Source organism: Trichosurus vulpecula, chromosome 4 (assembly GCF_011100635.1).
Source record: "Trichosurus vulpecula isolate mTriVul1 chromosome 4, mTriVul1.pri, whole genome shotgun sequence".
In the NCBI taxonomy this organism is placed as follows: domain Eukaryota; kingdom Metazoa; phylum Chordata; class Mammalia; order Diprotodontia; family Phalangeridae; genus Trichosurus; species Trichosurus vulpecula.
This window is the reverse complement of record NC_050576.1, coordinates 51,929,597-52,001,685: the sequence shown is the minus strand read 5'-3', so window position 1 is coordinate 52,001,685 and position 72,089 is coordinate 51,929,597.

Sequence of the window (72,089 nt, the reverse complement as noted above, 5' to 3'; positions counted from 1 at the left end):
TAATTATTAGTGATGGAATTAAAAAATTTAATATGCATTCCATGAAAATTCTTATTTTATTTTTTCCCTCATGAAAGTTAAAACCCACAGGCGAGCCGCCTAAAATCACACCGCAGGCCACATTTTGGAGAGCCCTGGTTTAGAGCATTTTTTTCATATGACTACAGATATCTTTAAATTCTTCCTCTGAAAACTGCCTGTTCATATCTTTTGATCATTTATCAATTGGAAAACGACTTGCTTCTTATAAATTTGACACAGTTCTACATCTATTTGAGAAATGAGGCCTTTGTTAGAAAAACAACAAAATGTAAAAAGTGTTTCCCAGCTTTCTGCTTTCCTTCTAATCATGTTTCATTGTTTTTGTTCCTGCAAAACCTTTTTAATTTAATGTAATCAAAATTAACTGTTTTGCATTTCATAACGTTCTCTATCTCTTGTTTGGTCATAAGTTCTTCCCTTCACAATTCTTTGCATGTCTCCAGGGCCAGATGGATTTACAAGTGAATTTTTCCAAACCTTTAAAGAAACTTAATTCCAATACTTAACTATTTGGAAAAATAGGAGTCCTACAAAACTCCTTTTATGACACAAATATGCTGCTATCTAAACCAGGAAGAAGCAAAACAGAGAAAGAAAATTTTCTAATGAATATTGATGCAAAGATCTTAAGATAAATATGAGTAAAAAATTACAGCAATATATCACTAGGCTAATGCAGCAGGTGTGATTTATACCAGGAATGCAGGGCTGTTTCAATATTAGGAAAACTATTAGCATAATTGACCATATCAGTAACAAAACTAACAGATATCCTATCATCTCAATAGATGCAGAAAAAAGCTTTTTGACAAAATACAGCACCATTCCTATTAAAAAACCTAGAGACCATAGGAATAAATGGAGTTTTCTTCAAAATGATAAGCAGCATCTATCTAAAACCATCAACAAGTATTATATGTAATGAGGATAAGCTAGAAGCGTTCCCAATAAGATCAGGGTTGAAACAACAATGCCCATTATCAACACTATTGTTCAACAATGTACTAGAAAGGTCAATGTTAGCAATAAGAGAAGAAAAATAAATTGAAGGAATTAGAATACACAATGTGGAAACAAAACTTTCTCTCTTTGCAGATGATATAATTGTATATTTAGAGAATCCTACAGAATCAACCAGAAAGACTACTTGAAATAATTAACAACTTTAGCACAGTGGCCGGGTATAAAAAATAAAATCACATAAATCATCTGCATTTCTACATATTACCAACAAAGACAAGAGATAGAGAAGTTCTATTTAAAGTTATTGTAGACAACATAAAATATTTGCAAGTCTACCTGTGAAGACAAACCCAGGAACTTTATGAACACAACTACAAAACACTTTTCACAAATAAAATCAGAGCTAATCAACTGGAAAAATACATTTGGTCATGGATAGGCTGACCCAATATAATAAAAATGACTATTCTACCCAAATTAATTCACTTATTCAGTGCCACACTAATCAAACTGGCAAAAAAACATATTTTATGGAACTAGAAAAAATAACCAAATTCATCTGGAAGAATATAAAGGTCAAGAATATCAGGGGATTAATGAAAGAATGGTAAAAGAAGGTGAACTAAACTACACAAATATGGTAGTTGACTCAGTTGCCAAAGTCTAGATACAATTCAATTCAAATTGAATCAGGAATTGCATTAGGTTCTGTCAATACACAGACAAAAATGAGATAGCCTCTACCATCCAAAAAGTCCTTAGTGTATTTGAAGAGGAGATGAGACTGTATCATGTGTAGAGTTGAGTATATACAAGATAAAAGTGACATAATGTGTGTATGGCAGGGGGGTGAGGTAGTACTAAGAAACAAATATATCCTTTATCAGAGTAGAGGTTGCATTATTTCCTTTCTGTGTATCCCCAGAGTAGAGCACAGTACATGGCACATAGTAGTAAGGGCTTAATAAATGCTTATTGGCAGATTGGCATATCGAGAAGGAAAACCTTTGTACCAATTAAGCTAAACATTGAAAAGAGCTGGAGATTTTAAAAAGCTGAGTGGATAGGGAATGTCTCCATTCCAGGCCTGGGGAACAGGTAGCACCGACAATGTCCGGCCCATACCATGGTTCTTGGATCCAGAGATTTTAGATTTAAAGCTGAAAAGGACTTATTAAGTTATTGAATCCAACCTACATATTAAAGAAGAGGAACTGAGGCATGGAGAGCTTAAGTAAGCTGCCTGAGGTCACAAGGCTAGTTAGTAGGAAAACTTGAATAAACTTTTTGTTCTGAAAATTGACTGAAGGCTAGAGGCAAAGAATTGATTTCTAAGCTAATATAATCTTCACAGCAAAACAGAAACTAGAGAGGAAGAAATTGTAGGTGACAAAAAGTGCTGTCTCGAGCAAGAGGACCTGGATTCATATCCTTCATCTAATACCCCACTGATGCAAACTGAGGCCCCTCAGGCTGCCCAGGCCTCAGTTTCCCCAAATCTAAAAGGATCAATTGTATTAAATAGGTGCTGAAGTCTTTCAAATCCTATAACCCAGATAGAGAGACTTGTTTTTGTTAACCCTCTCCTCCCACGAATGCCAAGAATTCAGTATATTCTGAGTGACCCAACTCCTGCCAAAAAGAAAGCTACTGTATTTTGAGTTTAAGAACAGAATTTAAAAACAAATGTCATCCTTTTAGTTTAGATAGATATACTACTTTTAAAAGACACAACTACCCTCACCCAGTTTTCCCATTTGTAATGCATCTTCAAGATTAATTTAACACTGTGCAACTAAACATGTGAGTTAATGGTCAGATAAGATTGTTGGTCACTCTGGAGCCACTGTCAAATTTTAGAATTTTTTATAACATGAAAAATAGGACATTTTTAACTCTAGGAAAAGCCAAGTATAAACCATGTTGACTCATCAAAGTCCTGGTCATCAAAGTCCTGTTGTAGCTGATAAAAACTTGAGTAAAGCATATCATTCTAGAATCCATTAGCATTCTTATGAAACAACTAGGTGGCACAGTGGGTATAGTGGTAGAGTGCTGAATAATACCTGTTGTCCTCAGACATTTAGCAGTTGTGTGAGCCTGAGTAAGTTGCTTAACCTCTGCTTACCTGTATTTCCTTAACTGTAAAATGGATAGTAATAGCATCTAACTCCCAGGGTTGTTGTAAGGATCACAACAATGTTGGTAAAGTGTCTGGCACATGGTAGGTGCTACATAAGGGTAAGCTATTTGCTACCGTTACTATTTTTATTATGTATCCAAGAGGTCTATGAGCAGAGTTTTAGGGTATTTTTAATAGCATAAATTGTTACTGAACTGCAAGAGGAAACTGCCTTAGATCAGATAGATATGCCCTTAGATTGGAGTTGTGGGAAAGAAGTACAGAAAATAAGCTAATTTAATCTTCAAACTTCCCTGTTCACAAAGATAAACAATGAAAGTGATTTCATGAGTCTGTTGCTCTAGGACTTCAAGCCCTAGGACTGAATTTGTTACTTTCTAAAGGATATCTGGGGATTTTCTCTTTTTCTGCATTTGCCTAGATCAATTTGTAATCTTCCCCTTGCTCTCTAAATCCCAATTTTAAAGGTTTCAAAACTGCTAAGTTACTGTTTTAAATTGCTCCCAGGTTTTCTTTTTGACAAATATATGGCATTGGAATAGGCTCTAACACCTTTCCTAATAAAACATAAAATAGCAAGAAATTATAAAGGTTGGTATAATCTTCCAAATTACTATTGGAGAGGGATCAATAGAATTAATATGAATGGTGCTAAATATCTATCTAACATCTATCTATCTATCATGTATTTTACTTTCCTCGCATTCTTCCTATTTCATTTTTGTGCTTTGTATTTTTTCCTGGAAAGTACTTGCAGCTTTTAGATGCTGTCTATCAAAGGCTGAATTATTCCTGGGAAATAGAATATCTAGCCAAATATCCTGATTTTATTAGGTTTTGGAGGTCCAGATCTGTTAGCTAGGATTCAGGAACTTGGTGAGATGTCTTCAAAGGGATACTAGAAAATAAAAGGCTTGAGCCTCTTATGCAAACAAGTCTCTCTGTGGCGTAAGGGTGGAGTTGATACCATTGTATTTGGCTCTAGTGTTCTTAAAAGGTACAAAGAGTTTTGTTTGAATCTTAGGATCAGAATGGTGTGTGTAAATGGCCTGTGCACCTCCTTATATCAGTCAAATTCACTGTGAGTGACTGGGTCATGTTCTAAGCTTTTACTATGAAAGAGGAAAGCTATCACAGAATCTAAGAAGCAGAGATTCTTAGTATCTGGTTAGAGTAAACATGGAGCAAAGAAAGGACTGAGATGTGTCAGGAAGGGAGACAATGAGAAGAGAATTTGGCTCTATACACATCTCATAGAGGAGTCCCAAGGAAAGGTCAACTCTTTCCCCAACCTCACATCCTGATGCCTATCCATTCACATATAACATGATAAAATTCCCTATTGTGTTACCCAAATGTTTCCAGTAAGCATATTTTTGCCTCAACTACAGATTCCAGAGATTAACTTGAGAGAGATATAATGTAAGATGAGGAAAAGAATCCAACTTTTGCTTAGGCGTCAGGATTTCCCTCAGCTTGAATGTGGGGCTTAGAGAGATTGTGATTAATCTCAGAACTTTTCATTTAAAATGAATTCCCTAAAAACAAAGAAAATTAAACTGAGATCTTAGAGTTCAATATATTTGTCCCTGGGATTAAAATGAGCCAACTATGGTAAAAGGGCATTTTACTCTGGACACAGCTTATGGATTTGTAGTTGGGATGATCTGGCCTCCAACATTTGCTACCTTTGTGACACTCCTCCATTCAACACTTAGGAGATATTGCGTTTGGGAGATTGATTCTTGTCCCTCATTTTAGCAAGAGTCTGATAGAAATTTAAGAACAGTGACCCACATATGACTCCAATTAACACTTTGGCTAAAAACGAGAGACAAGGAGGAATATTTAAGATTGGGTATTTATTTCCTGATTGCTGAATGGAGTACCTTTATGACCTGAGAATACTTCTTTTATTGAGTTATAAAGTAAATAAACCAACCAAACATGTAAAATAAATCAGACCAATTACTATTCACCCTCATTAAACAAATCAGCCAAAGGTTTGCACTATGTGTGAAAAGCCTAGTCAATAGATTTGGAAGGAGTGGAGTGCTTTAAGTCACTGGATAAAATCACATGACTAAATGTATTACAAGAATTTGAAAGAACTAGACCCACCTTTGGGCCTAAAGCATATCAGAGAAGGAGATTCCAGCAGGATCATTGCAGCAGCTGCCTTTTGAATTAAGTTTTAGGATTGGCTTGTAAAGCCAGACACCTGTGTTGGTATCCAAAGGGCAGATAGTGGGGAGGAGGGAATTATTCTAGTTTGTATCTATCTCTTTGTGTCTTTCTTCTTGTCACCAGAGAGGGAACTAGACCAGGATCAGTAACAAATACTGCATCCAGCACAGAGCTGAGAGAGTAAATGGGGAAAGAGCAGATTTAGGGAGTGTGATCCCCACAGTTCAGACAGAAGTACAATTTCAGAAAGATTATATAAGGACTAACATTTTGGGCCAAGGAAACACCTACACACACACACTTCAGGGGAACTTCGTAAGGACTCCAGAAAGGGAGAAATGGACTTTCACTCAGTTGGGAAATGTGTTACCCCTTTGCCACATTTGGTCTCTAAGGATGAGCCCAATTTCCCATCAAATTTTGGGATATTGCTTCTTAAACTTTTGTGGGGATATTTTTATACCAACTCTTCTTACTATACTAACAAATATTCTTTTATAGAAGTTAATTAACTCTGGCTTACTAATTCGTCACCTGGATAATCAGTGAAGAACACACTAGTGTGAGGTAACTCACACTGAGAGGCAAAGTAGTCAGTTACTTTCTGAGAATCCTATTCATCAGTGGCAGTGGGAATTGAGAAGTCAACCAAAAAAGTGCCACAAAAATAATGGATTGGACTAAAATCAGGAATCTAAAATGAAAAGAAAGAAAAAAAAACTTTAGAAGCCTTCTAATTCAACTCCTCCCCCACCACCCTTTTTAAGATGTAACTTCTCCAGATTACATAAGAAATGAGTGTTGGATGTAGGATATGAACAAAGGACCTCTGCAAACTAATAGTCTTTCTACTGTACCAGGGAATTTCTTCAGAAGGTTTTAAAATACTTTTTTTTTCTTTACTTGGTTTTCAAAAGAGCTAAGAGGTAAATTAAATTGTGAATAGAGTTTCTACTAAAATGAGAAGTTTATTTTTATATGAAGTTCTTAACATTGAGAAACCATCATATCTGTAGCATTTTTAAACTATCTGCAAGCCATAGCCTGCACAATGTCTTACTGTGTAATATAAGCATATTAGTCTCTTAAAGGCTATTGTTATTTTTTTTTCCTTTTAAAATATTTTTGGTACATTTCCTTTAATTCAAAAGTTTATTTCTAATAAATATCCAAAGAAAACATTTTAGTAAGTGCATTGCTTGGAAAGATGGGGGTGAGTTAGATTGTCAGTTGTTACCCAAAAGGACAATGCATACTTAAATTTTGAAATTATGATATTAATACTTCCAATTTGTATTTGATTTTCCAGGTTTTTTTTTTTTACCTCTCTAAATACTGACAACTTTGTTGCAATCATTCTATTGGCTCTTATTTCTTTATTCTACATAATTTCACATAACTCTTCTTGGGTTCTGTTACTTCATAATCATCATTCCTTACAGTATGATCAAACTCCTTTACATTCCTGAGATATAACTTCTTTAGCTATCCCTCAATTATTGGTCACATTTTATTTTCAACTTTTTGTTATAACAAATAATGCTGGGGGGCGGAGCCAAGATGGCAGCTGGTAAGCACGGACTAGAGTGAGCTCCGTACCCGAGTCCCTCCAAAAACCTATAAAAATGGCTCTGAACCAATTCTAGAACGGCAGAACCCACAGAACAGCAGAGGGAAGCAGGGCTCCAGCCCAGGACAGCCCGGATGGTCTCTGGGTGAGCTCCATTCCACACGGAGCTGGGAGCTGGGAGCTGGGAACGGAGTGGAGCAGAGCCCAGCCTGAGCAGCGTGGACGATCCAGACCAGAAGCCGGGCGGAGGGGGCCCTAGCGCCCTGAATATGTGAGCAGTTACCAGACCCCTCGACCCACAAACACCAAAGACTGCGGAGAAGGTTAGTGGGAAAAGCTGCGGGAGTGGAAGGAGTTCGCGGTTCGGCTTCCAGCCCCGGGGGCAGCGGAGGTGGGGCAGCTACAGCTGTTGTTACTTCCGGCTCCAGGCCCACCTGGTGGGGGGAATTAAGTGGCGGATCACAGCAGGGGTGCACAGCCTGCCGAAGATCTGAGCCCAGTCTGGACTGGGGGTCCTTGGGGAAGGAGGAGTGCAGCTCTGACAGAGCTGGCACCTCCCCCCCAAACGTGGAACATAGAACTCTGTAGTCTACAAGCAGTCATACCCCACTGAAAAACTCAAGGGTCAAGTTAGTTGGTTGGGAATATGGCCAGGACGCGAAAATGCGCCCAGATTCAGTCTCAGACTTTGGATTCTTTCTTTGGTGACAAAGAAGACCAAAACATACAGCCTAAAGAAGACAACAAAGTCATAGAGCCTACAACCAAAGCCTCCAAGAAAAACATGAACTGGCCCCAGACCATAGAAGAACTCAAAAAGGATTTCGAAAAGCAAGTTAGAGAAGTAGAAGAAAAATTGGGAAGAGAAATAAGAAGGATGCGAGAAAACCATGAAAAACAAGTCAATGACTTGCTAAAGGAGACCCAAAAAAATACTGAAAAATACACTGAAGAAATCAACACCTTACAAAATAGACTAACTCAAATGGCAAAAGAGCTCCAAAAAGCCAATGAGGAGAAGAATGCCTTGAAAGGCAGAATTAGCCAAATGGAAAAGGAGGTCCAAAAGACCACTGAAGAAAATACTACTTTAAAAATTAGATTGGAGCAAGTGGAAGCTAGTGACTTTATGAGAAATCAGGATATTATAAAACAGAACCAGAGGAATGAAAAAATGGAAGACAATGTGAAATATCTCCTTGGAAAAACCACTGACCTGGAAAATAGATCCAGGAGAGATAATTTAAAAATTATTGGACTACCTGAAAGCCATGATCAAAAAAAGAGCCTAGATACCATCTTTCAGGAAATTATCAAGGAGAACTGCCCTGATATTCTAGAGCCACAGGGCAAAATAGAAATTGAAAGAATCCATCGATCGCCTCCGCAAATAGATCCCAAAAAGAAATCTCATAGGAATATTGTTGCCAAATTCCAGAGCTCCCAGATCAAGGAGAAAATACTGCAAGCAGCCAGAAAGAAACAATTTGAATATTGTGGAAACCCAATCAGAATAACCCAAGACCTGGCAGCTTCTACATTAAGAGATCGAAGGGCTTGGAATGCGATATTCCGGAGGTCAATGGAGCTAGGATTAAAACCTAGAATCACCTACCCAGCAAAACTGAGTATCATGTTCCAAGGCAAAATATGGATTTTCAATAAAATGGAGGACTTTCAAGCTTTCTCAGTGAAAAGACCAGAACTGAATAGAAAATTTGACTTTCAAACACGAGAATCAAGAGAAGCATGAAAAGGTAATCAAGAAACAGAAATTGCAAGGGACTTACTAAAGTTGAACTGTTTTGTTTACATTCCTACATGGAAAGATGATGAGTATGATTCATGAGACCTCAGTATTAGGGTAGTTGAAGGGAGTATGCATATATATATGCATATATATATGTTTATGTATATATATAAGTGAATGTGTATGTATGCATGTATCTATGTGTATATGTATGTATGTGTATGTATGTGTATATATATATATGTAAAAGAAAGAGAGCAGACACAGGGTGAGTTGAGGATGAAGGGAAGATAGCTAAAAGAAATAAAATGAAATTAAGGGATGAGAGAGTAACTTACTGAGAGAGGGAGATAGGGAGAGATAGAATGGGGTGGATTATCTCGCATAAAGGTGGCAAGAGGAAGCAGTTCTAGGAGAGGAGGGGAGTGGGCAGGTGAGGGGGGAATGAGTGAACCTTGCTCTCATCAGATTTGGCCTGAGGGGGAATACCATACATACTCAGTTGGGTATCTTACCCCACAGGAAAGAAGAGGGAGGAAGATAAAAAAAAAAATAAAACGCAGGGGGATGATGGAGTGGAGGGCAGATGGGGGTGGAGGTAATCAAAACAAACACTTTGGAAAGGGGACAGGGTCAAGGAAGAAAATTCAATAAAGCGGGATGGGTTGGGAAGGAGCAAAATGTAGTTAGCCTTTCACAACATGAATATTGTGGAAGGGTTATACATAATAATACATGTGTGGCCTAGGTTGAATTGCTCAACTTCTTAGGGAGGGTGGGTGGGAAGGGAAGAGGGAAGGGAATTTGGAACTCAAAGTTTTAAAATCAGATGTTCAAAAACAAAAAAACTTTTTGTATGCAACTAAAAAATAAGATACACAGGCAATGGGGCGTAGAAATGTATCTTGCCCTACAAGAAAGGAAGGGAAAAGGGGATGAGAGGGGAGGGGGGTGATAGAGGGGAGGGCTGACTGGGGAACAGGGCAACCAGAATATACGCCATCTTGGAGTGGGGGAGAGGGTAGAAATGGGGAGAAAATTTGTAATTCAAACTGTTGTGAAAATCAATGCTGAAAACCAAATATGTTAAATAAATAAATTGCATTAAAAAAAAATAACAAATAATGCTTCTATGACCGCTTTTTGATTTTTTTTATGTCAACAACTTTTTCACAAGGTCCCTGCATATGTGTCTCTGGGTCAAAGAGTAGGAACACTTTTCTTGAATAATGTGAAATTGCTTTATTGAATGATTGAAAGAATTTAGAGCCATACCAAAAATGAATTATTGTACTGTTTTTTCACAGTCCCTCTACCAATCATTCCCTCAACCCCCAACATTTTTCATCTTTATTAATGATGGATTTGAGGTCATACCTCATAGTTGTTTTGATGTCCATTTTTGAGATTTGGAATTTTCATTTCTCTTTGGAGTTTCTTCATTTAAATGGCCATTAATGACTATTAAGTTGGGAATGACTATTAATATTACATACTTGTTTCTAATATAATCATTTATTTCTTTTGTAAGAATAGCTATGAATCCCACTGTAGAAACCAAAAACAGGGAGTGTCACTTAAAATCAGTCAAGAACATTGGTATGTTCCTGAATGAAGGCAAAAAATCATTCCAGGTATGGAAATTTGGGGAGGTCACTCTCAGGAAATTGATCAGACGGTGTCTTATAAGGTAACCCCAGACTGTAGGGCAGACCTGCATGACGTATGGCCCATGGGCAGTATCCTGTGTAGACCTGTTTTTCATCCTCTACATTTTCCACTGGCCACCTGAAATCCTTCTGTGGGCCACGTGAAATCCTTCTGCTAGCCAAATATTGTGCAGGTCTGTTTTGGGATGAAGTTGGATGATAACAATATATTAAGGACATTAAGCCATTGGCAACTTTAAGTGAAGTGTGCCTGTTCATGTGGTCCCTCACTACCTGATCCCTCAGCATCAAGAAACAGAGGAGAAGATATACTACAACTTCAATTATGGCATCATCACTTTCTTTCCCCTAACACTAAAATGGTCAGCTCCACATGGTCATTTAGATCAAGTAAGCCACAGACTTACCTTTGATAGGTTCATTTGATATAGATTCTCTATAGATGATGTATGGTGACTTCATGTGCAAAAAAGGAGAATTGTAGACGAATTTATAGTGAAATCACTAGAATATAATTCCCTTTTAGTTATTTATATTAAGCCTATTAGAAAAAAATTTAAAATATGTATACTGCCTTTAAACCATACTGGCAGGTATTATCCAATCTATTTTTTTTTCTTTTGGCTTGGAATGATGATTTCATTCATGAAGGCTACTGACAATGTGGAACTTCCATCCACCATAAACATCAATATCTGGTTTATAAGTTGTACACTTAGCTGCCTGAGTACATTGAGAGGTTATATGCTGCTGCTAATAATAATTATAATGATAATAATAATATAATCACTTTATGTATAGGCCATTAAGATTTCTAAATCATTTTACATGTTTTAAATGTTTTCCATATATTATCTCATTTAATCCTCACAGCAATCTTGTAAATTGCATGCTGTCATTATTCTCATCTTATACATAAAGAAACTGAAGCTCAGGGTAATTAAATGTGCCCAGAGACATATATCTACTAAGGGTCAAAGGCAGGATTAGAACCCAGGTCTTCATGATCCAAAGTTCAGGTCTCTATGTACCACATTACCTATTTAGGATAACCTGTTCAGCGTCACACAGCTAGCACATGTCAGAGACAGGAATTAAATCCAGGTCTTTCTGATTCCAGGACGGGCTCTCTGTTTACTTTTCCGTTCAGTCTCCCAGTTTTTCATTATTCTTGATTAATTGGGACACTTAGAATTATCTACCCTATGCATTCAAATTTTCATTTGAATGTTTGATCTCATTAGCATACATGTTATTTCCAAAAAATGCAAATGACAAGCTATCAGTGCTTACCCATGCTGTGTAATTCATGGCCATGTCCTCCAATGAGTTCACTAAACAGGTATCTTAATGAATATTAGTAACAAAATCCAACTAAATGTTTGGAAAACACTCTACATAGATTACATTGGCAGTATACTTTTTAGGGATGTACAAACTCATAATGAAGTTGAAGTATGCATTGCTAGAGCTAGGTCAGTGTTTGGGAGGATCCAAAGGAAAGTATTGAAAGAGAAGAGGTATCAGACTGCCTATCAAAATGAAGGTCTACAGAGCCATGTTGCTGACCTCATTGCTGTATGCCTATGAAACCTTAGACAGCATACCAGTGCCATGGCAGGAAACTGAATTGTTTCCACTTGAGTTGTCTTAGGAAGATTCTGAAAATCACATGGCAGGATAAGGTATTGAACACTGAGGTCATTTCTTGACCTGATGTGCCAAGCATTCACACTCTACTGTAGAGAGTGCAACTCCAATGGTCTGGCCGCATTGTTGGAAAGTCAAGAATACATTTGCCTGAAAGACTGTTTTATGGAAAACTCACACAAGACTCATATAGTGGTCAGAAAAGGTGATACAAAGGCACATTCAAAGTCTATTTAAAGAGCTTTGGAATTGCTTGCATGACATGGGAGACACTGGGAAAAGACCACCCAGTGTGGAATGACTAGGTCAAAGAAGGTGCCACACTCTATGAGCAAAGCAGAATTGCAGTAGCTTAAAAGAAACATGAGATGAGAAAATTTAGAGACATCTCCACCCCAAATGCTCACATGGACTATTTGTGCCTGACCTGTGGTAGAGACTTCCAAGCTCATATTGGTCTGATCAGCCACAGTTAGACATACTCTACCTTGACTCCAAAATAATGATGTCATTTTGGTCCTCTTCAAGCACAAAGGGTAACAACCAACCATTTAGCTTCTTATATCAGAATAAGGAAGCTACTATAACTATCACCATCCCCATTTTTGGAACCTAAAGGAATGTAAGCCTTAGAGATATTGATGACCTGCCCTTGCTCTCATAACCAGTAATGGCAGAAGTAAGATATAAATTCAGAAATTCTTGGACTCTGAGACCAGCTCTTACTGACTACACTGACTCTATTATATCAAACGATAAATATCATTATAAAATAATTGTAAGAACAAAAACTCTTTATAATTTGGGAAAATGTCCTGTAGGATTCAGGAAGCTCTACTATATGGGTTAGAGTCAGAGGCATCCTATCTCTAAATTTGAAAGAAGAATTCTTCAAAGGTGATTATAGGAAGAGCTGGATGGTATCATAAAGGTCATCTAATAAAAATCCACATCTTACAGAAAGGTAAACTAAGGACCACAGAGATTGAACATCTTGAAAAGGATCACACAGGTAGTTAGTAAAGAGAAAGGGGATGGAAACTCAGCTGCTCTAACTCTAAATGTAGGTCTCTTTTGATTAGACCAAGCTATCTCCCCATGGATTTCTACTCATTGGCACGCAGGTTGTTGTCCTATGAGGGACAGATCATGAATGGCTACTCTGGAAGCTTTGATTTTATGGTTTGCATCATGGGGTTTTGCCTGATCTCTTTTCATAAGATCAATCATTTACAGTTAGAAGAAAATAGGGATTATCCAATCCCTCATTTTACAGATGAGGAAATAGCCTCAGAGAAGTTACGTGATTTTCCAAAGGTCACACTAGGAGTAAATGGCAAACCTGGCATTTAACAATTTCTTTGACTCCAAATCTAGCACCATTGCCATTCCAAGTATCAATAGACTCAGAATGGCCAGTTATAACTCACTTATATTACTTACATAGAATTATGTTTTGCACTATATGGAAATCATTAATCTTGTTAAATGACTGGTAAAATGTGTCTTGCTGCATTACTGCTAACACAGACAAGCCTATATAAGTTCTGAGGCATTCTTCTCTGATTTCGCACTTTCACTAACGAGTTGGATATCAAGACTTTGGCCAGCTGCGTAACCCCTCTAGGTAGCCCTGAAGGATTAGGAAAAAAAATCCTCTACTGCCATTGGCTCCAGCCTCCACTGGTGTATTTCTCTAGAAAATTATTGATTGATAATCATTCAGGCAGGGTTGTGTGGTAAATAGAACACTGTATCTGGAGTTAGGAGGGACTGAGTTCAAATCTGACCTCAGACATTTACTAGCTGTGTGACCTAGGACAATTCACTTACTCTTTTTGCCTCAGTTTCCTCATCTATAAAATGGTGATAATAATAGCACCTATCTCCCAGGGTTCTTGGGAGGATCAAATGAGATAATATTTGTGAAGCACTTAGCATATTGCTTGAAACATAATAAGAGCTATATAAATGCAAGTTATTTTTCTTATTAGCCAGGCTTAAGTAGCTTTTGGAAAAGTAGAATTTGCTAAGGGGGTATGAGATGAACACTTGGTATAAAATATCTCACCGTTGACACATGCTCCAATATTTTTCCCTAGCTAAGTAATCAAGACTAAAATGGGGGTTGGCAGTGGTTTTTATCCTTCTTACCTTACAATGATACCAAAGATTTAATTCTGAAGAGACCTTGGAGTCCAAAAAGTATTATCTTTTCTTTTTACTGAAGAGGAAACTGAGGCACAGAAAGTTTATATGACTTATACAGGGTCAGTAAGTATATGAGGAATATTTGACTCTATGTATTCCTCACTCTGTGTCCAGGAATCTATTACATGAGAGGTGTCAAACACATAGCCCACAGGTCACATAGCCTGAAATAGTCTTGAGCGTAGTGCAAACCACATGGAAATGTAGTTCCTATCTGACTTTAATGTATTGATGTATTAATTTTAAAAATACATTAAAATATCTGTTTTTGTAAGCCAATACAAAGCCCACAGGTATCTCCATAAAACTTTTAGTGATCTTCATTTTTATTTGAGTGCGACACCACTGAACTGCAGCACACTGCCATCTCTAGTAGTTTCTAGTTACTTTATAATAGGGAGATCATGAATTCATATTAGGTAGAAATTTCATGCAGTCACTTTAAAACTCCAGAGAGAGGGAGAGAGAGAGAGAGAGGAGAGAGAGAGAGAGGAGAGAGAGAGAGAGAGAGAGGGGGAGAGAGAGGGAGAGAGAGGGGGGAGAGAGAAGACAGAAAGTCCAATATCAGCTGATATTTTTCTGAGATTTGAGAGAGAAAGAAAGAAAAGACAACCATCAAACAAAACAATTCTGACAAAGGACAGGAGGTATATCTGTGTGGAAAGACCTCGAAGCTTATAGAAATACCTAAAAGATGACTCTTGGTCTCTATTAACCTCAACAAGGCCCTTTGGAGTCAGGGATTTTCTGAATTCTATTCTTGGATTGACCAGTGACCTGAAATAGGAGTTTGGTTAAAGTACAATTTGTTTCTGTGCCCTACTGGTCATTTCAAGAATTTATGATCTTGAAGTATGCTGTGGTAAACCTCACAATAAATGCTTGTAGACTTAAGCTATCATTTAGCACTGGACTTTTAGTTATTTGTTAGTTTATTTGTTCAATTTTGGGGGTATATGTTTTCACCAAAATTAATACATAGTTGTACATAATTCTACTTTTAAAAATACTTATTTTTAATATTTTAAAAATTTTTGATTTCCAAATTCTCTCTCCCATGCGTTGAGAAGGCAAGCAATATGATATCATTTATACATATGAAGTCATGGAAAACATATTTCCATATTAACCATGTTACAAATAAAAAATAAAAAGCAAGAAACATAAAAGGGGGGGAAGTATGCTCCAGTCTGCACTCAGGGTTCATCATTTCTCTCTCTGCAGCTGGATAGCATTTTTCATTATAGATCTTTTTGCAAGTGTCTTTGATCAGAGTAGTTATGTCTTCCACAGTTGATCATTATTACAATATTGCTGTTACTTTTGTGCATAATTTACATTGCAAATTTTACAGTTTGCAAAACTATTTACCAACATCATCTTAATTGAATCTCATAATGTTGTGGTGAGGTAGATATATGGGCATCTTTTTTCCTCACTCTTTCATTCATTTATTCAATAAACATTTACTACATGCTTTCTATATGCCAGGGACTGTGTTAAGCATTGGGGATAAAAAGACAAATATGAAACAGTTCATGACTTCAGGGAGCTGGAATAGACACAAACACGATTTAGGAACATTTTGATCGGGACTTACGAGTGATTTCATCAGGCATTTTATCTCCATTTTACAGATGAGGAAATTGATTCAGAAGAATCACATAGAGGGAGTGTCAAAAGTATGATTCAAACTCAGATCTTACTGATCCAAATTCCTACAATATATCCGGTATACTATGTTATGTCTTGAGAGATTATTGCTTTAAAATTAAAACCATATACTCATTTATTTAATTAATTAACATATTGATTCTGACATGGTTTCTCTTATGAGGATCCTTTAGATAATATTCATTTTCTTTTTGCATCTTCTCATGAATACTTAAAAATCATTTGGATGAATCCAAGATAGCACATTTCTAATTGAATACAATTCAACATAGATTTTTAAAGTACTTCTTATAAGACCGATACCATGCTTGCTATTTAGGATACGAAGACAAATATGAAACATTCCCTACCTCCTAAGAGATTATGCTGATAATAATTTATATTGAATATATTATTTGACTTTCATGATAGCAAAACACCAGAGGAAAAATATTTATATCTGTAAAGTAATACTTTGAATATTTAAGCCATAGAAAAACATTGCTCATTTAATATCCATTTCTGTCCTACTTTTAACTTCATCTGACACTTCCAAAAGATTATTTTGGCCTCACAGGAGTAATAATTAAACTCTCTAGACCACGTAAAAATGATAGAATATGAATATATAAATGTGTAGAAACTTTATAAGATTTATTTTTTAAATTAAATGATGGATGTTTCTTGAAGGTTGGAAGTAGGAAAAGCATCAGAATTAGGGTAAACCTTGTTTACAATGGTCAGTATAATGGGAATAGGACTGAACTTGGAGTCAAAAATTGAATTTGAATGTGGTGTATATTAAGTGTGGCTGTGATGCTACAGAGAAAACCCTTGGCCACTCTGAATCTCTCTTTCTTCTCTCGTAAAATGTAGGTAAAAATATTAATTCCATCCATGAGTTAGTTTGGTTCATTCCTTGACACATCTTCAGCTTTTTGTCAAACTGCTTTAAAAAAATTAAAACAGGTCTTGCGGTTGAAGGTTCCTGCTTCTATTTCTCATAATTACTCTTGTTGCAGGTTCATCTCTATAGCCTAATGTCTATTTCCTCTGCCTCTGGCTAATCAGAGAGTGCTCTTAGGAACAAAGATATACAGTTATAGCTTCCACATTGAGATTTTCCCCATTGGCCAAAAGATGGTACAGGGCCCCTAAATGCCCCCACCCCTGCGATGTGGAGGGGATAACTAGTGTTTCAGGTTACCTCAGAAGTCATACCCTTCATTACAAAGATGAGGAAGTGAGGCCAAATAGATTTAGAGTCAGAATTTGAAGACACAGTATTCTAAATCTAGAACTCTAGAGACAGCATGGTGCACTGGAGAGACCATGGGAATTGGAATTAGAAAGATCTGGTTTCAATTCTCACCTCAGATGCCAACTAGCCTTGTGACATTGGGCAAATTGCTTAACCTGTCTGTGCTTCAGGGTCCTTATGTGTAAAATGAACAGATAACACTTAATGGTTTCTTACGATCCTAGAAGCCTCTTTCCACTGCATCCCACCATCATATTGCAGTGTTTTGAAATCATATATAATATTATCTTGGGATTTTAGAGCTGAGAGGAATATATAGATCAAGGTAGCATTTTACAAAGCATTTTAAGTATATTATCTCACTTTACACTATATGGAAAAGATAACATCCCTTAGGATCTCTATTTTAGAGATGACCAAACTATGGCCCAGAAATGTTAAGCGACTTTCCCAAAGTCATCCAACTAGAATGTTCCAGAATTAACATTTAAACCTAGTTGTGATGATTCCAAATCTCACATTCTTTCTTTTGCATGAGGATGATGAGGACGGAGACAGGAGAGTTTTCATATAGCGTATCAAAGTTCGAAAAGAGTTTTACAAATGCAATTTCCTTTGACTCTCACAACCCTATGAAGTAAGTGTTATTTTTCCCCATTGTACTGATGAGGAAATGGAGTCTGGGAGAGGTTAAGTAACTTGTCAAAAGTTATATAGCCAATAAGCATAAGAATCAGGATTTAAATTAAGATCTTGCTGACTGCCACGTATAGCATTCTATCCACTGCATCAATTAGATGACATTTATGGATTATAGAGTTAGGTCATCTGGTCTAACTCCCTTATTTTTTTTTGCAGGTGACACAACTAAGGCTCAGAAAGGTTAAGTGATTTGTCCTATGTCACCTGGGCCATGCCGAACAGAGCCGGGATTTAACACCCTGGTCTTTTGCCTCCAAAGAGAGGGTTACCTTCATTGTCATTCCTTCCCCTAATTGCTGCCTGTCATGGTACATCTCTGTGCTCTCTATGACCATAGCTTTGATCCTACTGCATCAGAAGTCAGTTCATTTTTGGCATTTAGAGACACGGTAGCTCTTTCTTCTATTAGAAGATGCATTAAAATGAATCAACCAGCTTTACCGAATTTAATACAGATTACATATGGAGGAGTTTACTCTGATCTCCCTTGTAAGAGTTAGATCCAACAGCACCCCCTGTTCCTAATAATTAGTATGGACAAAATTGTGAATTCATTTTAAATGAAATCCTTGAATGGGCCAAAATGTGATTCTCTAAGAATCTAGCTGCCACTACATTTCCTGATAATATTTTCTGAGGCTCAAGGTTATAAAATCTGTCCCTGAGGTTAAGCTATCAAGATCAGAGGAAAGCTTTCTCTATCAGAGGACTGAACTGTTAAATTCTCCCCACTTAAATAGGTTGTAAGCTCAATAGGAAAGAATTTAGGAGACACAGAATTTTTTTTTCCACTTAAAAACTTTTCTATCATCTCAAAAATAGGCCACTTGGGGTCACATAACAGCTTTTTTTTAATCTGTTGTTGTTCAATGTGCTTTACATTGTATTTCACAAAATATAAATGGATTTAAGTATGTGAAAGAATTTGTGCCCTTGCTTTCCTGTTCTGTGATTCTGTGGCCAGCAGAGACATCAGCAACTTTGTAAAGGCATTTTTAAAATTATAATTACTATCATAACTACCACATTAATTGCTGTCTGTCTACCTTCCATCTTGAATATAGTCATCACCCACAGAAAGTTTACACAAAGGAGAGCTTTGATAAGTGTTTACTAAATAAATGTATATTGAAATGTTAATATCATTTCATCTCAGGAGGAATAGCCAGATAAGACAGAGTCAAGGTCAAAGTTCAAACTTTTTCATAGGCTTAGTTTATAAATTGAACCTGAAATCTCTTGATACAAGCACTCACTCTCTCAATGAAGATCTACACTTTCTCTTGCCCACAATCAAACTTTTAGGGGAAAAATGTGTATTCTCCATGTCTCTATTTCCTATTGTCTCACTCAGAACTAATGCCTTTTCATTCCAGCGCCTGATCTCTTCCCTCAACTGAAACCGGTTTCTCTAACATTACCTGTGATCTATTCATTTTCTGCTTTAATGACTTTTTCTCAGTCCTCGTCTTCCTTGTCTTCTCATCAGCATTTGATACTATTGACTGTTTTCTCCTACTGAACACTTTCTCCTCTCTGGGTTTTTGTGACATTGTAGTTTTGGTTCTCTTACTACTTATCTAACCATGCTATCTTAGTTTCCTTTTGGGAATCATCATCCATATCAAACCTGCAAAGTATGGCTTGTTCTCCTTGTTCTGAACTGTGTTCTCTTTTCTTCTCTTCATATACTCTGTTCCTTATTATTGCTAGACAAATAGCAGGGCTCTATATTCGTATTTAGTGAGTGTCTAGTTCTATCTCACCAACTAACTGCCTCATGGAAAATCTGAACCAGATGGAAAAGATGTAAAATAACCTTTCAAAGATAACAGGACAAAAATAGAATTTCTGTCATAGTATTTCCCTTCCCCAAACTTAACCATTTTTTAAATGTCTTTGTAGTGAGGTCTGCACCATCTTTCCAGTAACCTAACTAGATATTCCAATGTAACTAGACAGTTACATTCATGAATTTGAAATCATCCTTAATTCTGCACTATCTCTTACTCACTTATCTAACTAGTTGCCAAAACAGGTTATTTTTTCCCCAGATTTTTCTTGCCACTGTCCCTTTGTTTCAACTCACAGGGTCACCATCCTGGGATCACACCTTCAACATTACTTACATGCTTACTGTAACAGTCTCCTAGTTGGTGCTCTGGACTCAAATACCTCAGCTCTCAAATTCATCCTTCACATAACTACCAAAAATGAAATTGCTAACGCAAAAGACTGACCTTTTCACTCCTTTCTTCAATAAAATCTATTGGCTCCCAGTTACCTCAAATATAAAATAGAAATTTATTTGATATTTAATGCCCTTTATAACTTGATTCCCACCTATGTTTAAAAACTAATTGTATATTGGTCTCCTCTACACATTATTCAGTCAAGCCAAACTAATGTCCTCGATGTACCTCACATAGGAGATACAACATCTTGTCTCCATGTTTTTCAGAGACTTCCCTTATCCCGTGTTGGCAATTTACTACTTCTTTAACTCTTTCTCTTAGATTCTCTGATTTCTTTCAAAGATCACCTTGAAAAAAAAGAGCTTCTTCATGAGGTCTTCTGTAATCTTGATAACTGCTAGGCTGTGCCATCTAAAGCTTCCTTGGTTGGACTGAATGATTTTTTTAATAGAGATAAACTTACTTTTATCTGTGTTGTTCTCCTTTATAGAATGTTCTTTGAAGGAGAGTATCATTTTATTAATGCTGTTGTATCCGCAGTGCTTAGTGTTGCACTTTGCTCATAGTAATAACTTGATAAATACTTGTTGAGTGATTGTTAAGTTTGTTCTTAGACTTGATTCTTTTTTCCTCTTTTTTAAAAGGACATTTATTTTATTTTCAATTTATGGAACAAAACAAGCATTTCCATAACATTACAACAAAAGAGATGATTGCACATCAAACTGTAAAATTACCATGTACAATTTGCTATTCCCTCCAAATATACAACAAAGTTGTCATGTGAATTTCTTTTTTTTCTAATTTAACTCCCTCAATACTCTTTGAATAAGGTGCTGAAGGGGCACTTTTATACTTTGATTCTTGTCCATATTGTAGAAGATCCATAGACAGTTTACCCATTTTGCATTCTTCCAAGTCTTGCTATATTTTGTAGAATCAGTGGTATCATTGCAGCTTTGGGAGCTGTCCATCTGTTATCTTTTATACATGTTCAACTTTACTGACCAGCCTGCTTTTCTGATCTCCCATTTCTGCAATAATTTCCACTGTGCTATTTTGAATTTTTGTTCACACAAATAATTTTCACCAAAACTCAGCGTTTTGACTGGCATGAAGAATAAATGATCTAACTCTAATCAAAACAGCAAAGTAAATGTCAATTTATTATCAGAAGTGGCACTTTAATCTGGATAATTCTTACTCTAATGTACCCAACAAGTGATCACTGAAGCCTCTGCTTACAGAATTCCAGTGAGAGATAGGTGGCAGCCTATTCTATTTTTACATAGCCCCCATTCTTAGGAAGGATTTTTTCTCCCCTAATATAAAGCCTCAACTTGCTTTATTGTAACTTCTTCCTATTTCTTGTAGTTCTGCCATCTAGGTCCAAGAAATGCATATCTAATTCCCTTTCTACATTTCCTTAGTTTACTTGAAACCAGCTCTCCGGATCTCCCCACCAACCCTGAATCTCCTCCTTTCTAGCATAAACATCAACAGGTTTTTTTTTTATTTGGCACATATTTTAAAAACTTGGACTTTTGAGTTTTGTTCTTATGTTCAACCTCCAACTTACCAAGGTGACTTCTTAGTTTGGGTACTACTTGGTTCATCTCTTTCCTTTGACAAATAACTAGCTTTAGTATCAGAGAAAGGAAGAAACCCTAAGTCACATAAATTGTAAGTGGAAATGCCAACATTGAAGTTCAGGGATTCTGAAGGTAAATCCAAGGATTCCACGTGGTACCCAAACACCTTCACTAAAAAGCTATCATTCAATTGGGACCTACATTATTTAGGCGTTATGGTTTCTCTCAGTAGATGAAATATACAGAGGAATTCATGCCCAGTAGATTCATAGGTTCCCTGTTTATCCCTCTACCAGAATGGATTTGGCAATTATTCATCCCATTTGGGAAAAAAAAAATCTTTGTTTATAGAAACATTTTGAATTTTCCGATACTAATATATGAAGGTGAACATATGAAAAATTATGTAAATCTTTGGACGTTTTAATAAGAAATAGTAATCTTTTGCAAACATTATGAATAGCAATGACATTTCCCATTCAGTCATAATAAGAGGCTAATTCTTCAGACTGTATGCTTATGAGTAACTCTATAGTTTAGCTCTAGCAGAGATTTTTATTTTTGCTTCATTTACTAAGTAATAGACCCAGGAGGCATACTGAGTACACCATTCATGCATATATTATATTACACTCTACACATTCATTTAAAACCATTGCTTTGAAAATTCATAAAATGAAGGAAAATTAACTTCAATGAACAATTGTCCTATTTCAGTTCGATTTGCAAAGACATCTTTCTACAGAAATGCTAAATTTTGGTTTATTCCCATAGTCTTCTCTATGCCCACCCTGAGTCACTTTCATCTCTCTCCCAAATATAACTTTTTTTTCCTTCTTTTTAAGTAGAAACCTAAGAATGGAAGGAGGGAAAATAGAACTGAAGAGGATAAAAATATTTGGCCCAGAGGACCTCAATGCCATTTGCAAAGCTTTAGAGAAATCTGACATTGTTCTGAGAAAGAGAAAAGAAGGCAAAAGGAGAGGGTGACCTAGAGTCAGCCTAAAGGAGGAATGGTAATGAAGTACAAAGGGAGTGGGAGGGAAGAGGGAAGTCCTTAGGTCAAAGAAATACCCACACTTCTGCCACCCATATGTCTTGAATACTTGAAGTTACTCTAGTTAAGAACAAGAGTAGAATTAATGTATCCACCAAAGAAACACAACCCATGGAAGAATAGTTCTGACAATTTCATGCTTCATTAAAAGAAGCATTTTATTTATTTTTTTTTTGTAAACTATGGTCAGTGTGGACAATCATTGAAAAATTGCAGAGAAAGATTAATTTAATTGTCTCATATATGCCTATATATGTGTGTATATACACACATACATATACAATACACATATACACACATAATACACATATACATACATATATACACACATACACAGTATATATATATATGTATGTAAGTATATATATGTGTGTGTGTGTGTGTGTGTGTGTGTGAACATACCCAAAGTTCTTTAGGGACACAAAAATAATACTATTATCATAAAAAAAATTATAAGTTGTCATCTTGCTCTGGAGTCAGTTGACCTGAGTTCAGATTCTGCCTTGGGTGTATACTATGCAATCTTTTAGAAGTCACTTAATTTCCTTGGGCCTCATTGTCCTTCTCTGTAAAATAAGCAAATTGTGGCTTCTGGGGTTTTTTCCTAGCTCTAATCTTATGCTTGACAGAAAGTTTTCCTCACTTCACTTGAGACCAAAATTATAATAATATCCCTGATTTACAAGTTTGGAAATTGAGATTTCAAAAGGTAAATTTGCTTGATTAAGGCCACCCAATTAGATAGAATAGGACCATAGAAAAAGAGGACATATATTATACCTCTATCCTCATTTCACCAATGAGTGAACTGAGACACAGGTATATTAACCTACACTAAGAAGAATATTGCATCTATATAAAAGCCCTGAACCCAGCTTCAGTTGGGCCAGATCAGAAGTACTGCATTCAATTCTTCCTGCATTTTAGGAGAGGAGCTAAATGATGATGGTATTCAAGATTTTTCCATATAAGCATATATCAAAGGAACTGGAAATGTTTAATGTTTAGAGAGAAGACTCGGAGAAAGGGGCTGGGCATAGTAAGTGTCAAGTCTCAGAAAGATTGTAATGTGAATGAGAGATTACACATACTATGCTTGCCTTTGTCAGAAGAAAGAATAAAAAAATGGGGAGAAGTTGCAAAGACAACTAGATTTTTCTCCAGGAAAAACAAAATTAAAACGAAGCAATAACAATAATGATTACAAAAATAGCTAACATTTATATTGCACTTTGAGGTTAAAAAAATACCTTAAGTTTTGTCATTTGATCCTTAAAATAAGCCTGTCAGTTGGATGCTGTTAGCCCCATCTTATAAATGAGGAAACTGAGATTGAGCCATTTTATATGACATGCCCTGGGTCATATAGAAAGTAATGATTGTAGTAGGATTGCAATAAGGGCTTCCTCACTCCAAGTCTAGCAATCATCCATTGAGCCACCAGCTACCATTACCACTACCACCAATACCAACCACAACCACAACCACAACTACAGCAAACACCTTCCTAACAGTGTGGAATGGACATCCTTAAAGAGTAATGGCTTTACTATCATTACGCACATCTTTCTGCAGAGGTTGGATAATCACTTCTGAGATATTGTACTAATACCTTTGCAGGTATTAGTTGGACTAGATGACCACTGTGGTCCCCTCTAACTCTAAAAGTCTGTGGTTCTATAATTTGCAGAGACAAATTTAAATTTTATGTTAACAGGTAAACAATTTTCCTACCAATTGGAGTTATTCCAAATTCTGAAGAATCAAACAGCCAAAGACTTCCTAAGACAAGTATTTAAAGGACTATTAATGCAAAGAACCAGGTATATATTTATTTTATGTTTACAAGTAGATAAGGGAAATTAAATTCTTGTAACTCTGAATATAGCCAAATAGTACTAGATATAGTGCTACAAAGGCCCAACTTTTTTTTTTCCCATTTTTCATATATTCAAGCTTTCTTTATCATTAGAATTTTTTTTACAACAGTGTAAGTTGTTCTCTATTTTAATCTTGATTTATCTATGTTGCTCTTTAATAAAGATAGACATACAAAGGCAGAGAAGTAGAGAGACAGACATAGATTGATAGAAAGAGAGAGGTAAGTTGATAAATGGATAGATGATCAGTATATGGATAGACAGATAGATGATAGAGATAAAAACTGGCATGGTGAAATAAATAACAATCTGGCCACATAGTTAGGAAACCTTGGGTTCGAGCCCTGCCTATGGCATATATGGGCTGAGTGAGCTTAGACAATTCATTTAACATCTCAGTGATCTTTCTGAAAACTCAAAAATTTTACGTTGCAGAGAAGATGACGGCCTCCAGTGGTAGAGGTATTTCCTTCTCCTGCAGTGCCCCATAGCAATGACATGACGGGTCCAATTCTTTTGTCTCCATAGTCTAATAAAGGCATGAAACTCCACAGCTCTATGTTATCTCTAGCATTCACTTGAGTAGATGCATATAGTGCTTATTCTGTATTCCACAACAGAATCTGAATTTTAGGCACTACATCGCTAGGCACTGATTATAACCAGTCTCTACTGGAGATTCTTGTCAATTCCACATTATTTCAGTGACATAAACTTCAGAGCCTACAAGAGATAGAATCCCCAAAATTACCAAATCAGAAAATCAAAAATTGCCATTAAGTACTCCTGATGCTAGTTTAATCTGAAATTATGGGATGGTTTGCAGATCATATGCAGTCATGGTGGATGATATATGTTTTTGATATGTGGGGAACAGATGTGATAATTTGCATTTTCCAATATGTAAAAGCAGTTTGTATTTATACTAGCCTGAGCTCCACCTACTTGACATGCTGTATGCAGGTGATATAGAGGGGAAAAAGTGTGCTCTTTACCCCTCTTATGCACATGAAAAATTTTAATGATTCCATGCTTGGACTTTGACAAGAGCCTTCAAACTAATTTTCCTGTCTGATTGCCCTCTTCCTGTTTATTCTACATATTGCCTCCACACTAATTTTACAGAAGTAATGATTAAATATTATTCCATGCTGAGAAAAAAATCAATTCCTTAATATATAGTACTGAAGTAAATTTCAGAGTTCTTAGCTTGATTTTCAAAACTCGCTACCACCTGGGCCTAACCTGATCTCTCACTTTCCCTACATACAAAATTGATTTTCCAACCAAAATTGTTCTGTTCTCCTGTATGACCATTTGTTTTTATGCATTTTCCCACAAAAACACAGATTTGAAGAGTAGGAGTGAATCTCATTATCAATATAGTCAAAGTTATTTATGAAAAAGTTTCTTCTGTATGACATGTCACTCAAATGGTCACCTAGCTTTATTCGAAGACCTCCGATCAAAGCTTTTCTATTACTTCTCCAAAACTTTCCATTTCTGTGTAGCTCTAATTATTGGAAGATTTTTCCTTTCATCAAGCATCAATTTGTCTCTTTCAAACTTGTAACCATTACTCAAGTGCTTGCCTCTGGAGTAAAAAAGAACTTGTCCAATCCATCTTCCTCATGACAGCCCTTCATATACTTGAAGATAGCTGTCATATCCCTGACCCCCCTAGTCTTCCCTTCTAAAGGCTAAACATTCCCATTTCCTACTTTTTACTCATATATCTTGAAATCACTAATCTCCCCCATCCTATTTCCCTCCCATGGATAGTATAGAGGTATGATCTTTATAAATTATGGTGTCCAAATATGTTCTTACCAAGTCAGAGTAAAGACTAACAACTTCACATCCTACTTCTGTATTTTCTTTTTCCTTCTTTCCACTTATGTTTTCTTTCTTCTCTTCCTTGTAATCATCCTCCTTTTCCTCCTCCACATTTAATTTTCCTATTTGGCCCTCACCTCATAAAGCCCTTTGACATTCCTTTGCAAGCCTATAGCATAATTATAAAGATGTGTATATAAAGTTGTTGTTATGATTCCATGCTTGGACTTTGACAAGAGCCTTCTAACTGATTTTCCTGTCTGATTGCCCTCTTCCTGTTTATTCTGCATATTGCCTCCACACTAATTTTACTGAAGTAAACACAGGTTGTGAATATTATGGAAATCACAAAGGAATATTGTTCCCTCTGAAAAAGAAGTAGTATACAACTCTGATTTCTTGAAATAAAATTTTCCAAGTGCCACCCTCTAACAAATAATATTTTAAAGCCAAAAACAAAAACCATAAGAAAAAAAAGAGCAGAAAAGCTGATCAATATTTAACAAAAGTCTGAAATGTTGAAATGCACCACCCTTGTCCACCTTCCAATTCAGGAAAGGCATAAGTGGGGGTGTCTTCTCATATCTTACCTTTGGAAACATGTTTGCAGAATTTTGCTTTTTGAAAGAGCTTTCTTCCTTTAAAACAACAATAAAAGGCTTTACAAACAATTGGCTGACTGTTCATTGCCTTCTTCATCTAACTGTCATTTTTTGAAATCAATGAGATTTCTGCATGTTAGAACATGAACATGTGTAGGGAATGAAAATCAGGCAAGAAGAAATGATTATCTTATTTGATGGATGTAACAAAAGAACTCAGAGAAAAACCTATAGTTTGGACGTTCACCTTATGGTTGTTATGCCACACAGGACAATTCAATGGAGAATTGAGATAACTCATCAAAATAACAATCAAACCATTCAGACCTTAATTATCTGGATATTTCAGGTGAAAGTGTTTTTAGATTGAATGATCTAGATAATTACTTCAATTCTCCAACTCACTGCATGTGTCTGTAGACAAAACCAGAAAGCCAATGGATAAATGAGGCAGAGACTAAGACTTTTCTTTCACATAACGAATGTAGTTATTTGTTTTTCCTTGTATGTTGTTCTTTGTTTTACAATAGAAGAAAACATGTTAATTTTTATCTCTCAAACTTTTGCCAGACTCTTGGCTTGGAATTAAGAAAATTTTAGAAAATATATTTACGAAGAAAAAAGAACCTTTTAAACAATTGTTTTTAAGCTATTTCCTGTGAAGAATTCAACAAGATCTATAAATTATATCAAAACTTGTTTCCGTAATTGGTGACTTGCATACAGATATGAACACAGAAAAAGTTGCCATATGTTGGAACATAATATTAGATAATAAGTAATAAAAGAAGATAAGGACTTGCAACCTAATCTTTATGCTATGAACTTTGAAAAAAGAGGACATAGACTCTTTCTTGTGTTAGGAAAAACTGGAATCAAAGCAGGTTCCCATTTATTAGAGAAGGACTAAACATATATTCTTACATGAATGTAATGGGATATTATTGTGCTGTAAGAAACAATGAATATGAATAATTTTTAAAAGTATGTGATGATATATGAACTGATACAGAGGGAAATAAGAATATTCAAAATAATATGTACATTGTCTGCCTCAATGTGAATAGATAGCATACCTACAAAGCAGCCCAGCCACCCCCATCCACTCACCCATACAAATAAACTTAAATCTATATCACTTTCATGAACAAACTTGGTCCTGAAGAAGAGTTGAGAAAATTCACTTCACTCCTTTTGTTATAGAGGCAGAAGATTATGAACATGGAGTGTTGCATATACTGTTAAATATATGGCCAATATGTTGTTTTTGTTGAATTTCTTTTTATTTTATATTTTTTTCTCACAAAGGGCAACTTTCTGGATAAGTGAGGGAGGAAAGAGTCAATCGATCAAATCAATCTTACAATAAGATGATTTTAAGAAAGGATAGGAGAAGTGAGACTCTGTAAGTCAACAACAATCACGGGAACTTGGATCAATTGGATAGTTATGTTACCTAATATCAGCTGAACATTCTCTGCTTTTATTCATCTCTGATAGACTCCATCACATTTATCATAGTTTTGGCACCAAACCATCTTCTCTCTCTTATTTCCACCTACATCCTCACCTTCTTCTGCACTCCCACTCAGAGGAACTAGTGCTTCACTGAGATTTTTTTTTTAATTCCATACTTTATTATTTAACATTTTTTAGATTTCAGCATTGATATCCACCAGATTTGTTACAAAATTTCTCCCTATTTCTACCCTACCCTGACTCCAAGATGGCATATATTCTGATTGCCCCATTCCCCAGTCAGCCCTCCCTTCTGTCATGCCGCCCCCCATCCCTTTACCCCTTACTTTCTTGTAGGGCAAGATATATTTCCATTCCCCATTGCTGTATATCTTATTTCCCAGTTGCATGCAAAAATAACTTTTTTTTGAGCATCTGATTTTAAAACTTTGAGTTCAAAATTCTCAACACTTTTCCCTCCCCACTCACTCTCCCTAAGAAGACAAGCAATTCAACAGAGGCCACACATGTATCATAATGCAAAATACTCCCATAAATAGTCATGTTGTGAAAGACTAACTATATTTCCCTCTATCCTGCCCTGTCCCCCTTTATTCAATTTTCTCCCTTGACCCTGTCCCTTCTCTTTTTCTTTTTTAAAAATATTATTTATTTATGTATTTAATATTCTTAATTTTCAGCATTAGTTTTCACAAGAGTTTGAATTACAAATTTTCTCCCCACTTCTACCCTCCCCCACTCCAAGATGGCATATATTCTGATTGCCCCATTCCCCAGTCAGCCCTCCCTTCTGTCACCCCACACCCCCCCATCCCCTATTCCCTTACTTTCTTGTACGGAAAGTCAGATGTTTATGCCCCATTGCTTGTATATCTTATTTCCCAGTTGCATGCAAAAACTTTTTTTGAACACCTTCTAAAACTTTGAGTTCCAAATTGTCTCCCCTCTTCCCTTCAGCTACCCTAATACTGAGGTCTCATGAATTATACACATCATCTTTCCACATAGGAATGTAAACAAAACAGTTCAACTTTAGTAAGTCCCTTATGATTTCTCTTTCTTGTTTACCTTTTCATGCTTCTCTTGATTCTTGTGTTTGAAAGTCAAATTTTCTATTCAGCTCTGGTCTTTTCACTGAGAAAGGTTGAAATTCTTCTATTTTATTGAAAATCCATATTTTGCCTTGGAGCATGATACTCAGTTTTGCTGGGTAGGTGATTCATGGTTTTAATCCTAGCTCCATTGACCTTTGAAATATCGTATTCGAAGTCCTTCAGTCGCTTAACGTAGAAACTGCTAGATCTTGTATTATTCTAATTGTGTTTCCACAATACTCAAATTGTTTCCTTCTGGCTGCTTGCAGTATTTTCTTCTTGATCTGGGAGCTCTGGAATTTGGTGACAATATTCCTAGGAGTTTTCTTTTTGGGATCTTTTTCAGGAGGTGATCGGTGGATTCTTTCAATTTCTATTTTACCCTCTGGCTCTAGAATATCAGGGCAGGTCTCCTTGATAATTTCTTGAAAGATGATATCTAGGCACTTTTTTTGATCATGGCCTTCAGGTAGCCCAATAATTTTAAAATTATCCCTCCTGCATCTATTTTCCAGGTCAGTGGTTTTTCCAATGAGATATTTCACATTGTCTTCCATTTTTTCATTCCTTTGGTTCTGTTTTATAATATCTTGATTTCTCATAAAGTCACTAGCTTCCACTTGCTCCAATCTAATTTTTAAGGTAGTATTTTCTTCAATGGTCTTTTGGACCTCCTTTTCCATTTGGGTAATTCTGCCTTTCAAGGCATTCTTCTCCTCATTGGCTTTTTGGAGCTCTTTTGCCATTTGAATTAATCTATTTTTTAAGGTGTTGTTTTTTTCAGTATTTTTGGGGGTCTCATTTAGCAAGTCATTGACTTGCTTTTCATGGTTTTCTCACATCATTCTCATTTCTTTTCCCAATTTTTTCCTCTGCTTCTTTAAAATGCTTTTCCAAATCCTTTTTGAGCTCTTCCATGGCCTGAGACCAGTTCATGTTTTTCTTGGAGGCTTTTGATGCAGGCTCTTTAACTTTGTTTACTTCTTCTGGCTGTATGTTTTGGTCTTCTTTCTCACCAAAGAAAGATTCCAAAGTCTGACTCTCAATCTGAGTCTGTTTTTGCTGCCTGGCCATGTTCCCAGGCAACTACTTGACCTTTGAGTTTTTCATGGGGGTATGACTGCTTGTAGAGTAGAGAGTACTTTGTTCCAAGCTTGAGGGGATGTGCTGTTGTTTTCAGAGCTATTTCTACACAGCAAGCTCTGCCACACCAGCGTTCCTCCTCCCTCAAGGACTGCCAACCCAGATCTTAAGCAGGCTCTGCACTCCTGTTCTGATCCACCACTTAATTCCTCCCACCAGGGGGCCCTGGAGCTGGAAGTAACTGCAGCTGTAGTTCTGTAGCTGCACCACCCCCACTGTCCCCCAGGACAGTGGCCAAACCTCGAACTCCATCCATTCTGTTCCTGCAGCTTTTCCAACTAACCTTCTCTGTTGTCTTTGGTGTTTGTGGGTTGAGAAGTCTGGTGACTGCCACAGCTCACTGATTCAGGGCACTAGGGCCTGTTCCACCCAGCTCCCAGTCTGGTTGGTCCGGGCGCAGACCACACTGGGCTCTGCTCCACTCCACTCCCAGCTCCATGTCCAATAGACCTTACCCAGAGACCATCCAGGCTGTCCTGGGCTGGAGCCCTGCTTCGCTCTGCTATTTCATGGGTTCTGCAATTCTAGAATTTGTTCAGAGCCATTTTTTATCGGTGTTTGGAGAGTCCCAGAGGAGAGTCCTCTACCCTGTCCCTTTTCAAAAGTGTTTGCTTTTAACTAATTCTTTCCCTTATCTGCCCTCCCTTCCATTGTCCCCCCTTTCTTATCCCCTTCCCCCCACTTTCATGTGGGATAAGATACACAATTGAGTGTGTATATTGTTCCCTCCTCAAGTCAAATCTGATGAGAGCAATATTCACTCATTCCCCCTCACCTGCCCCCTCTTCCCTTCCAATGAATTGCTTTTTCTTGCCACTTTTATGTGAGATAATTTACCCCATTCTATCTCTCTCTTTCTCCCTCCCACAGCATTGGCCTGCGGCTAGAAGCAACCCCAGCTGGAGCTCTGGAAGCAGCCCCAGAGCTGCACTACTTCTGTGCCCCCCGGGTTAGGGGGTACTCCTTTCCCTTGGATCTAGCAGTTTTTCCACTCACCTTCTCTTCTGTCTTTGGTGTTTGTGGGTTGAGAAGTTTGGTAAGTGCCACAGCTGAATGATTCAGGGTGCTACCACCTGTTCCACCTGGCTCCCAGTCTGGTTGGTCCTGGTGTGGCCCACCCTGGGCTGTGCTCTCTTCCACTCCCAGTTCCATGCAATAGAGCCTTCCCAGTGACTATCCAGGCTTTCCTGCCCTGGAGCACTGCCTCCCTCGGTTATTTTGTGGGCTCTGCGGCTCTAGAATTTATTCAGAGCCATTTTTTACAGGTGTTTGGAGGGACTTGGGGGAGAACTTAACCAAGTCTCTCCTTTCCAGCCGCCATCTTGGCTCCATCCCCCCCTTCACTGAGATGTTTAGGCCATCTGTGTGATATCCCTCTTCTACCTTTATTTGTTTGTTCATTCATTCATTTGTTCATTCATCCATCCATCTGTCTATCTATCTATGTATCTATCTATCGTCTATCTAACTAATCTATCTATTTTTACAAACCCCCTCTTCACAGAACCAAGAACAGTCACTATATGTACAAATCATTCAGTTTCCTTCTTTTCTTCTCTGATTTACTACAGTAAAATAAAACATAACAAAACCAACAAACAAAACAAATCTATTTCCTTGCCAAAGTCAACTCCTGACTTTGATTCCAACTCTTTTAGCCTGCTGTTGCATGTTGTTCCTTCAATCACCCTGTCTCTTTTTGACCTTCAATTTTTTTTAACCACCTGCTCATTTTCTGATTTATACAAACTTTCCCAGTTCTCCCCCATCCTTAAAAGCTTCACTTTTCCTTGTCCTCCCCTCAAACCATCATGCTACATTTCTCCTCTCTTTCTCTGTTAACCTCTTCAGAGGAAAAATGCTGTGTAGTCTCATTAGCTCCTCTTTCTAACATCTAATTTCTTGCTCAGTGTCTAGCAATCTTACTTAGGACTCCAGCACTCTGCTAAACTTGCTTTCTCTAATGTTGCCATTAGTCATTTATTCATTAAATCCAATATTTTTATCATTCATAATTCTTCTTGATCTATTTATAGAATTTGATGCAGTCAACCACTCTTCTCACCTTTAGAGACCTTCTCCTATCTAATTTTCCATGACATTTCTCTCTCCTAGTTTTCCTCCTAGCTGTTGAACTATTCATCTGTTTCATTATCAAAGTTATTACCAATTAACTTAAATATAAGCCAGTACTTTTTCCTGGGCCTTTTTGTCTGTAGAATCTCTTTTTCTTGTTGATCTTATCAACTCCTGAAGAGTTCAATTTTCTCTGTGGAGAAATCTCCAAAATCTCCATGTTCAGCTACAAGCTCTAGTCAAACTGGATCATTTGATGTTTCTTATACATTTTCTTACATTTCCTGGCTTCATGCCTTTGTACTGTTTTTTGTTTCCATACATATGTTATGGTAATTAGGGTGGGAGTTTTTTTTAACTGTTTTCCCTTTTGGAATGCTGAGGTAGTCAAGCACCTTTGACAAGTTTTGCCTTTTAAATGTAATGGCAAGCAAAGTGGACTTTTGTTGTCTTTGTTTTGGAGTGCTTCTCAGCACTAAGGAATCTTTGATTGAATCAGGAGTCTTTGATGACCTGCTTATGTCAAAGGAAGGCCTAGTTCATGTGGGTTTGAGTCCCATGGTTGTGATGCCCTTTGACCCTGAAGAAGTGTATATAAACTGAGAGTTTAGCATTTTGCCTTTAGGGGCATCCTCATTGAAGAGTGTTGATGACTACACTTTGGGTAGACCTTGAAAGAGTCCCCTGGCTTTGAAAACCCAGTTGGGGGTGCTTTTTCTTTGGTAACTATGTATGTATTGCTATGATCAAACCAAAGCCTGTTTGTTGATCTGTTTATATTTTCTGTTTGTATTTGCTTTGAAGTTCTGGGTGCTGACTTTTCCCCCTGAACTAAGTGAATGATATATGTATGTTTAATTAAAGTTAGATTGTTAACCCCTTAAAGTTGCTTTCCTTAGAAAAGCAGATCAAAGAACCTGTGCTAGCAGCCCTTCTGTGTGCTGGTGTTATTGGTCTTACACAGCCACAGTAGTGAGAAGCAACATTGTTGTTACATGATAGAATGCTATTTCTCTCCACATCATATAACTCTCAACTCCTTTCAGGGCTCAGTTAAAATATTGCATTCTATATGATGTCTTTCTTTTTCTCTCAATGAAATTGATTTGTCATTAAAATCTGAGGAAAATGTCTCTTCCCAATAAAGCATAAGCTTATTGAGGGTAGAGTGTGTTTAATTTGCAACTATGTTTCCCCAGAAGCTTACACTGCATAGTATACTAGGTACTTGATAAGAGCTTCTTGTTGCAACTACCTCAGCAAGCACATATTTGTTCTTAAAACATGGAAAGACAAAACAACAAAGGACAATACTGCCTTAAAATAGAAAATACTTACAGTTTTTTTTGGATGAGAATAGATTAAAAGGATTATTGCCTCATGAAACAGCAAGAAAATGTGATGGAGGAAAAATGCATGATGACAAAAAATTGAAAAGGGACCCAATAAACTAAATTATCTAAATAGCATGAAAAGATGAAGCTGTAAGAGAAGTAACCATCTTTTTAAATTAAAAACAGCTTTATATGTAGTTTGTTTTTACAACCCTCTTTCTTTTTTTTTCCCTTCATTGCCAATTGATCCCCCACATTTGGACACTAACATTACAGTTTCCACTATGTTGCATGGAAGAGTGAAAATAGCACTGATGGAAATTAAGATGAAAAGAGTAGCTGTAGTAGAGCAAGCTGATATAGGTGAGGTCCCTGTCGGATGCTAGACATCTTTGAAGATATTTGTCAATAGATGGATTTGCTAAGTATCTAAAAGCTGAAAACAGTGAAAAAAAACATGGATGTTAATATGTTTGATTTTCCATACTAACAAGATGTGTGAAAATAATCTATATTTTCAGGGTATCCTTTAATAAAAGTATGAAAAGGGAAGAAACAAAATAACGCAAGTCATGTTCTACAAAAGAACACATCTTTTTAAATTCTAGAATGGTTTTATGTTCCCTTCAATTACATATGAAACAATTTTAACTTTCATTTTTAAAATAATTTTTGAGTATTAAATTTCATCCCTTCCCTCTCCTTTCCTTGAGAAAGCAAGTACTTTTGAATAGATTATACATGTGCATTACACATGAAAAACATATTTCCATCTTAGACATTTTGTAAAAGATTACAAAGACCCTCCCCCCCAAAAAAAACAAAAAAAAATAAAGAAAGCAAGAAGTATACTTTAATTTGTATTCAGACTCCATCAGTTTTTTTCTATGTAGGTGGACAGTATTTTTCATCATATCAGAAGACTAAATCTTAATAGTCACACAAAGATATGCATATTTGTACATATAAAGACATATATATATATATATACACATCAGTACACACATATTTATACATATAAAACAGATATTATACACAATCTATGTACATATGTATGTTGTGTACGTGTATATGCATATGCACATATGCACAAACATGCTATATATATATGTATCTATACCTATATGTATGTGATTTTATTTATGTGTTCATAATCTCAACTGGAGAAGGAATAACTTTAAATTGTGAGGTCTTCCAGATATTCCTGTTTGTAGATGACATTGTGGTGATTGAAACATTTCTGGGAACATATGCAGGCCAAAGAGAAGAAAAGTGGTTAAATGTCAAGGTACTAGATTTTATTGTATAGGAATTACATTTTAAATTCATTTCAAGAACAGGGTGTAATAAAATGTCACCATTCATCAAACAGATTCTTTGCTATTTAATTATCTTTCTTGTACTTTAATTGTTAGTTAAACATATACCAGACATTAAATTTAAGAAAAATGTCAACTGAAGTCAACAGATGATACCTGTACATTATCATGTCTTTACTATTTCCTTTTTTTCCAATAGTTCTACCGGTCTTTGTCATGTCATTTTCCAGTTACTTTCCTCTTCACTTGCTTGCTTCTCTCAATTCTTTTGCTATCAGAGAAGTTGTCTGTGACAAAAACACAGCTGCATGCCTCCAAGTCTGACCATTTAGAAGTCATCTCTCATGGTGCAAAAAAGGGAATTTCAGGTATAGTAGTCTCTAGCTGCTGCTATCCAAATTGTGTTTCTGAAATGGGAGGACCTCTAGCTCTCTCTTTTTCTCTCTTGGTTTTCCTAGAAATTCCTCAAAACTCCTAGGGTAACTAAGATGCACAGTGGTTAGAGTGGCAGACCTGGATTCAGGAAGACTCATGTTGATGAGTTTAAATCTAGCCTCAGATACGTACTTGCCCTGTGACCCTGGACAAGTCACTTAATACTGTTTACCACAGTTCTTCATCTATAAAATGAGCTAGAAAAGGAAATGGCAAACCACCTTGGTATCTTTATAAAGAAAACCCCAAATGGGGTCACAAAAGTCAGACACCACTGAAAATTACTGAACAACAACAAAATTCCCAAAATTGACTTTGAGTGAACTTCCCTCTAGATCTTTTAGAGGGTTAATCTTAATTAGTTTTCTCTCTTCTCAAACTGTAAAAAACTACAAATCCTAGGGGGTTTTGTGGCCAGACAATCTTCAATCAGGGTTTGTTACATTTGAAATAATTGATTTTGATTTTTAAAACTCCTGGCCTTTCATCTTTTAACTGAAATAGGTTGAGATTAGATGTGAAAGGCACAGTGGAGAGTTGAGGTAGCTGACTATAAATTGTTTCTGTGCAAAAATATTTTTTCTAAAATATTTAGATACTTGAGGCAAAATATTTTCATCAAAAGAATGAGGAATACTTAAATTTACTTCTTCACTTTAATTCAACAACAAAAATTACTAAATAATGTTGACTTGTTCTAATGGAAGTCACAGGAATGTGTTGTTTACATTTTATTGTCATATCAAAAAAAAAACTTTAAAATAAAAAAAACGAGAATACAGACTAGGGAAAAGGATGGAACTAACTGCCTCCCTTTCCTATGCTCCCATTGGAAAATGAAGTCCCTCTATCTACTCCACCTCCCAAGGGATTGTACCTTGTCAGTATTCAGTATACCTGTGGCAACACTTGAAGCCAAGTCTTCCAGATTCAGGGGCCAGTTTTCTAGTCATTCCATCAAGCTTTATGTCATGCTCTCTTGTAACAGCCTTAAATGGCATTAGTTATTGTTAATAGCTGAAATGTAGAGTGTGAAATAACCCAAAATAGGCAGGCTGGTGGAGCCTTGCATTTTAAATCTTTAGTAGAAATGATGCTGGGTAATATAAAGATTTTGACCAGAGACACATGACAAAAATCTGTTAATAAGGCAGGTTAAATTGAGATTAATCTGGGCTGGAAAGAAGATAATGGAAGTAAGCAAAAATTGAACTTCTTTCCTCTAGCATTTAAAGTATAGAAATAGCCCTTTAAAAGTCTTCAAGAAAGCTACTCTCTCCCTCCTTTAATCAATCAATCAGTGTCAGTGAACAGGTATTTATTGAGGACCTCTTTTGTCTTAGGTGCAGAGAAAGATACCAGATAAATATATAACATGGCTCCTTACTTCGAAGAGACTAAACGCATTTGAGGGGAAAAAAGAGCAAAACAAAATGATTTGAGAGAAAGAAAAGACCATATATTATCACTAGACTTGATCACTCCATGCTAGAGATGTTCAGAAAAAGGGGAAAAAAGTCAAAATTCATCTTTGCTATCACTGGTGGCATATACAATGATGATTTTCACATAAGTAGTGAGCATTGCATCAAGAGATATTGAAAACTAATTATGACTACAATTCTGCTGGGCCCTGTGTTGAATCCAGTTCAGTAGAAATTCATTAAATATCTCCTATTTTCTCAACAATGCATTAGGTTCTAGAGATATGAAGACAAATATACGATAGTCTTTAGCTCAATGAGTTCCCATTCTACTATACACGGATAAGTGAATATGGAATATTGGAGTAGGAATTAGATATTTTCATTAATTTAGGGAACTCTTAGGTAAAGAGTCTCCCTTTAAAAGTGTAGGTCATATGCATATCTGCAACTAAGAGTCTTAGAGAATGGTTAAGAACACTGAGAGGTGTTTTGCCCAGAGGCCACAGTCAAAGCTGGACTTGAACCCAGCTCTTCCTGGCTTGTGGATGGATCATTCTATCTTTCTGCCAATTTAGATATATAATATATAAAAAAGAAAATACAAAATAATTACAAGTGATGGTGGTAGTTTTGATAACTGGGGAAATGAGGAAGGCGACCCTCGAGTAGATGGCATGATAAATGAGCCTTTAAGGAACTAGGACTTCTTAGAGGCTGAAGATAGAAAGGATACATCCCTTGCCACATGCCAAGAGAGAGGAATGACAAATACCAACAGTCCATATATTGCATTGCAGCAATAGCCATGAAATATTAAAAGATCCCACAAAATATCCTCCAGCACTTTGGGCATTTCCTCCATGAAGGATTCATGGAAGATCATGAGCAAAAATATACACAGACTAAGAGGGCAGGGGAAAGTTGTGACCTCTACTAGGAGAGAGATCAACCATCTTGATGAGATTATAGCCCCATCAAAGCACAGAAATATAAGTGGTGCCTTAAAGACAATAGAAGAGGGAGATACAATGACAGGTATGTGCCACAGGGAAGAGGGTGAGGAGTCCGAGACAACTAACATAGCAAAGGAACAGGGTAGATCATTAACTATGCAATAATGATGATCCCACCATAGCTATTTGTAATGTGACTGCAACTACATCTCACCAGCTATGATGCTCTAGAGAGAACACATCACCATCCCCAGAGCTGCAGCTCTGGGCAAAGTTGGATTGGCCTGGAAGTGTCACATTGAGTTTAAATAGTGACTGGTGCAAAGTGACACATTAGTACAGGGGAGTGCCAAGCAGAGGAGGGGGAATGTCTAGAAAGAGACAAAGTGGCCTTCACTGTATGGGCAGACATAGGTCAATCAACAGCTAAAATCAATGAAGCAAAAATGCACTGACAACTATATTACATCTCGTATTTGTACTCGATATGAAATCGTACAAGAATATTCACTCATTCCTGTTGACTATTTCTGTTTGTCATTACTCTCCAAATATAGGTTGAACCCCTCCAAATTTACCCTTTCTTGTTTTTTGTTGTCTCCAAAGTGTACTAATGTGCCTAAACTTTTTTCCTCATTTCTAAAATGAGGAAAGTAAAACCTAGCTTGTAGCTCTAGTGAATACCAAGTGAAATAATTGATGTAAAGAAATCTAAATCTTTACAAGGGCTTATTAAGTTGGATTTCATGAACTTTTAAAAATACATTTTGATAACTGTATTGTAGTATATATATATATATATATATATGTATATGTATATGTATATATTTGTAATTTTATGTACTTTATTTTGTTCTTTTGAAAACATCGAAAACATTATTCCAAGAAGGGATCCATCGATTTCATCAGACAGAAATGGGTATGACAGGTTTCATCAGATGGAAGTGGGTATGACACACAAAAGGTTTAAGAACCATTGTTACAAGCATTATTTGAAAGTCATCTGTCATCAACATCACCATCATTGTTACTTAAGAATAATAATAAGGGAGAAGAATGAGAGGTTTGAAAAGAAGGTGGTTAGAGGTAGCCTCAAGCAGAATTCAGATTGCAGACAATGTAAAGACACTATGGTAATTAAGAACATTTTAGTGTACTCGGTAGACAAGACTAGGATTGTCTGACCATAGATTTAGAGGTGAAAGTGACCTCTCAGATCATCTAAGTATAGTCCCCTCATTTTACAGCAATGGAAAGTGAATACCAGGAACGTAAAGTGATTTGACCAAGCTCCCATAGCCAAGATTTGAACCCAGATTCTCAGACTCCCAATACAGCACACTCTTACCTGTATTACTCATTATTTTTACAGTCTGAGTGAGTCTTGTAAGGAATACCTTTAGTAGTTACAATGAGGCTAAAATTAAAAAAGAATTATAGATTTTTCATGAGGAGGCAACTCTGAGATCAGCTAGCCCAGTTCCCTCATGTCAATGTTGAAGATTTTGAGGTCCTGATAGGAAATGTCACTTTCTCTATGTTGTAAATGACAAGAAAAGATCTGAATTTAGTTCTCATGATGTCAAATCCAGAATTCTTTCCAAGACACCAAACTTCCCAGATGGTATTAATTGTGGGCCATGTTTTCAGGGATTAGACAACTGCAAATCTACATTGGTTTGGTTTTGGTGGTAGATGGAAATGCATTTCCATACAGTATAATTCAATAGATCTGGCATCCCATGTATGAAGGTACTCCCTCCTATGATGCAGAATACCATGTACCCATACTTGCTTCCCTATATAACTCTTGTCAATATCTATTAATGTGATTATTGGGGATGATCCTTTTTAGTGTGTTGGGACCTCCTGACATTTCATGGGGACAAATGAAAAAAACATGTGATGTCAATTGATGATTCCTTCTCTTACTGCTCTTTTTTAAAATTTAATCATACATGTGTCTGATGACAAATAGTCAAATGTTTAGAAGCAGAAAAGACTTTATATATCATCTAAACTTACTTTCCTAATTTATAAATGAGAAAATTTGAGATCCAGAGAAGTTAACTGGCTTGCCAATCTTCATAAGTTCTTACCAGTAGTAAGTAGCTGCCCTGCAACCTGAACTAGTCTGCTAGCTCTAGAGAAAACACTTTACACACTGTCAATCCCTGCATCCTTGTTTACAACATTTTACCAATGCAGTTTTTTTATCTGTTGCTTATGAGTTGCAGGAGACTCATGGCAAATGACACAGTATGTACTCACATTGTAAGAAACAGCTTCCCTGCCTTCATTCAAGTCCCTGCTAAAATCCTATCTTATAGAAGAATCTGTTCTTGATGCTAATTAATACTAGTACCTTCCCTCTCTTGAATATCTCCAATTTATCCTGTTCATAGGTTACTTGTGCATAGATATTTGCATGTTATCTCCCCATTTGACTTGTGGGTTCCTCAAAAGCAGGATCTTTCTTTTGCCTTTTCTTTTTTTTACCTTTTTTTCTTTTACTTATTTATTTTTTTTAATTTATTTAGTATATTTAGTTTTCAGCATTGATTTTCACAAAAGTTTGAATTACAAAATTTTTCCCCATTTCTACCCTCCCCACACTCCAAGATGGTGTATAATCTGGTCAACCGATTCCACAGTCAGCCCTCCCACCTGTCACCCCACTCCCCTCCCATCCCCCTTTCCCTTCTTCTCTTATAGGGCAAGATAAATTTCTATGCCCCATTGCCTGTGTATCTTGTTTCCTAGTTGCATGAAAAAACTCTTTTTTGTTGTTGTTTTTGAACGTCTGTTTTTAAAACTTTGAATTCCAAATTCTCTCCCCTCTTCCATCCCCACATACCCTCCCTAAGAAGGCAAGCAAATCAACATAGGCCACATTCGTATCATTATGTAAAACCCTTCCACAATACTCACGTTGTGAAATATTAACTATGTTTTGCTCCTTCCTAACTTATCCCCCTTTACTGAATTTTCTCCATTGACCCTTTTCGAAAATGTTTGTTTTTGATTACCTCCTCCCCCCTCTGCCCTCTGTTCTATTATTCACCCTTTTTTATCTTCTTCCTCCTTCTTTCCTGTGGGGTAAGATACCCAATTGAGTGTGTATGGTATTCCCTCCTCAGGTCAAATCCAATGAGAGCAAGATTTACTCGTTCCCCCTCACCTATCCTCTCTTCCCTTCCTACAGAACCACTTTTTCTTACCACTTTTATGTGCGATAATTTACCCCATTCTATCTCTCCCTTTCTCCCTCAATATATTCCTCTCTTATCCCTTAAATTGATTTTATTTTTTTAGATATCATTCCTTCATATTCAACTCACCCTGTGCCCTTTGTGTGGCATACATACATAGACACACACATATGTGTATGTATATATATATATATGTATACACATATATTTATATATGCATCTTCCTTTCAGTTACTATGATATTGAGGTCTCATGAATCATACACATCATCTTTCTATGTAGGAATGTAAATAAAACAGTTCAACTTTAATAAGTCCCTTATGATTTCTCTTTCTTGTTTACCTTTTCATGCTTCTCTTGATTCTTGTGTTTGAAAGTCAAATTTTCTATTCAGCTCTGGTTTTTTCACTGAGAAAGCTTGAAAGTCCTCTATTTTATTGAAAATCCATATTTTGCCTTGGAGCATGATACTCAGTTTTGCTGGGTAGGTGATTCTTGATTTTAATCCTAGCTCCATTGACCTCCGGAATATCATATTCCAAGCCCTTTGGTCCCTTAATGTGGAAGCTGCCAGATCCTGTGTTATCCTGATAGTTTTTCCACAATATTCAAATTGTTTCTTGCAGTATTTTCTCCTTGACCTGGGAGCTCTGGAATTTGGCGACAATGTTCCTAGGAGTTTTCTTTTTGGGATCTATTTGAGGAGGTGATCTGTGGATTCTTTCAATTTCTATTTTACCTTATGGTTCTAGAATATCAGGGCAATTCTCCTTGATAATTTCTTGAAAGATGATATCTAGGCTCTTTTTTTGATCATGGCTTTCAGGTAGTCCAATAATTTTTAAATTATCTCTCCTGGATCTCTTTTCTAGGTCAGTGGTTTTTCCAATGAGATATTTGACATTGTCTTCCATTTTTTCATTCCTTTGGTTCTGTTTTATAATATCTTGATTTCTCATAAAGTCACTAGCTTCCACTTGCTCCAGTCTCATTTTTAAGGTAGTATTTTCTTCAGTGGTCTTTCGGACCTCCTTTTCCATTTGGCTAATTCTGCCTTTCAAGGCATTGTTCTCCTCATTGTTTTTTGGAGCTCTTTTGACATTTGAGTTAGTCTATTTTTTTAAAGTGTTGTTTTCTTCAATATTTTTTGGGGTCTTCTTTAGCAAGTCATTGACTTGTTTTTTCTGGTTTTCTTGCATCATTCTCATTTCTCGTCCCAATTTTTCCTCTACTTCTCTAACTTGCTTTTCCAACTCCTTTTTGAGCTCTTCCATGGCCTGAGACCAGTTCATGTTTTTCTTGGAGGCTTTTGTTGTAGGCTCTTTGACTTTGTTGACTTCTTCAGGCCATATGTTTTGGTCTTCTTTGTTATCAAAGAAGGATTCCAAAGTCTGAGACTGAATCTGGGTGTGTTTTCACTACCTGGCCATGTTCCCAGCCAACTTACTTGACCCTTGAGTTTTTCGTCGGGATGTGACTGCTTGTAGAGCAAAGAGTACTTTGTTCCAAGCTTGAGGTGATGTGCTGTTGATTTCAGAGCTATTTCTATACAGCCAGCTCTGCCACACCAGCACTCCTTCCTCAAGAACCACCAACCCAGACCTGACGCAAGTCTTCAACAGGCTCTGCAATCCTGCTCTGATCCACCACTTAATTCCTCTCACCACGTGGGCCTGGAGCCTGAAGAAACTGCAGCTGTAGTTCTGTAGCTGCACCTCCCCCGCTGCCCCTGGGGAACTCTGTCCCCCGCAGCTTTTCCCACTAACCTTCTCTGTTGTCTGTATTAGGAGGGCAGAGTTTATAATCTCAAAGAGGATCATAAACATGTCTGAAAGGTTCGGAACCGCCGGATATAAGAAACTCTCAAAGTAGAAGGCAGAAGAATCAAAACATATATTTAGGCTCCACAGTAACCAACCCATGAACCAGCAACCCCATTTTGATATATTGATCAAAAGCTTCCAGGCCCAATAAGTACGCCTTGAAAGAGTAACCAGGAGGCTACAGAGAAGCATGATTGCGTAAAGCAAAATCATGCTTCCCCCTCTATAGTAAAAAGATTACCCACTGGCCTGAAGTCTTTGTTCAGCTTCCTCCCGTAGGTCAGCTGTGGCTGCGGCTGCGGCTGCGGCTGCGGATGCGGCTGTGGCTGCAGCTGCAGCTGTGGCTGTGGCTGTAGCAGCCTCTGGCTCCAACGGGAGCTGCTTTTAACCATCCAGCTTCTGCGGGGGTGTAAGGTACGCCGGGGAAAGCACAGGTTCTTTCAATCTGCTTAAGCAAGGTGAAGGGGTTGACCGGGAAAGCACAGGTTCTTTCCATCAGCTTAAGCAAGGGAAACAAGGTGAAGGGGCCGACAAGCTTACTCCAGTCCAACATACAAACAGTATTCAGTTCAGGGGAAAGAGCCAAACTAGTCAAGGGCACTTGTTGACTAAGTGCTAAGGAGCCCATTTTTGGTTGCCAATACATTGTCTTTGGTGTTTGTGGGTTGAGAAGTCTGGTAACTGCCACAGCTCACTGATCCAGGGTGCTAGGATTTCTCCTGCCCAACTCCTGGTCTGATTGGTCCTGCTGCCTCCCATGCTGAGCTCTTTTCCTCTCCACTCCCTGTGTGATAGACCTCATCCAGCAACCACCCAGGCTGTCCTGGGCTGGATCCCTGCTTCCCTCTGCTATTACGTGGGTTCTGCAGTTCTAGAATTTGTTCAGAGCCATTTTTTATAGGTTTTTGGAGGGACATGGTGGGGAGCTCACACAAGTCCCTGCTTTCCAGCTGCCATCTTGGCTCCACCCCAAATGTCCTCTTTTCCCTTTTCTATGTATCCTCCTTAATACAATGCCTAGTACATAGAAAGCAGTTGACCAATAAATGCTTAATGACTGACTAAAATATTTTTGGAGTGTTAAAGTGGTCAGGATTTAAGGGGGAGAAATCCTGTTGAATCTCAGAAATTTGGGTTCAAGAACCAACTCATCTCAAAGGGCATAGATATTCCTATATATAGGATATTCCTACTAATATTACATTCCTACTAATTCTATATTCCTACTAATATTATTTTTGATAAGATATTCTTACTAATTCTTACTAGTATTATTTTTGATAAATATTTCCAAATCTGGCAGGATTTGCTTAATGTTATGGAAGGGGATCACAAAAGAGCAAGCCTGTGGGTCTCTTTTTTGGCAGAGGAATTTTAAGACAAACTTTCTGTTAGTCCTAACATGTCTCTATTGGAGAGACTACACTGGTATTATCTTTCTGTCACTTTCCCCTTTTCCTATGAACACATCTTTATGTTCGGGACTGCTAAGTGAAATTCTTTGTATCTGTGGGTGATAATGAAAAAAAATCCATTCAGTTTTCTTTCCATTCTACCACTTAGAATATTTTAAAAGAAACCTAAAACAATGATTTGAACTTTGAGAGGCGAATACAAAGTATTAATTATTTAGGCTGACTGAATATTAGGTGATTTTCCTGCCTATTAAGAGAGATTTTTTCCTCATGGTAGTTTTCTCCCAAGGGGCTCATAGGCTCAACTTCTCCCTTTATGAATCCAAACACTGCTGATAAAGAAGTTTAGATTTTGCTGGTAAAAACAACTTCTAATAAATGAAATTTACCCTTTGAACCTCATCCCTGTTTTGCCCCCACCTCACTGTTTTTTTTTTTTCTGTGCTGAAGTTTAATTTCCAAACATACATTAAAGAACCAAAAGGCAAAAAAGTAATGTAGATCTGTTCAACTTCACAAATGTTTCACTACTTTTTCACTTCATGAACATGCTTCTTATATTCTTTGAGTTATTGACCAATAATTTATATAACTGACTATCATTAAGACACCTCCATACAAATATTATTTAAAGTTTTTTTTGACCTATTGAATTGAAGGCCAGACTTGGAGTAAGGAAGATGTGGATTCAAGTTTCTTCTCTTGCATATACTGGATATGTGACTGCAGATAAGTTATGTAGCCTCTCAGAGTCTCAGGAACATATCTATGACTGTAAGTCACAAATAATTTTGAAAATTTGTGTGGCAGAGGATTTGCCAGATTGGTCTGGAACAAAGTAATTCACTAACTTCACTAACATTATTAGTTTGAAGTATATAATATACTGAAAAGAAAGTATGCCAAAATAAAATTTGAGAGTAAACTACCTTAATCTCTTATGAGGCATCATAGGATCATAGATTTAGACCTCGAGGGGCCCTTAGAATAATGAAGTCAACTTCCCTTATTCTACAGAGGATGATGGGATAAGGATAAGGGAAATAAGCATTTCTATAGCACCTACTGTGTGTTCAATTTTGCAATGAATTTTTAAAAAAACCAAGCAGCTGAAGTATTATCCCATTTGATCCTTACAGTAACTCTGCAAGGTAGATGATATTAATGTAACCCCTGTCCCAAAGCCCATTGTCACCAGAAGCTCCCCTTATTGGTGAGCATGAATACCCTGCCCTGCATGGTGGGTTGGGAGATACAGTCCCCTGCCATTCTGCTTTAAAACTCTGTAAAGCCAGTACCTTTCGGGATTTTCCAAATGGGAATCCCTTTGAGTCATTCTGCAGAACTCTTCAGGGCCTCTTTGGGTCAAGATCACATCAGGAGCTCCTAAGCTTCAGCTTTGAGAGACAAAATAGAAGAGGCCAACTCCCCTTCAGGTGGCTGAATGAAAAGAGTCTCAGAAGGCATGCAATGCACTGGCAGTCTATATCTTGTCTCTACTCCTAATTTACCACTCTAGAGACTCTGTGGATTTTTCCCATTGGGTGAGATCAGGAAGACTCTCTCTATTGAGTTGTTATCTCAAACCCAATGGGAGAATGCCTTCACTGTGTATTGTGTCTTAGATCTTCCCTATGTATACCTTCTCTACCTTCTGTTTTGTTATGATTTGGGCAAAATGGGTGTCTTTGCTTTTTGTATGCATGTTCATTGTGGAACTGGTATTAGGTAGCAAAGGGGTCAAGTTTTTAATATAGGGTTCAAGGACCCACTTCCCCCCAAAACACCAAAGTGATTAGAAGTTAGATGGTACCCGATCATATCCACTAGAGCAGGGATTAGGGAACCTGTGGGCTCAGGGCCACATGTGGCCCTCTAGGTCCTCAAGTACACCCCTTTGACTGAATCCAAACTTCACAGAACAAATCCCCTTAATAAAAGGATTTGTTCTATCAAACTTGGACTTAGTCAAAAGGCCATACCCAAGGATATAGATGGCCATATGTGGCCTCAAGGCTACCAGTTCTCCACCCCTGCCTTAGACAAACAATTTTAAGAGTATACACACACACACACACACACACACACACACACACACACACAGACATACACATACTTCTAGTCTGGTACCCCCTTCTCCCTCTGAGGAGACCAGAGTGGTAGCCTCTAGCAGCAGCTTCCTTTTTCCTCTCCAAGAATGGGGAGAAGAGGCTAGAGATGTTTATTCAGCCTAGCTCTAGCCACACATGACAACAAGACCTGTTGCAACATGTAGGCCTCTCTGCACATGTGGGGCCCACTCCCTCACATTTTAGTACATTGGCATTTTTATTTTATAGTATAGGACACTGAGGCAGACAGAAGTTAAATTATGGGTACAGGGTCACAAAGCTAGTAAGTGCTTGAGACTAGATTTGAAATCAGGTCTTCCTAACTCCAGGCTCAGCCTCTATCCTCTATGTAACCAGTTTCCTTTTACTGAGGCAAAGAAAGGCTAAATGATCTGCCCACAATAACACAAATTGTAAATAATACAGTAGGAGAGATTCAAACTCTTGTCTACTGATGCCTAATCTTGCACTCTTTGCATTGCACCTGCTTCAAGATAATTTCTGAAGATACATTCTTTGACAGATGTTTTTGGCAATGAATTAGTCTCTATGTTCATTTGAATTTTGAAATTCCTTTAATGATTTTTTAAAGATGTCAGTCATTTCAGATCTTCAGGAAGAAATTACATCTCCTTCAATAGCATATAAAAAAGTCAGGTATTTTATTTTGTTTTTCCCTGAAACAGGAAATATGTTTCAGTGATTAGGGGAAAATGTTTTGCCCACTTGTGTTAGGGGTAAGTAATTTAGCTGTCTAGACAAGAGATGTCAAATACAGGCCAGAATACTTCTCATTAAGGCTTGAATCAGATAGAAATGTCTTTGGGGATCATTAGGCAAAACAAAAATATAATAGAACATAGATAGTGCTAATATGTATTTTCTAAGTAAATGTGCTACCCTCAGAGATCCTTTTTTATTTGGGTTTCATATCATTGGTCTAGGAAAATGCTTTTGGAGATAGTGTGTTAGTTCTGACATTAATTCAAACCCTCCATGTAGGAAGTTCAGAGAGTTATTGAGGGGCTGCCTTGTGAATAGGGGCTGAATTGCATGGAATTTCACTCACACTCAGAACAAGGCAGAGAAAATACAGCAGGACCAGTACAGGGTGCCTGGAAGTTGATACTCTCACTTGGGAAAGTAGAATGAGACAGGCTATTATGAGACAAATTTAGGGAGCTTTCTGTTTGAAGGTTGCCTGTGAAGACTCAATCTTGTATTTGTTACCAGAAAGAAAGAATACTGTCTTTGAATTTGATAATCTTATAGCATTCATCATTTTGTATTTTGTAGCATAAAAGCCCTTGAAGGAGAACAGGAGTAAAAGATGTCATCAAGGAATTATATGGTAGAGTTACAGTGGAAAGAGCTTAGGAGTTAGAAGACCTGGATTCAAATCCTTATTTCTTCACTGCTAGCATAACCTAGGGCAAGTTAATGTGTCTAACATATAAAATGAGAGATCTCAACTAAAGAGCCTATGGAATTCCCTTCAATTCTAGACTTATTATTCTACAATATCTATTCTGCCACCATGTTTAAATGGTTTTTAAATGTTAATCATCTATAAAGTGGTCTGCCCAAATTCAGGTAAATGGTTGTCGATAATGCCAGGAAGGCAGAAGGAAGACAACAGCAGTGGAGTCAGATGAGAGAATTCTGGGACTTTAGCTGTCTCTTATATTCCAAAGTTGAAATGGTGACCTATAGTAAAACCTTTATAAAAGACTAAAGTTAGACATACGAATTGAGGGAGATACAGAATGTACATACACTCATGTGTGTATATATGTATACACACACGTATGTGTGTATACATATATACATGTACATATTTACCATATTATTTGAAACAATAGAAAAAAGAATTACTTTTTGATCTTTCTTTTATCAAAGTAAAATTTGTTTCCAGTTATTTTTAAAAATCTGTTAAAAACATAACTTACAACAAGTTATTTGCAAATTACAAACATTTCTATGGCTCCTAGGGGAGCAGTGCTAGATTATATGATGACTAATGCTTTGGGGGTTGGGAAAAGCAGGTTTGATGGCAGCCAGCAAAAAATCATTCCCATTTACAGGGACTGTTCTGTTGAGTTGTACTTAAACTGAGGGTTTGGCTCTGGAGTTGAAGATTGGGCAAACCATTTCACACTTCTTGCCCAAACAGAAGCCTTACCAGATGGTGGGAGAGGAGGGAGGTGCATAGAGAAAACAAGTTGGGAAGATTAAGTAGAGAGCTGAGAATGTGAGATTTGGCTTCAGATTAATGATCTAGAAGGTAAACACCAAAAATGGTTAATTCATTAGAGACCTAGAGAATTGCTGGACAAACTTATTCTCAGTGGAAATAAACCAAGTGCCACAGAGTTCCCCTATGTCATACATACACATTTTGTATTGAATAATAAATACAAATGGACAGATATAAATTATCCCTAATTTCCATAATGTTAGATAAGATTCCCCTTAACTATTAGTGTCTGAGAACTATACATGTTCCTTACTGCAACTAAGAACTCCATGAATACATGATGAGTGCTTTAATAAAGAATGATCAAGAGGACAGCAAGAAAATTGATTTTTCATACATTTTGTAAAATGTCCCAGCCAAATGGATTGTAAACAATTTAATGAAGATGTTTTATGTACAAACAGTATTTAATAACTTCTTGCCTTGCATATGATTCCATTTCACCTTTTGAGGGCACATAAAGAAATTGATTTGATGCTTGGACAATACATTGAATGAAGTGGAGTGTTTATATGTGGGTTGGAATGTTGACTGAGATTGTCAGAAGTAACAACTAATCTTCTTTATATAGCAGGGTGCTGAGTAGGCTTAAATGTCCTCGGCCTCCAGAAAGCCTCCAGAATGCAATGTAATTAGAAGACATGATTACAACTGATTATAATCAATCAGCATAGTCTTAAGTGTAATTTATATTGCTGCAGCTGTGGTTAGATTAAATCATCACGGAAGATACAATTTCTCCTAGATAAGAGGAATTATTTGAGCAAACCCAAATACAGTAAACTCATAATGCCATAAATGCACAGTAAATTGTTCCAATTGCATACTACTTTAGGGCTCTATTTTGCACAAAATAAGTTTCCCCATACAAAGCCAAATCTTGTTTTGAGAGACAAAACTTCCACAGAACCAAGTTGGGCAAAAGTGATTTCTGAACTTGTGTCCTAATATTTCCTTTTCCTGTATATTGTATATTCTTCATATTTGGAGATTAATCTACCCCATGCCATGTCACCAATATATCAGGGCCATATGCATTTTAGGAGCTATTTATGCTGTTACGCTAATGGTTAATGCTGATTTTTCGGACCTGTACTTCCTCATTCTCCAATTCAATTTGATTAACTTCTAGGTTTACTTGATAAAGATCTGTCTGTAGACTCAGGAAGATCAGAACTCGTTCCCCTCCATACTGACTTTGTGATCCTAGGCAAAGTCATTTATTTCACTTCTCAGTGTCCCATACATGTCTCTATATGATGGATTTCAGGGTACTTGTTGATCTAACTTGGTAGAGGGAGTTTCCATGATGAGTTTGTATATACATGCATGCATTAATATACATATACCTATGTGAATGTACATTTAAATATATACATATGTGTATATATGTGTGTATACATGTATATACAAACATACATGATTGCATTTGTCCATGTTACAAGACAATGTGTTAGGTGCTTTATAGCCATAAAAAGAAAAAAAGTGAAAACATATCTTGTCTTTAAGGAATCTGTTTTTTACTGAGGATGGATATACCAAGCCAATCCAATCCCATCCCATCCAATCCAACTTAATCAATTCCACATTTATTCAGCAGCTAACCCATGTAAAGCACCATCCTGGGTGCTGAGGATATGGAAAACTGTACCTCTCCCTAAAGAGATTACATTCAACTTGGTGGAGGTGGTGATGGTGGTGTAAAGATATACCATGCAAATAGGTAAATATAAAATCATGTTAATGTGAGGAGGAAGAGTACACTGATAACTTAGATTTTTATAGACTATCACATATTGTTACTAAGTGACCTCTACCTGAGGATGGAATAGAAGAGTTATTCAAGCTCATTTGTAAGAGCAATAGCTAACATTTTCCTTAGAGTATTAATTATAAAGTTAAAATAAATATAAAGGTTTTCCAAGAGGAAATTATACATGAGGGAATTAGCACCTCCTCATATTTCAAATACAATAAAAATATGTCGTTGGACAACAGACATGATTAACTATTTCTGTACAAAGGTAGGAGACAAGTTTGCTTGTTTGCTTTTACAAAAAAAATAAGTTTATATTAAAATCCTTTATGTAAACACTGGCTTTCCTTAATCAATCACTGCCAACAATCATGGAACAATTGTCAAATAACTGAATAGTTCACAGATGAAACCATCCTATTTGCTGATAGCCCAAATAACAAGACTAAAATATAGAATCTTGGAAGTTTAGCCCTGAAAGGGACCCAAGAATCCATGTAGTCAAGGGTGCCTTGGAGCCATCTTAAACTCACTCATGAGAGCTAACTCTTAAATTTGCAGTGTGAGCATTTATACATTGGAAGTTTTGAAAAGTATAAATCAGAGCTTAATTTGTTATTTTGAATGATATTTGTTGAATGTCTAGACTTAATAAAGTGGAGGAGAAAATATTAATAGTGAAGATCAAACTTAGGAGTGTGTTGCTAGTGTATTTTTTGAGAGCTGGTTGTTTAACAATAGTACATTTGGAGTACAACTGTACTACACTGCCTATAGTCCCAAATGCAAATCAATATAGTCCCTTCAATACCATACCTGAAAAGATGATCCTGAACCCATGCTTGGGTCATAATGTCTTTTCCAGTTCTAAAAAGTTATCAGGTTCTATGACCTTTAGCTTCAAATAATTCATCACTTCATAAGATGATCTATTTACATTATAAGAAAACCTTAGATATAAGGAAAGGGTACCGAATTGATATTTAATCCTTGTATCACTAATAAATAGCAAGTCACTTGACCTTTAGACTTATTTTCTTATTTATATAATGTGGGAGTTGAACTCAAAGCTCTCTTTTAACTATAAAACTTTACAATTTTATAAGATGCTAGAAAAAATATTCTTAAGGGGATTTGAAACTGACTCCTTTCAGCTTCCACTCATTGTTCCTTCTCTTGCCTTTGTAACTAACATGGAGCAAAATTACTGCAACTTACGCTTGCCCACTTAATTGTCCTTCACATACTTTTGATGATTTCTAATACTTCTCAGTCTGATATCTTTTAGAATAAACATCTCAAGGCCACCAGAAGATGTCATTTTCAGAAAGGTTAGCACCTGTGGACATGCTGTGATTTGGCCTTCAAAATTCGATACTCATAATCCAACAGAATATAACAAACCCAACTTAATTTCTTTAGCCTTTATTTTGTATAATTTTGTCATTGAAGCTATCTGCATTGGTAACTTTGTGACTGCTTTCTCTACACTATCAGGATCTCTATGACCAACTGTATGGATAGGTCTATTGTAATTTAAAAGAAAATTAAGGCTTTTTTTTTCAGGTAACTTAAGTGAATGACTCATATTCCAGATAAAAACATAATACTTTTCACTTGCATTTTTTGAGTGGAGTCAGCACCTTTGAATTCATTAGTATAGGAAATTCCCACTGTGTGAAAATTCTAGTCAGTTCTATAACTTATAGTCATAGAGGGTTGACACGGGCATTGATAGGGTAAGTAATCAGTCTCTGGTAACAAAGCCAGTAAATTACAGGAAGAGAACTTGAATTGACATATTTCTTATCACAAGGTCAATCTATCCCTTTCCCTACAAGGCCTCTTTTTCATGGGGTAAGGTGGTCAATTTTCCTTTAGATTTTCTCATAAAGAGCATGTTTAATATAGTCCCTGTTGTTTCACTCACATCTGACTCTTTGTGGATTCATTTTGAGTTTTCTTGGGAAAGATACTTGAATGGTTTGCTATTTTCTTCTCCAGTTATTTCGAAGATGAAGAACTGAGGCAAACAGGGTTAAGTTTTGCCCCAAATCACAGAACTAGTAAGTGTTTGAGGTAGGATTTGAACTCAGGGAGATGAATCTTCCTGATTCCAAGCTGCCCATAGCCCCTAGGAGACCTTACTGGATGATAGCTGGGTTAAAGAAAGCTAGCCAGATCAACTAGTGTATTACTATTTCATGACCTCTTGGAGTTTATATTCAATGGGGTAAGGGGTGGATATTGAAGGGCATGTAACATGTATAGTTGTTGTTTATCTACCGCTTTCTCTCAAAGTCTACCCAAGCTCATTTTCACTGTTTCCCTGACACTATCTATCAGTTTCATCTTCTATCATCCCCTTTTCTTTCTGCTTTCAATCTTTCCCCACATCAGGGTCTTTTCCAATGAGTCCTGTCTTCTCATCGTGTTACCAAAGTATTTAAGCTTCAGCATTTGACCTTCCAGTGAATAGTCTGAATTAATTTAGTTAAGTATTGACTAATTTGATTTCCTTACTGTCCAAGAGACTCTCAAAAGTTTTCTCCAGTTCCACAATTCAAAAGCTTCACTTCTGCAGTGCTCTGTTTTGCATAGAGTTCAACTCTCACAGCTATACATTGTTATTAGAAAAACCATAGCTTTGACTATACAGGCCTTTGTTGGCAAGGTGACGTCTCTACTTTTTAGTATGCTATTCAGATTTGACATGCTTTCCTTTCAAGTTGCAATCGTCTTTTAATTTTATAGCTGCAGTTGCTATCTACAGTGAGCTTTGAACTCAAGAACATAAAATCTGACACTGCTTCCATTTCTTCTCCCTCTATTTGCCAGGAAATGATGAAACCCCTTTTCAAAATTTAGTTGATTTTTTTTTTGTTTTGTTTGTTTGTTTGTTCTTAAATGCTAAGTTTCAAGCCAGGTTTTAAATTCTCATCTTTCACCCTTATCAAGAGTCTTCTTAATTCCTCTTTGCTTTCTATAGTTAGAGTGGTATCATCTGCATATATGAGATTACTGATATTTCTCCCAGCAACCTTAATTCTGGCTTTTCAGTCATCCAACCTGGCATTTTGTATAATGCACCCCACATATAAGTTAAACAAATCAGGAGACATTATACAATCTTGTCATAGTCCTTTTCTGATCTTATACCAATCAGTTCCATGTTTGGTTCTAACTATTTTTTCTTGGCCCACATACAAGTTTCTCAGGAGAGAAGTAAGATGATCTGGTACTTCCATCATTTCGAGGACTTGCCACATTTTGTTGTGATCCACACAATCAACTCATTTTCTTTCTCCATAATCCTTTGGCAATTTGATCTCTAGTTCTTTTAGCTGTTCAAAAGCCAACCTGCTCTTCTAATTCTCAGTTGTTATATTGCTGAAGCCTAGCTTGCAGAATCTTAATTTTTTTCAATTATTTCAACATTCTATGGCCTTGCCCTTCTTTACGCTTGCAATGTAAACTGATCTTTTCCAATCCATTAGCCAAGAGTTTTCCAAATTTTCTGGCATATTGAGTGTGATGTTTAACAGCATCATCTTTTAACATTTTAAATAGTTTCACTGGAATTCCATTGCCTACACTAGCCTTAATGTTACCAATGTTTCCTGAGGCCCACTTGACTTAATTCTCTAGGATGTCCACTTAGGATCAGTAAATGCACAATCAAGGTTATCTGGTTATTGTGGTTATTAGTGATGTTAAAATCTTTCTTGTATAGTTCTTTTGTGTATTCTTGACACCTCTTCTTAATCTCTTTGGCTTCTGTTAAGTCACTGCTATTTGTGTCTTTTATCATGCCCATTTTTTTTGCATGAAACATTCTCCTAGCTCTAATTTTCTTTTTTTTTTTTTTATTAATCATATTCTTTTTTTTTTTTAAATGCAATTTATTTCTTTAACATATTTGGTTTTCAGCATTGATTTTCACAACAGTTTGAATTACAAATTTTCTCCCCATTTCTGCCCTCCCCCCCCACTCCAAGATGGCGTATATTCTGGTTGCCCTGTTCCCCAGTCAGCCCTCCCCTCTATCACCCCCCTCCCCTCTCATCCCCTTTTCCCTTCCTTTCTTGTAGGGCAAGATAAATTTCTACGCCCCATTGCCTGTGTATCTTATTTTTTAGTTGCATACAAAAAAAGTTTTTTTGTTTTTGAACATCTGATTTTAAAACTTTGAGTTCCAAATTCCCTTCCCTCTTCTCTTCCCACCCACCCTCCCTAAGAAGTTGAGCAATTCAACCTAGGCCACACATGTATTATTATGTATAACCCTTCCACAATACTCATGTTGTGAAAGGCTAACTACATTTTGCTCCTTCCCAACCCATCCCGCTTTATTGAATTTTCTCCCTTGACCCTGTCCCCTTTCCAAAGTGTTTGTTTTGATTACCTCCACCCCCATCTGTCCTCCACTCCATCATCCCCCCACCTTTTATTTTTTTTTTATCTTCCTCCCTCTTCTTTCCTGTGGGGTAAGATACCCAGCTGAGTATGTATGGTATTCCCCCTCAGGCCAAATCTGATGAGAGCAAGGTTCACTCATTCCCCCCTCATCTGCCCTCTCCCCTCCTCCCATAGAACTGCTTCCTCTTGCCACCTTTATGCGAGATAATCCACCCCATTCTATCTCTCCCTATCTCCCTCTCTCAGTATGTTACTCTCTCATCCCTTAATTTCATTTTATTTCTTTTAGATATCTTCCCTTCATCCTCAACTCACCCTGTGTCTGCTCTCTCTCTTTTACATATATATATATATATATATATATATATATATATACACACATACATACACATACATACATATACACGTAGATACATACATACATACACATTCACTTATATATATATATATAAACATATATATATATGCATATATATATACATATATGCATATTCCCTTCAACTACCCTAATACTGAGGTCTCATGAATCATACTCATCATCTTTCCATGTAGGAATGTAAACCAAACAGTTCAACTTTAGTAAGTCCCTTGCAATTTCCATTTCTTGATTACCTTTTCATGCTTCTCTTGATTCTTGTGTTTGAAAGTCAAATTTTCTATTCAGTTCTGGTCTTTTCACTGAGAAAGCTTGAAAGTCCTCTATTTTATTGAAAGCCCATATTTTGCCTTGGAACACGATACTCAGTTTTGCTGGGTAGGTGATTCTAGGTTTTAATCCTAGCTCCATTGACCTCCGGAATATCGCATTCCAAGCCCTTCGATCTCTTAATGTAGAAGCTGCCAGGTCTTGGATTATTCTGATTGGGTTTCCACAACACTCAAATTGTTTCTTTCTGGCTGCTTGCAGTATTTTCTCCTTGATCTGGGAGCTCTGGAATTTGGCAACAATATTCCTAGGAGATTTCTTTTTGGGATCTATTTGCGGAGGCGATCGATGGATTCTTTCAATTTCTATTTTGCCCTGTGGCTCTAGAATATCAGGGCAGTTCTCCTTGATAATTTCCTGAAAGATGGTATCTAGGCTCTTTTTTTTGATCATGGCTTTCAGGTAGTCCAATAATTATTAAATTATCTCTCCTGGATCTATTTTCCAGGTCAGTGGTTTTTCCAAGGAGATATTTCACATTGTCTTCCATTTTTTCATTCCTCTGGTTCTGTTTTATAATATCCTGATTTCTCATCAAGTCACTAGCTTCCACTTGCTCCAATCTAATTTTTAAAGTAGTATTTTCTTCAGTGGTCTTTTGGACCTCCTTTTCCATTTGGCTAATTCTGCCTTTCAAGGAATTCTTCTTCTCATTGGCTTTTTGGAGCTCTTTTGCCATTTGAGTTAGTCTATTTTTTAAGGTGTTGTTTTCTTCAGTGTATTTTTCAGTATTTTTTTGGGTCTCCTTTAGCAAGTCATTGACTTGTTTTTCATGGTTTTCTCGCATCCTTCTTATTTCTCTTCCCAATTTTTCCTCTACTTCTCTAACTTGCTTTTCCAAATCCTTTTTGAGTTCTTCTATGGTCTGGGGCCAGTTCATGTTTTTCTTGGAGGCTTTTGTTGTAGGCTCTATGACTTTGAAGAGATCTCTTGTCTTTTCCATTTTATTGTTTTCCTGTATTTCCTTGCATTGAACCTTATCTCTCATTGCTGTTTTCTGGAATTCTGCATTCATTTTGGTATATCTTTCTGTTTCTCCTTTACCTTTCATTTTCTTTGTTCCATCAGTTATTCGTAAAGGCTCATCTGACAGCCTTTAGTTTTGTTGCTTTTTTAAAAATTCCTTTGGAATTTTTTGGGGGGCATTGCTGCCTCCTGTTTAATATTGCAGAACTCTGTCCATAGTTCTTCAGGCACTCTGTCTGACAGATCTAATCCCTTAAATCTATTTATCACTTCCAATTCATATTCATAAGGATGTTTTTTAGTTCATACCTATATCTGTGGTGGTATGGATACATTTAATATGAGACAGGGAGTAGTAAGGGCAGAAAGGTAACTAGACAAAGTATTTCTAGGTATATCAAAAAGAGGATAGAGAATAACATTCTGTGAGTATATGAAGTTTATGCAGTATCATTTAATGAATTAGTATTTTAATATTTCTATGGAGAAATAATTAATTCTCAACAACAAAAAAAGAAAATCAAGTCCAGAGGATGCATAAACTTGATAATACATGAGTGTTCCGTTTAAACTACTTAACTGTGGTCCCCTATAAGTGCTTAAAAAAACCCCACTAGTTTGAAACTGCATTTTAAAAAGAGGAAAAAGTTTTGCAAGAAACTTCTGAAATACAATTTATTGTTAAGTGCATTTTTATAAAAATTGTCTAGACTTTGAATGGATTTACTTTTTATTCCCTTTATTTGAGGAACATAATGGGTCTGTAATGTAAGCAAGGATCAAATATTTATGAAAAAGCAGGTAATTTTTTAATATCCACTGACAGATGGCATCTGCAGATACTGTATTTACTGTCTCTGCCTTGCTGCCACCAGTCTCCCTCATTCCACATAAACTTGCCTTTTACCTGGGGGATATATCAATAGTTCATGAGTTTGATTTTAAATGTAAATCCCACTGCTGCTGCATAGCAAGACATATTTCACTATGTTTTTTAATACGATCAGTCTTAAAATGTGGTGTTTCTACTCTTAAAGCCATAGTTATTTGACTTAGAGAATGATTGGGCATCATAGAAATCTTTGGAGTGGGTTCCACTTTTTAACCTGAAGCAAAACAAATGTCTGTGTAAGTGCTGGAAGCCATTAGGCCTGAAGTAAACTCTGATTACCACTAATTTTTTTGATCCATCCTCTCACTGTACATCTTTTCATATTTAATTTTCCTTTTTGAAGTTATTTTAGAGAACATGCCTAAGAGCATTTATTTCTCATTTGCTTGGGCCATTTTATGCTGTATCAAACACAGAATAATTTTAATTTTTGAGGGCGAAGTTTTGTTAGATTTGAGGTTACAAAAATTGTTTTTCTTACTTGGTAATGAGCTTGTCTCCCAGCCAAACAGCTGCATATGTGGGCTGCCAGAGTCACTCTTCACACACTTTGGTGTGTTCTGAGTTTAAATTACTTTAGTGCCTGAAAATCTATTTCTAAAGGGTTATAAAGAGAGGTCAAGGTAATGTCATCCAAAAAGTCGTATTTTTAGTCTGGTTTTATGGAGAGACACTATTTTTTGATTTAATAATTTGAAAGAAAAAACATACATAAAAACTTATGATTCATCAACCAATAAAAATTCAAAGGAACAAAGTTAAAGGTAATCTACATCAATAAAACTAATAACAGATTAAAAGCATTTCTTTTCTCTAGGCAAGGTATATTTTCATGCTACTTGAAGTTAGAATTATGGAGTTTAGTGCATATGTTTATGTCCTCTGCGTTTGTGTGCGTGTGTGTGCGTGTGCGTGTGCGTGTGTGTGTGTGTGTGTGTGTGTGTGTGTATGAAAGAGAGAGAGAGAGAGAGAGAGAGAGAGAGAGAGAGAGAGACAGAGACAGAGACAGAGACAGAGACTGGTCTTTTTATTGAACATTCACTTATTTCTAAGAATTTATCTTCTTAGCTCATCTTGCTTTGTTTTGCCATTAACATTTCTCCCTAATATCACTATACCAAAAGGGCCTAACACATTCTTAGTCTTGAACCATTTTGAGGAATAGTTTTAGAAGAGCTAAGGCACTTGACTTCCATGGAGTATTTTGCAAGCATACTACATATTCTACTCCAATTAAGATAAAGAGAAGGTTTTCTGATAAAAAGTCAGGCTAGAGGACAAAAGGTTCAAACTCCATTATATGGTTCATCACTCATACTTGAGAGCAACTTAAAGGTCATCATCTTGTCAAAGTTACTTGCCTCCTTTTTCCTCATGTTTCAGTGGCATGATTAACAACAAACACTAGACAAAATTAAAGTTGAAAATAGGTGGCTTCTTCTTAATTAGTATATGATTCTCATGTTAAGATAAGATGATCATTTTAATTGTTTCAGGAACAGATTCCAAATACCAAATCTGGCCCATTTAGAAATTGACTTAAATTGTTATAGTTAAGTGAACATAGGGATACATTTCCCCAAATTGATTGTGCCCATTCCAATCCAAGCCAAATAAACAAACAATGTTGTTTATCATTGTATTATATACAAAGCAAAAAGTCAAAACCAAGAGTAGAATCAAGAAGCTACGAATTCAGACCTTGGTTTCATTAACTTCTTAGATCCCCAGGAAACCCCCTAAGACTAAATGTTGCAGAAAAAGTCCTTATCTACATTAGTAGAGAGAATTTCCTCAATGGGGATTTTTATACCAATACATTTTAGGGCCAGTCTTAAAAAAGGGCAAAGACACTATGTCATGTTTAGAGTATATGGGAAAAAAAATGAAAAAAGCTTCTGCCATCAATGGAAAGCTCAAGGGGCACTTCCTTGTATTAGTTACCCTGCCTCCTGACTCTGCAATTTCTCCATTCCTGGTTATCATTCATGTCTGGAATACTCTTTTCCTCTTATTTGAGGAATAACCATCTTATCAATATTTCCATTCTCCCACACCTTCACTGTCTCAATCCTTAACACTGGAACTGTCTCATTTCTTCATAGACTTTAATTTCAGGGTAGACCTTTCAAATCTTTTATCAGGAACCCATACAGCTGGTGGTAGTCCCAATAAGACAAGTTTATTTCACTTCTGGTAAATCATTCCCTTTTTTCTCTTCCAAATCGAATCACAATGTATCCTGTATTTGGGAAAAAAAATCCTTCTATGCTCCGGCCACAGATACTTAACTGCTAAGGAAGCTTGTGTCTGACAATTATACTATGCTCCATCCTGAAGTTGAAGATAAGAATTAAACAAATAATTGTTGATGGACAAGATTCTCCTTTCTTTTCAAATGAGTTCTTATTGTTCCTAGCTTTCCTCAGAAATGTTTTTTAATGCAATTCAAAAAATCTTTACATTTACTATTATCTGCAATGAGTTATAATGAGTTATAAATGACTGTAGACGCAGAGCTAAAAGGATCTCAGGGGCAATCCTTCTTCTCACTTTAGATATAAGGAAAAAAGAGTTAACTGAATTTTCTAATGTCACACAAGTAGTAAACATCAGAGGCCTGATAAAACCCACGTCTTCAGACTATAACGCCAATGATACTTATTTTATCACAATGTCTCCAGAAAAAAATGAAATACTTCCTTTCCTCCAGGAGTTGATAGCCATCTAGGGAGACAGAATATGTTCATAGATTTAAGCAAAAAAATACACATCAACTTGAGGAGGGAAAGCAAATGAACTGAGGGGATTAATTCAAGTTACACCAACAAGCGTTTATTAAATACCTACTTTATGCCTGGTACTGTGATGGGAGCTGGGAATACAAAGACAAGGAAAAACAAACTAACAAACCAAAAAGCCCCATTCCTTCTCTGTTCTCTAGGAGCTCACTATTTAATGGAAAAGACAACATGCAATCAACTAAGTCAAAAGATTATAGACAGGATAAATTTGGATACTACCACAGGGAAATGGATAATTTTAAAGGGTATCAGGGAATGCAGTAGGTGGCACTGGAACTTGAAGAACAGGGAAGCAAGGAGAATAAGAGGAAGAGAGGATTCCAGACATGAATGATAACTGGAAATAGGGAAAATGCAGAGTCAGGAGACAGAGTATCTTGTGCAAGGAAGTGCCACCTCAGCTGTCCATTGAAGGGAGATAATCATTCTGAGATGTCTAAATGAGAGGGGAGTGAATTTAATCAATGATAGCTTGTTTGAATGCATGGAGTAGACAGTAGAATTCCTATGTCAGGGAATAGTGAGTATTCTAATAAAGAGTTCATTTATTCAGAGAAAGGCTAAATGGGTGAGTAAGAGAGAAGAAGAACTGATAGCACACATCCTCCATTGGTGATGGTATTTAAACACGTAATTACAATCCCCAGAATGTGAGGAGTGTGGGAGTGGGGGCTGTTGCTGATTTGTGGGAAAGTCACCCTGGCTGTGCAGGCTTGAATGGGTTGAGATCTGCAAGATAACTTTCTGTACCAAATTGTGTACATAAATATATTCTTCTCTTCTTGTACCGGTTCAGATGATAGTGAGGTTCAAATGGTGCCTACTCCCCCTCCTAATTCTCCCACTCCGTTTTATAAACTCTTCTTGATCAGCACACTTATGAGCTAATTTATCCCATTCTTCCCCTTTGTTCTCTACTCTCCTACTGAATCCTTCTTTCTCATTCCTTCATTCTTCTTTTGAGATTATTCCAACATAATAGGATCACACCCATGTACTCTGTTTAGACTCCTTCTAAAAGTTCTAGAGATTATAAAATAATGTAGAATTATGCAATCATACTTCCCTAGGAGGATATAAACAATTTAACTTTGTTTAGGCACTTACGATTTCTCACTCATGTTTTCATATTTATGCTAATCTTGAGTCTTCTATTTAAATGTCAAATTTTCAATTCACTCTGATCTTTTCATCAGGAATGCTTAAAATTCCTCTACTTCATTAAATGATATTTCTGCCATTTCCCCCTATAGGATTATACTTGTTCTGGGTAGGTATTTTTGCTTGTAATTCTAGCTCTTTTTCCTTCCAGAATATAAAATTCCAAGCTCTCCATTTCTTTAAGGCGTTAGCTGCTAAATCCTATGTGACGCTGACTGTGGATGCATGGGACCTGGATTCTTTCTATTTGGCTGTTAACAGTATTTTCTCCTTAACCTGAATCTTGCCTATTTTATTTCTGGAAATTTTCTTTTAGAATTCCTTTATGGAGGTGATTGGTGGATTGTTTCAACTTCTACTTTGCCTTCTGGTTCCAGGTTATCTAGGAAGTTTTCATTTATTATTCCTCAAAACAGGATGGCTAGGCTCTTTTTGTCATTCATGGTTTTCAGGCAGTCCAACAATTTTCATTGTTTTTCCTCTTGATCTATTTTCCAGGTGAGTTGTTTTTCCTATGAGATATTTCACATTTTCTCCTATTTTTTCAGTCTTTTGATATAGTTTCTTTATTTGCTGGTTTTTCATGAAATCATTAACTTCCATTTGTCCACTTCTAATCTTTAAGAAAATATTTTCTTCAGTATTTTTATATTTATATATAGATATTGACATATACATACACATATACATATGTACACATACATACATACAAATGTAAACTTACTTCTACCTGCTACCTTGACCTTCTATTACTTAACCTACCCCGCCTCTAACTATCCCTCCCTTATCCTCCCATTCCCCTGAATCTAAACAGCCTATTGTATACCCCCTTGGCCTATTCCCCCCTCCCCTCTAAAGATCCCTCCCTTATCCTCCCACTCCCCTAAATCTAAAGACCCTTTTATACTATTCCCTCAACCTCCCCTCTAAAGATACCTCTTTTGTGCTTCCCCCCTTCCTTATTGCCTTAGAGTTTTATTTCTTTCTAAATTTAGAAGACTTTTATACTCTTCTAGATGTATATGTATTTTTCCCTCGATCCCATTCCTAATGAAAGTAGGTTTCTAGAACTAAAAGTCCCCCTCCCCCATCTAATTCCCTGTATTGGTTCTTCTTCTTGTACCACATTTTTATAAGATAAATACTATTTTAGCTGTTCTGGAATGGTTTTACTTTTTGAAGTCAGATTATACTCAGGTCTACCGCAATCTTTCTTATAAGCTACCTAATTACTACTACAACCTTAGAGATAGCTTTTACATTTTACATACATAAAAAGGTTCTATGCTTATTGAGTCCCTTGTAATTGGTTGTTGATATGTATCTTATATTTCTCTTGGTTCTTGTATGTCAAATCTTCTACTGAGTTCATTTAAAAAAAAGTCCCAAAAGTCTGACAATTCATTAAATGTCCATTTTTTTTTAAATTCAGAATTATGCTTAGATTTGCTGGGTATGATACTTTCATCCAGAAGCCCAGTTCTTTTGCTCTTCAATGTATAGTGCTCCAAGACCTCTGGTCTTTTAGTGTCACTACGGCTAGGTCTTGTGTGATTCTAATTGTGGTACTGCCATATGTATTTTTTTTTCTTGTTGCTTGTAATATTTTGTCCTTGATCTAGGGGTTTTGGAATTTGACTATAATATTCCTGTGAGTTTTCCTTGTTGGATCTCTTTCAACTGGTGATCAGTGGATTTTTTTCTATTTCTATTTTTCTCTCTTGTTCTAATGTTTCCGGATAATTTTATCTAATTGTTTCTTGTATTATTGTATCAAGATTCCTTTTTATCATAACTTTCTAATAGTACAATTATTCTTATGCTTTCTCTTCTTGATCTGCTTCCCATATCAGTTATTTTTCTTATGAGATATTTCACACTCTCCTATATATATGTACATACATATGTACATACACACATACAAACATATATACACATGCATATACATACATGCATACATACATATGTACATATATGTGTGTGGGGTTGTATTGTGTGTGTATATGTGGGTGTGGGTGTATATATTCATCTTTTATAACTTCGTAGGCTTCCCCTTGTCCAATTCTGGTTTTTGAGGAGTCATTTTCTTCCTTAACACTCTGGATTGCATTTTCTAATTGGTTGACGTTCTTTCATAATCTTCTTGTTTTTCTTGGATTATTCTTATTTTTCTTTTTTTAGTTTTTCCTCAATCTCTCTCATTTGATTTTAAAAGTCTTTTTAAAAATCCTTCGATGAATTCTTTTTGGGCAGGTGACCATTTAACATTACACTGTGGGGTAGAAGAGGGTTTCTTTGCTTCACTATCCTCCTCTTAAGACAAGCCCTAGCTCTCTATGGTTGGATTCTTTCTGTTTTGCTTGCATAGTTTTTGGGTAATAATTTGGTTTTTATAATCACCTCTAGTCCTGGGGTATGGGGAATGGTACATCTATCCTCTGATCCTCTTCAGTTCTTCCTCTGACTTTGAACTCAAACCAAGACCTCCAGCCTCCTGTAAGTGCCCACAGCCAGCAGGGTCCAGCCCCACTGCTTCTGCACTCATCCAACAGGTGCTGGTTCCTTCTCACCATTACTGCTGTCCACATAACAGCTGTATCTGGTATTCCTTGTCTTCAGAGGTTCCCTGGATCTTCCCCAGGTCAGATACCCAACTCCCCTCATTGTCCCAAGGGTAAAAGTTCCTGTGGCTGTATAGAGGCAGCCCCTCAACCAAGCTAATCCCAGGGTTTGCCTCTTGATTTTTAAGTGGTTTGTAGCCTGGAGGTATTTACCCTTCCCTGGGAGGAAATCTCATGCCTTCAGATTTTTCTTCAGAACTACTAGGATTGTCTCTGGAGGACCCCTGTTCTGCCCCAACTCTTACTTGTTTTCATGGTTCCATGTTCACCTAGAAGTGCTATTTTATGTCTTTTGTGAAGGAAAATCTTGAGAGCTTGAAATTGTCTGACCTACTCTGCCATCTTCCTAGAACTCTCTTCCCTTCAGTATTGTTTTATACCTCTTTTATCAAACTATTAATTCTAATTTCATAATTCCTTGAATAGTCTCATTTATTTTCTCAATTTACATCTATCACTCTGATTTCTAAATTTATTTTCCTTTTTAAAAAATCTCTTTCATTGTCTAAGGAATTTTTAGTGGCCTTGTGCCCAACATCTACTTTTCTCTGAGGGTTTGTAGATGTTTTCAAGTCATTGTCATTTTCTGTGTTTGTGCTTCTCTGTCACAATAGTAGCTTGGCATGGTCATGTTCTTTTTTGTTTCTTTACAGGCTTATGTGTAGGGCTAAAGTTTAGAACTGAGTACCCACTCTGCTCTTGGTCTTAGAGCCACACTGTTTCTGGAATGAGTTGATTTCTTGTTACACAGGTAATGTCATTACTATTTTGAGACTACTCCTTTCCACCCTGGAACTGTCACCATCAACTGAGTAATGGGTGATAGAGCTACCAAAAGCCACCTGTTCCAGTTCCTAGTGTTGGTTTGGGGGGTTTCCTGGGATCTTTTTCTGCCAAGATGTTTTCTGACATGGTTTTCATTCCATTTACAAGCCCTTTGCACCGGAATGTTCCTTACTGACAAAGCTTTTCACTGACAGGCACCAGTACCACTGGGCATTTCGTTCGTCCCCACCACATTGTACACAAACCTCTTTTTCTATCTTCCTAAGATGCCCTGGGCTGGGAAACAAATATTCATTGTGAATTTCTCTTGCCTTTCCCAAACAAAATAAGGTCTGGTATGCTGTCTAGGTTGTTGCGGGGGAGACTGTAGAAGAGCTAAGGCAGAAATCTTACCCCTCACTCTGCCATCTTGATGTCACCGTCTTGGTGAGTTGAGACCTGTATTGCTAGATAGAGATCCTGTACTGGTGAGGCCACAAAAGATCTATTGGAGAAAAAAAATATTCTGCAGAAATTGAAATGGAATTTTTGGAAATTCATATTTGAAGAGACAAAACAAAATAGAAGACTGCCTGGCTAGATTTTTTGGCCAAATTACTCAGGTAATTTAGTCAATTCTTTACTTTCTTTTGACTTATATTTTTGATATGCATTTGTTAGCATTCATTTTTAAGTGAAGGAAACATTTGTGTAACATTTTATATAATTACATCAAATGACATGTTTATGTGAATTGACATACAGTATCTATGTCATTTAACATAATTGCCATCAATTCATTGTGAAATATTTTTCTTAGATGTATTTAGTAGAATTACATATAATGATGTAACACAATTATAGTTAATTCTTGAAAACAAATGTGCAGAAATTCCAATGTTGAATATCTTGATCATAACTATGTCTAATTATTTTTTCCCAAACTTGATAAAGAAATTTGAGGTGGTGCTCATTTTCTGGAGTATCTAATATGTGTATGTATATGTGCGTGTGTATATACGTGTATATATATATATACATATACACACATATATGTATATATACACACATACAGACATTATATACACACATATATGTACATATATGTGTATATATATACATAGAGAGACATGTATGGATGTATATGTATACATACATATACATATATAAATATATAGTTGCACACTTATGTCTTTAACTTGTGTGATCTTTGTAGAAACATATTTTGATATAAGCATATAACACCATCATAAAGAGGTCCAAAGTAGAGACTTCCTCTGCCAACACAGGTGAACAGCTATTCTACAACTTATATGGCACAGTGATGCCATGGAAAGAGAAGTGAGATCAGAGTTAGAGGAGGGACATGCAGTTACATCCCAGCAGGGTCTTTTACTCTTGCTGTGCTTTTGTGAAAAGCATAACCTCTTTGAGCTTCCCTGCTCTCATATAAAACGTAGGTATTGTATTAGGTGAGCTATTTATTGTATACCAAATGATTTATATGCTAACGAAAGCAGTCTGTGAATGTGGATGCTTACACTAAAGTAAATGGAATCATAAACAAAGAAAAAGAGGTAACTAGCAGGATAATCCACAAACAGAGAGGGAAATGAAGGAAGTGATAAATTTGTTCCCATTGTGTGCCCAAGGAAAGTAAAAACACTAAATAATTTAAGATTCTTTATCATTTCACCTGGTATTTTTTACAAAGAACATAGTGAAGGAGATTGCCATGGTGTAGAAACAATGATTGGGGGTTATCCTTGATGAAAAAAAAAGAAGGAAGCAGGAAGACTTTCAAAGATGGTTCTCTACTATAGGTCATATTTTCATGGTCCTACACTTGACTAAGAAATATAGGTAATACATGACATAACTCTGTTAACTGTTTAATAATGATTAAATATTTTTAAAATATGAGCCTTAAAGACCTTTCTACAAAGGACAGAGGTGGGAAAGGTTCTTCAACAGATGACTTATTTTTTTGGAATATTTTATTTTTTCCAATTAGGTGTAAAAAATTTTAACATTCTTTTAAAAATAATTTTCTCTCCCTCCCTCCACCCCTCCCCCTGCCCTCCCTTCTCTCTATTAGAAAATGAGAAAAAAAACAACTGGTATGCTTCAATCTACATCCATTCTCCATCAATTCTTTCTGGAAGTAGATAGCATTTTTTACCATAAGTCCTTTGGATTCTACTGTTGAAAAAAATCTAAGTCATTTGCAGTTGATGATCCTACAGTATTGCTGTTATTGTATACACTGTTCTTCTCATTATGCTCACTTCATTTTGCCTCAGTTCATGTAAGTCTTTCAAATTTTTTCTGTAAGTGTCTTGCTCATCATTTGTTTAGCACAATAGTATTCCATCACCATTATATACTATAACTTATTCATGCATTCCCCCAATTGATGAATATCCTCTCAATGCCACAACTAAAAAAAGCTGCTAATTTTTGTCCAAATAAGTCCTGTTACATTTTTCTTATATCTTTGGGATACAAACCCAGTAGTGCTATTGCTGAGTAAAAGGGTATGTACAAATTTATATCCCTCTGGAAATAGTTCCAAATTTCTCTTTAGAATGTTTGGATCAGTTCACAATTCCACCAACACTGTTACAGTGTCTGAATTTTAACACATATCATCATATAATATAATCATATTATCATATGATAATTCTTATTCTCCTCTTTTTTCATATTATCCAGTCTGATAATTGTGAGGTGGTAGCTTAGAGATACTTTAATCTGTATTTCTCTAATCAGTATTACCTTAGAGAATTTTTATTTGACTATTGATAGTTTTGATTTCTTCTTCTAAAAACTGCCTGTGCATATCCTTTCACCATCTATCACTTGGGGAATGGCTTACATTCTTATAAATTTGACTCAGTTCTCTTTATGTGTAAGAAATGAGGACTTTATTAGAGATACTTGCTGTAATCCCCAGCCCTCCATCTCCAGCTTTCCACTCTCCTACTAATCTTGGCCACACTTCTACAGTTATTACTAAAACTTTTTTATCTAATATAATAAAAATCATCCATTTTAAATCTTGTGTTGCTCTTTATCTTTTGTTTGGTCATAAATTCTTCCCTTATCCATCGGTCTGACATTTTAACTATTCCATGGTCACCTAATTTGCTTATGGTATCACACTTTGTATCTAAATCATATACACATTTTCACCTATTAATATATGGTATGAGATGTTAGATTATGCATAGTTTCTGCTGAATTGTTTTCCAGTTTTCCAACCAGTTGTTGTCAAATAGGGAGTTCTTTTCACAAAGGTTTAACTCTTGAGGTTTGTCAAACACTAAATTATTATGCTTATCTGCTACTGTGTATTGTGTACATAATCTATTACACTGATCTACCACTCTATAGCTTAGCCCACACTAGATTGTCTTGATGCTTACTGCTATATAATACAGTCTGAGATCTGGTACTGCTGGGCCTTCTTCCTTCACATTTTTCCATTAATTTCCTTGATAGTCTTGACCTTTGAAATTTTGTTATCATTTTCTCCAGCTCTCTAAAATAATTTGTGGTATCTTAATTGTTATGGAATTGAATAATAAATTGATCTATGTAGCTTTGTCATTTTTATTGTATTGGCTTGGCCTGGCCTACCCATCAGCAATTGATATTACTTTTCAATTGTTTAGATCACCCTTTATTTGTGTGAAAAGTGTTTTGGAATCATACTCATACAGTTATGGGATTTTTCTTGAAAGGCAGACTCCTAAGCATTTCATATTGTCTACTGTTATCTTAAATTGAATTTCTCTTTCTATCTCTTGCTGCTGAACTTTGTTGGTAATATATAGAGTGCTGATGATTTATTTGGGTTTCTTATGCATCAGCAGAAATAATAAAAAACCCTATTAAAAACAATCATAATTTCACAAAAATACAAAAGTAAAACTAGATGTAATAAAAAGAGATAATATAACAACAATGCTGCTTGTAGCTACTGTGACTATGTAAGACCAATAACACCAACACACTGAAGGGCTGCTAGCACATGCTCTTTGATCTGCTTTTCTAAGGAAAGCCACTTTAAGGGGTTAACAATCTTACTTTCATTAAACACATATACCATTCATTTAGTTCAGGAGGAAAAGCCATCACCCTGAACCTCAGTGCAAAAACAAACAGAAATTACAAACAGAAAAAATATAAACAGATCAACATTTCTGTCTACCAAATCACAATACATACTTGCCAGAGAAGCACCATTATCTGGGTTTTAAAAGCCAGGAGGTGCTTTCAACAGCTACCCAGAGTCTTGTCACCAAGATTCTTTCAATGAGTGTGCCCCTAAAGGCAAAACTCTAACCTCTGAATTTATATACATTTCTTCAAGATCAAAGGGTATCACAACCAAGCAAATGAAACCCACATGATTTAGGCCTTCTTGTGACTTAAACTCTTGGTCAGGGTCAGAGGGCAGAATTAGCCTACCCTTGAAGTAAGCAAGTCATCAAAGATTCCCAATTCAATCAAAGATTCCTTTGTGCTGAGAAGTTCTCCAAAACAAAGACAACAAAAAGTCCACTTTGCTTGCCATTATATTTAAAAAGCAAAACTCATCAAAGGTACTTGATTATGTCAGCATTCCAAAGGAGAAAACCATAAACAAAAGGCCCACCCTAATTACCATAACAGATAAGCAGGGAAACTACATTTTGCTAAAAGATACCATAGCCAATGAAGCATTATCAATACTAAATGGATATGCACTAAATGGTATAGCATCCAAATTCTTAAAGGAAAAGTTAAATGAATTACAGGAAGAAATACATAATAAATCCATACTGGTAGGGGACCTAAATTTACCTCTTTTATAACTAGATAAATTTAACTAACAAAAAAGAAAGATACTAAGGAAATAAATAGGATTTTAGAAAAGTTTAATATCATAGACCTCTGGAGAAAATTGAATGGGAATAGAAAAAATACACTTCTTTCTCAGGATTATATTGCACCTACACAGAAATTGACCAGGTATTATGGCATAAAAGCTCACAACCAAATGCAGAAAAGCAAAAATATTAAATGCATCCTTTTCAGATCATAATGTAATAAAAATTGCATTTAATAAAGGACCATAAAAACATAGATTAAAAATAATTTGAAACTAAATAATATAGTCCTAAAGAGTGAGTGGATCAAATAACTGATCATAGAAACAATCAATAATTTTATTAAAGAGAATTATATCCATGAAACCATATATCAAAATTTATGAGATTCAGCCAAAGTAGTACTTATGGGAAGGTTTATGTATCTAAATGGTTACATCAGTAAAATAGGGAAAGAGCAGATAAAATGAATTGGACATGTAGCTAAAAAAAGCCTAGAAAAAAAAAAACAAATTAAAAATTCCCAGTTAAACACCAAATTAGAAATCTTGAAAATGAAAAGACTAGATTAACAAAATTAACATTTGAGTCTGAGGATTTTTTCTTACAGAGCTCATTGATGGCTTGATCATTCCCTGCCCCATCCCAAGACAGGGCTATTTAAGAGTTCTATTTCCATTACTGTTTAATCTGGGCAATTTATATTTTTGGAAATATTCCTCAATTTTACTTAGATTGTCAGATTTATAGGCACAATCATTCAACAATATAGCTCCTAATACTTGGTTAGATTTCATCTTCATTGGGTATGAATTTACCTTTACTTTTTTTATACCAATAACTTGGTTTTCTTCTTTGTCTTTAAATCAGATTAACTAATGGTTTGTCTAGTTTATTGCTGTTTTTATAATATAAAATCAGCTCCTAGTTTTATTAATTGGTTCAACGATTTTCTTACTTTCAATTTTTAAAAATTTCATTTTTGATTATAAAGATTTCCAATTTGATATCTAACTGAGAATTAATTCTTTTATTCTAGGTTTTTTTAGTTGCATGTTCAATTCATTGAGCTGCTCTTTCCCTATTTAATTGATGTAACAATTTAGAGACATAAACTTTCCCACAAGAACTACTTTTTAGTATGTTGTCTTAAGGATGTAATTCTCTTTAATAAAATTATTGATTGTTTCTATGATTTGTTCTTTGATCCACTCTTTTTTAGGACTAGATTATTTAATTTCAAATTATTTTTAATCTGTGTTTCCACAGTCCCTTATTGAATGTAATTTTTATTGCATTGTGATCAGAAAAGGATGCATTTAATATTTCTGCTCTTCTGCATTTGGTTGTGAGTTTTTAATGCCATAATACATGGTGAATTTTGTGTAGTTGCTATGTAATCTTGAGAAAAAGGTGTACTCCTTTTTATGCTCATTCAATTTTCTCCAGAGGTCTTGATATTTAACTTTTCTAAAATCCTGTTCACTTCTTTAATATTTTTCTTTTTTCTTTTTGGTTAAGTTTATCGAGTTCTGAAAGAGGCAAGTTGAAATCCCCTACTGGTATGGATTTACTATGTATTTCTTCCTGAAACTCATCTAACTTTCCCTTTAATAATTTAGATGCTATACCATTTGGTACATATTCATTTAATATTGATAATACTTCATTGTCTATGGTACCTTTCAGCAAAATGTAGTTTCCCTGCTTATCTCTTTTAACTAGATCTAGTTGTGCTTTTGCTTTTTCTGAAATCATGATGGTTGCTCCTATTTTTTAAATTTCAGCCAAAGTATAATAAATTCTTCTCCAGCTTTTTATCTTTATTCTCTGTGTATGGTTTGTGCTTCTGTCGTGTATCTCATAAACAACATATTGTAGAATTCTTGTTTTTATTCCATTCTGCTATCCACTTCTCTTTTATAGGTGAGTTCATCCTATTCACATTCAAAGTTATTATTATTACCTATGTTATTTCCCCCAACTTGCTTTTTCCTTCTTTTTATTCCTTTTCTCCTTTTGCCATCTCTCCTTAAAATTATTTTCCTTTTTTTCCTCCATCTCCCACAATCTGCCCTCC